Below are 72,089 nucleotides of genomic sequence, written 5' to 3'. Positions count from 1 at the left end.
TTGGTTTCAATAAAAGCTGTTTTTGGACTAACGAGGAAGTTTTGAGTTCTGAAACTTACAGGATATTTTTATAGCACAGTGGCCTCAAATATATGTAAAAAGATCAAGTAAAATTTTATTTCTCAATTCATGACCCCTTTAATGTAAACAGTCAGTTATATCTTCAGTGAATGTACAGGGAACATTATATCTTGCAATGTAAATCCAGTCTTAAAGAACTGCTGAAGTATAATATCCACTTAAAAAAATAAAGGGAAATGCTGACATACTTAAAATAAAAAAAATAAAAAAAATCTTCTATTGCTTGTGATTTGTTTCTTTGAGCTTTATATATCATTACTATTTTATTTTATTACTTAAAGCAATTTTATTTAACTTAAATACTTTTTCTACATGTTTTTGTTTTATTTTTGATTATTCATTTGCATTAATATTTACCATTTTGAATAGATAAACCTGTGGTAGAACTAATGCAATGTAATGCAAAGACAACTGGAAAAAACACAGAAAATACTTCAATATAAATGAGTGTTGAACTTTTGACTGAATATTGGTTGCATGTGTGCGTTTATCTTACATGTGAGCCATAACAGAACAGGTCTATCCCAAGCTCATAGCCCATGCCGTAGTCACATTCATCATTGGCAAACTGAACAAAGGTGATCATTTCCTGAATGGGCGCGAAAGCTTTCATCCTCTCCTCATCATCTTTGGCCTCTGCAATCGCTTTGCAAATTTTCTTCAGACTTGCTACAGGTAAACAAATAAAAAAAGTAGGGAAACTGAAAACTGAAGTCTTCTTATTGTTTTGTCTCCCATTACAAATTTTAATATTGATGTTGCAGTGCAACTGCAGCATTATTTCAACTCTTGCCATTGTTAGTCAACACTAAAATGCAACATCATTAAATGAGATTTTCAGGTTTACCATCGGTTTCTGGCAATTCTCTATATCCAACATCATTTTTATCCACTGGAACCACAATTCCTGCTCCATGAAATGTCTTTGTGACCACCTGCAGAAAAATAAAAGGATTGGAAATTTATGTTATTAACTTTAATACACCCAAAAATGAAAATTCAGCCATAAATTACTCACCCTCATGTCGTTCCAAACGAGACTTGCTCATATTTGAAACACAAATTAAGAAATTTTTTGTTTCTGTCCCTTCACTGAAAGTCTATTTACTCAAAACTTGGACTCTTCAAAACATTCATAAAAAGATGGTAAATTAAATCCATATGAATCGAGTAGTTTAATCCAAATCTTCTGAAAAGTGACAATTGCTTTATATGATGAAGAGATTTAATTTAAGCTTTTATTCATATATAAACACTGATCAGTGAACGTACATAGAGCACTCAAATTTTGTAAATGAAAGCTCAAGCTTGATTGCTTGATGTGTCTCTTCAGAAGACTTGAATTAAACCGCTCGATTCATATAGATTTCTTTTACAATCTCTTTATGAACATTTTGAACCATCAGATTTGTGGGTGAATAGACTTTCAATGAAGGGGCAAAAATCTCTCAGATTCAATTAAAATATCTTAATTTGGCTTTTGAAGATCTTGTGGGTTTCAAACAACATGAGAGTGAGTAATTGATGACAACATTTTCATTTTTGGCCGAAGTCTCCCTTTAAATTCCAAAACATGCCTGTTACCTCCACACAAGTTTTATAAAGAATAAGATGTGTTTCTGTCATTTTAAAATCATTTTAATTCACATTATAAAACATACCTTTCTCTCTCTTTGTTTCATTGCTTTAGTTTTCTGCTCTAGAGGCAAATCCAACCTCTCTGCCTCTCGCTTCAAATCTTTTTCTAACCTGTCCAAAGCAGCTTCGTTCTTCTGTTGTCCCCTCTCCTTTCTTTTCTTCTGCAAAAACAGCCTAGGTTGGTGTGCCAAGAGAGAGATTGTGCAAAGAGAAATATGAAAAAAAATTATGCTATCCCCCATTTAAAATAAATAATTATTTTCCCATTTTAATTTTATTCTAATCAATTTATTTGTCAGTCCAAAGACCATTTAAAATAATCTTAAGGCAAAGTTATTAAAAATTAATGAAAAAAAAGAAAGAAAACTTGAAACTTAAACCTAAAATGGTGAAAGCATCTATTTTCAACTTTATTTACTGAAGACACTTACAGAACTGCTCCAAAGATGTTGTCCCCCATCTGTGTGATGGTACAGCCCTTCTTGGCTTCATTCTCCCCAATGAACACAGGTAAAGCATCAGGCAAATCTCTGAACAAGGAGACAAGTACAGTTACAGAACCACACAAACACCTCATTGTGCCTTTAATGTTTCATTTTGATCGTTTTTTTTTTTTTTTTCATTTTAAATGAAAAGAAATGTTCATGTTTTTTAATTATTTATTTCATTATTAGATTTTCACAAAATTATGAGCCCCCGGAAGTTTCTTTCCAAACCCCATTTTGGGAAACCTTGATATAATGTAATGTTTAATTCAAAAATTGAATATTTTTTCTTTCTCTTTGTATTTATCAATATGATACAAGATTATACTATTCAAAACAAATGTTCTAAACAAGTTAAGTCAAAAATAATCTAAAAGTATCCAAAAAGTAGTCTGATTATATTACCTGAAATGTGCAACGTAATCGATTATGTTACTAACTACAATTTTTATCACAAAACTTGTATTCAGTAATGGACTATAGGACGTAAATAGTCACCTAAAGTAGCCCATGTGGTGCTTGGTGTCTAAGTTGCCCAGTATGATTGTCTGGAACTCTGGGGGATCATAGAAATGACGCCAATGAAGGTGAAAGTTGGGTTGAGAGGACGACGAGCTCTTGTGTTTTTTGGACAGGATATCAAACGGGCCAACAAGCCGAAGCCCAAGTGTTTCCTTTAGGGCATCTGTAAAGCACACAAAAACACATGCAACGATTAAACAGTGCAACAAAACATGTAAAACACATAACTGTAATTAATATTCATTTTAATATATTTAAAATAAATTTGAAGATGCTTATACTCTTAAGAATAAAGGTTCTTTAGCATTGATGGTTCCATGCAGAACCTTTAAATTCCATAGAACTTGCTACTGTAAAAAAGGTTCTTTATAATGTAAAAAGATTCTTTAGAGTTTTAAAATATTCTTCACACCAAGAAAAAAATGGTTCTTTTAAAGAACTGTTCATTGAAAGGTTCTTTGGGAAAGCAAAAATGTTTCCTGTATTGCATTGCTACAAAAAACCCTTTTGGAATCTTTATTTTTTAAGAGTGTATGATAATAGTGCAAAAACATGCATAGTGCTGGTACGGATATAGAACCATCAATATAACACAGATACCTTGTGGACAGTCAGCACGAAGACTCTTGCAAAATTCCCAAAACTGGAAAAAATCATCAGGCATGCGTAGCTTGTATAATCTTTCCACTTCTTCTTTCATTTCTCCTGCAACAACAGTCTTCTCATCCCTTTGCCCTTCTTTTGCTTTTTTCACCTCCCCGTTTGGTGTTTCTGTCTGGAACAGGCAACATTTGAATATGTTACATTGGAAGAAATAATAATTTCAGCAATAAAATAATAATAAAAAAAAACCTTTCTAACATTTGAGCACGTCTAGCTGGTTTCAGACTACGGAAGAGGATTAGGGCCACGCAATAATAAAAAAATAAAGTCTCGAGATTAAAGTTGTTAAATTTCGAGAAAAAAGTCGAAATAAAATGTTGAGAATAAACTTGTTAAATTACGAGAAAAAACTCGTTAAATTTCGAGAAAAAGGTCGAGATAAAATGTTGAGAATAAACTTGTTAAATTACAAGAAAAAAGTCGTTAAATTACGAGAACAAATTCGTTAAATTATGAGAAAAATGTTGTTAAATTTCAAGAAAAAAAGTTGAGATAAAATGTTGAGAATAAAGTCATTAAATTACGAGAATAAAGTCATTAAATTACGACAAAAAATTTGTTAAATTACGAGAACAAATTTGTTCATTTAATGACTTTATTCTCAACATTTTATCGACTTTTTTCTCATAATTTAACGAATTTTTTATTATTTTATGCATTCAAATAATGCATCTCCTCTTCATAATAATCATCAATGCTGGATAAAATTGCTCTGTTATAATTTATGAAAGGCAAATTAACTCTTTAAAGCAATAGGAAACCACTAGGTGGATTTGTTTTTCACCCACAACACTGAAACTGAATAATTGTAATAATGAAGAAACACTCAGTACAGTACAGAATAGTTGAGCTAAGGAAATGGATGTGCAAGGTGCAGATTCATATTTATGGTGGTCATTACAATTAAAGAAAAACCTATAAACTGTCACAAACTAGTGTAAGTTGTTGCATACATAAATTGTTTGGCAACTAATAAGATGTCCTGATACTATTGCTAACACAATATTTTGGATCATTGTAACAGACTGCAGCTAAAGAACACTGAAGACACAAAACTGATTACTTACATAATACTTACATAATATTCATTAGCACTGACTATACTATACAGATTGAACGTACAAAAAAATAACTGAGGTGTAAGTGGATGCTCAAGGTATAGGAGTCACAATCTTTCACAAACGAGCAGCCCATAACCTCTCAAAAAACACTCATCGTTAAAGGATACCGGAACACTATACTCTAACTACTTGTAAAATGATAAAGATTACACAAAGTACCTGCGGCGAAGACCTGGGTTTTCTTTTCCCGCGCCCCGCCATGCCTGCTGTTTTTTTTCCTGCAGTCTCTCTCCACATAAAGCGCCAGTAGTTCTGAAGTTCTGAACATCCGGTGGAGATTTCAAAATAAAAGTAGTGACTCTTGATTTGTTGTTATCAGTACATGTATGCTTTTTTGTTATTTTTTCCTTTTTTCTATTTCCCTAATGAATAAGAAAAACTACTGAACATGCACAAACGAAAATGTATGTTTTTGTTTAGAATTTTTCAGACAAGCGATTGTATTTTCATACAATACGAGCAGTGTATTATTTGATTCATTTGCAACAAAACGCTAATATGCTTGTTTATTTGAATAGCACTTATATATAAAAATAAATAGATAAAATATATGACTAATGACAGCCAGGTCAGACGTGAAACTGAAAATGAAGTTTCAAGACAAAATTTTAAAATAACATTGCTACTATGAATTACAGCTGTTTACTCATGACATGTACATAACCTGTGAGCTTTTTAGAATTTAGCTTGATAAATATTTATTGCTTAATATTTAGACTAGAATTTATATTTCGATTATTCATATTATATTCACACATAATCATAAGTATATGAACATACAAATAACAATAATAATTTACAGTGTCAACAGAGAATTTAAGTAGGCCTATACAATTATATTTATTTTATTTTTCAGTTACAATTATATACTGCAGTAGAATAAGTAGTTAATTCATTTATTTATTTATTTATTTATTTATTATTATTATTATTATTATTATTATTATTATTATTATTATTATTATTATTATTATTATTATCCAGAATAACCGGAGACGTTTTGCATTCTCCGGACCACGTGCACATGATGCATGACGTGACACAGAAGGAGGTGACAGTGGGAGTTTAAAAGGATCAGTTTGTGCGCGAGAGAGGCGTGTGGAGAGTAAATCTGTTAGTGGAAGTTTTCAGTAAGATTCCAGGTTCACAGCAGGAATAATGATGTTCTGCAGAGCGGCTTGGCAAAGACTTGCGCCTCTGGCACGCAAAACACTCTCTCCTTTATCCAGCAATGGTAAGAAAACATCATTCAATCAAACAATTCACCAGTCTACACTTCACAATCTAAAAGAGAGAGTGATGTTACAAAATATGCATAAACTGTGAAATATGAAGCGGAAAATTGCAAAGGTAATCGGACCTTTTAGGGTGTGTATGTGTGTGTCAGTAGTTTATGACTTTTACCCCAATTATCCAGAACATTGAGTTCTGATGTTCATGTTATGTAACAAGTGAGATATGCTGATTAAAACTTTAAGTCTGTTATAGGGATTTCATAAATTACATCAAAATTGGTATTAATATTTGGGCTGTTGCACATATTTACATAATGGTTGGTTCGAAAGTGTGAATGAATAGATTATTTGTGCAGCTGTTTTTTTTTTTTTTTTTTTTTTTGTTCTCCATACAGTGAGTTTAAGACTTTTTTGTGGGCAGTAATGTTTCATTTTGTTTTGTTTCATTTTTTGTTTTTGAGTTTGTTTTTAATGCAGAATTTTACATAACAGATAAATGCCACAACCCTTCCCTGCTCCAGTGCATCTGTGGGAAATAGCTGGGTTAGATCTGTTTAAAGTTAATTTCCTGTCAAAGGATTCCCTCACTTTGGACTGTTTGCAAAGTTGTTTTTTTGCCCCTTCTTTATTGTTTTAAAATATGAAGATCTTCTGTCCATTTTAACTTTGAGGGCTAATCAGTTTTTCTGCTGACTCAGCATTCTGTGCATGATTGAACTGATGTATTCACAAAATCTGATCAGGCATTTCCTAAAACCACCCAAATATTTGAAGAGGGCCCTATGCAGGCTCTCTTCCAACATGAATTTGCCTGGGGCTCTGCACGTCGACATGTTTGCTAGCAGTATTCGTGTGTGCAGCTATCAGAGAGCATGATTCTGCACACATTGTTTAGGACACCTGCTGGTTTACCTTCACCTTAACAGTCCATTGACACAGCCGTAAATGAGATTAAATGTATAAATGAGGCACAGGCCACCTTGGTGCTGACAGTCATCTTGTTATTGCAGTCGTTCTTGAAATTAATGCTTTGTTCTAGTGATTATAACTATTTAAAGTCTGGAGTTTGAATCTGGATTTTGTGACATTTGTATTTTTGCACAGACCCATCATGTCCAGAACATGTGCTCCTGTGGGATGAAATGCTCTAGAGAGAGGGTGGGAGGGGCAGTTTCACAGTTGGACATTGTGTTCCTTTCTGCTGCTTCACTGCAGCTACACAGAGGATGTGTGTTTGCCTAAATATATGCACAGACACAAAAGTCTGAAACGCAGGCTTGCTGTATCGGGTTTGTCTGGTCCTCTGTAACCGTGCATGCTACTTAAAATTTCCACTCATCAAACTCATCCAGTTAACTTGATTAGTACTTATTAGGGTGCAATAGTCTCCGCCTCCTTTTTCAGCAGCGCTGGTTCCGGAAGTATATTTTCCCATTAATTTTTCCCATAGGGATTTTAAGGAAGTCTTTGTTAAAGAGTTCTAAGCCATGAACCAAGACAATCAGCTACAGTGTGAATCACAACATTACAAACTTTGATTTGAAGCAGAAACGTTTTTGAAAATTGGACAAAAAAAAAAAAAAAAGCAGGTACAAAACTGTATACTTGACTACAATCCCAGGAAGCTTTGCAAACAGCATAATCAAATTAAAGACGATGAAGAAATATAAAACTACTACTTTTAAATATGTTGATTTTTATATTGAGAGCATAGAGAGAGTGACATTATTTTGGTGTGTGTTGCTTCTTTTGACTCTGATTTGTGTAATTTTCTGTACAGCATCATGGGTAATGTAGTTTTTCACCAGGAATTGCACCATTAAAGTTGGCATGAAATCAAAATTGACCTAATTTATTTTATTAGTGCACATCACGAGTCTTGTGGTGAACAATTCATCAAAAGATTGTCTTCATAATCTTTAATCAAAATCTCAAAATGGCCTTCCTTCTCTGACGTCAGTTTGACGACTTTGGTAGAACATTCCCTCCAACTGTCAGTCTGCTGCGAGATGACAGCAAGCTGAATGGAATGCCAACTTTTCTAGATCCAATCAATTCCCAGCAGGAAAAAAACAAAACCCAATCACAATTTTTCTCATTCAATATTCTGTTTGACTCGGAAAATACGTCACAGTACTGAAGTAAAATCAGTCTTGGTCTCAACTTCTGGATTACGGTGATTTTAAACACAATTGTTTTAAAAAATAAGCTGCAATAATGTGGACTGAGACAAATAACATGGATTAACAGCTTCATAGCACACAGTAGGTCTGTCTTTAAAGTTATCATTCAAAATCCCATGGAGAAAATGAGTTCCTGAACCCGACTGTTGCACTTTATTGATCCACAAATGATTGAAATAACATCACAACTGAGGGACGGCACTAATTTTTGAACGATTTATATCATTTTTACATAATAAATATTGAAATGGTTTGATACTCACTTTTTTTTTTTTTTCCGAAAAACAAAGCAAAGTTTTGGTAATTCAGAGGCCTTAGAAATATAATGCAGTAGGTTTTCTATAGGGTTAAAATTAAAACATTGTGGATTTTCATATTTTACAATTGTATTGATGGGTGGTGAAGGAAAAACTTAGCTAGCTAATTATTTTACACAAAAAATACTTCATAAGTTTGCATGTACTGATACATGTCTCCTTTTATCTTTCAATAGCTGTTTTCCCTACACGACAGATGTCCTTTGGGCTACCTGCGTCCGGTACAAACATAGCTTACTTGGTGATTGGTGGAAGCTCACTTACTGCTGCTCTCGTTTATGTATGTATTTTTACTTCCTTCATCCTGTTTTAGAAAACTTTGGAAGTGTTAATAACAATAGCATCCATTTATCCTCATCTAAACTCTGTTTTGCCCCCTTTTCCTCCTACAGGCTTATAAGACAATAAACTCTGACAGTGCAAGATATAATGAAAGAATCGCTCAACTCGAGGCCAGACCAAAAAGTAAGATTTTCTTTAGTTTTTACTATTTATTTTATTTTATTTTTCAAGATATGATGAAAGAATCGCTCAACTCGAGGCCAGACCAAAAAGTTACATTTTATTTTATTTTAACTATAGTGATATATTTTTTTTGTCTGTGAATACCTGTTTTCAGTTTGCCTGTTAATGACCACAGTTAATCTTTCAACATCAGTAAAGCGGAATAATTTACACCGACAGCTGGGATTAGATTCCCATTCAGAGTTCTTTTATTCCTGATTCATTGAATTGATGGGTGCTGTGAGTCAGGCCTGTTCTGGTATGTGTACGTTACTGCAGTTCCTCAGGCCTGATCCTCTTTCTGCAGTTACTCAGCAGCCACTAAGCTAGCTACATTTAGAGCAGCTTTCACTTGTTTACTTCTCTTGTTTGCGTGCTGTTAACCACTTTACTTTTTATTCTCCCATCAGGTGAGGAGGGTGAGTATAAATTTAGCCTCTGTCTTCACAGCATGTGTCTGTGTTTAAAAATGCACTCAGTAGTCAATAACAACTTTTCTATAAATTTAAGTCTTCTTTCACTTATTTTGCATGCAGCAACATACAGGTGCTGGTCATATAATTATAATATCATGAAAAAGTTTTTTTTTTTTTTTTTATTGTAAATTATTTTTAAAAATGAAACTTTCATATATTCTAGATTCCCTACATGTAAAGTAAAACATTTCAAAAGTTTTTTTTTTTTTTTTTTTTTTTTTTAATTTTGATGATTAGAGCGTACAGCTAATGAAAGTCCAAAATCCAGTATCTCAAAATATTAGAATATTTCCTAAGATCAATCAAAAAATGGATTTTCAAAACAGACAAGTTCAAGTTCTTTAAAGTATGTTCATTTGTACACTCAATACTTGGTCGGCAGCACATATTACAGCAAATGACTTGCTCCTAGCACAAATTACAGCATCAGTGAAGTGTGGCATGGAAGTGATCAGCCTGTGGCACTGCTGAGGCACTACTGATCATCTGTATATTGTTGGATCGACTGTTTCTCATCTTTCTCTTGAAAATATCCCATAGATTCAGGGGTCAGGCATGTTTGCTGGCCAATAAAACACTGTAATATCATGGTCAGCAAACCACTTGGAAGTGGTTTTTGCACTGTGGGCAGGTACTAAAGTCCTGCTGGAAAAGGAAATCAGCATCTCCATAAAGCTTATCAGCAGATGGAAGCATAAAGTGCTCCAAAATCTCCTGGAAGATGGCTGTATTGACTTTGCACTTGATAAAACACAATGGACCAACACCAGCAGACGTCACAGCCCCCCAAATCATTACTAACTTCAGAAACTTCCCACTAGACTTCAAGCAGCTTGGATTCTGTGCCTCTCCAGTCTTCCTTCAGACTCTGGGACCATGATTTCAACATGAAATGCAAAATTTACTTTTGTCTGAGAAGAGGACTTTCGACCACTGTTCACTGTCCAGTTCTTTTTCTCCTTAGCCCAGATTAGATGCTTGTGACATTTTTTGTTTCAGAAGTGGCTTGGTAGTCCTTTTCCTGAAGCTGTCCGAGTGTGGTGACTCTTGATGCGCTGACTCCAGCTTCATTCTACTCATTGTGAAGCTCTCCCAAGTGCCTGAATTGGCTTTACTTGACAGTATTCTCAAGCTTGTGGTCATCCCTGTTGCTTGTGCACCTTTGCCTACCCAATTTCTTCCTTCTAGTCAACTTTGCATTTAATATGCTTTGATACATCACTCTGTAAACAGCCACCACATTCAGTAATGACCATCTGTGACTTACTCTCTTTGTGGAGGGTGTCAATGATTGTCTCCTGGACCAAGTCAGCAGTCTTCCCCATTAGTGTGGTTTCAAAGAACAAGAGATACCCGGAATTCATACTGTAGGAATGGTCATTTAATGAAACTCAAATGTAAATATTGTAATATTTTGAGATACTGGATTTTGGACTTTCATTAGCTGTACGCTCTAATCAACAAATTAAAAAAAAAAAAAAAAAAAAAAACTTCTGAAATGTTTACTTTACATGTAGGGAATCTAGAATATATGAAAGTTTCATTTTTAAAAATAATTTGCAATAAAAAAATGAACTTTTTCACGATATTATAATTATATGACCAGCACCTTTATATCACACATCTCAGAATACAAGCACTTTTCCAAAAGTTGCAAAATTTGTGAAGTTTTGTCATTTGAAGTGCCAAAACTTTGCAAACACCAAAGTAAGCGTGATTGATGACATCACTTTCATATTATCAGTTACTTTTAATTGGCTTATACTACAGTTCAAAACTTTTGGGTCAGTACGATATTTATTTTTTATTTTTTTTAATTTGAAAAATTAATACTTTTATTCAGTGAAGATGCAATAAATTGATCAAAAGTGACACAAAAGATATGTAACAAATAATAATGTTAAAAATCATTTCTATTTCAAATAAATGTTGTTTTGAACTTTCTATTCATCAAAGAATCTTGAAAAAAATATTATCACGGTTTCCACAAAAAATATTAAGCAGCCCAACAGTTTTCAAAATCTATAATAATAATAATAATAATAATAATAATAATAATAATAATAATAATAATAATAATAATAATAATAATAATAATAATAATAATAATAATAATAATTATTATTATTATTATTATTATTATTATTATAATAAATAATGTTTCTTGAGCAGCAAATCAGCATATTAAAATGATTTCTGAAGATAATGTCACACTGAAGACTGGAGTAATGATGCTGAAAATTCAGCTTTCCCATCACAGGAATAAATTACATAATAAATAGAGAACAGTCATTTTAAATTGTAATAATATTTCACAATATTACTATGTTTAATATATAATACTGTTTGTTTTTTTTTGTTTTTTTTTTTCCTCAGAAATTTACTCATCAGTAAGTTTATTCTTTCAGAAATTAAAAATCTTACTGAACCGAAGCTTTCGAACAGTAATGTATGTTCAACATGTATCATATATTGCTTATAATAACTGTTTATTAAAGGAATAGTTCACTTAAAATGTTATTCCAAGGCCATATAATTTTATATACTTGTATGAATATAGCTCATCTTACTTCCATGGAGCACACAGATACATTTTAAAAAATAATATATATATTTCGTCACTTTGTATGTCTTCAGAAACTCTTTGAATAGAGCGCATTAGCTGTATGCTACTTTTTTCATTCCTTTATGGTACTTATGTGTCCTACTTGGAACTTGAAAGCTCTATTTTCCATTCATTGTGTTTGCATAGAAAAAAGTGACTTCCACCATCTTCATACTTTCTTCCTTGTGTTTTATTTTTGTGTGAATCAATCTTTTAATGTTTGATTTGTGATTGGTCTGCATTATCTTGAACCAATCAATAATCCATGCAGGTTCTTGATAAACAAATCTGACCTATTCTGAGCTATTGGGCAAGTATGGTTCACTTTAAGCTCGTAATAAAGTTTCTAATGCTAACTCTAAGAGCTTCGACTCGAAGTCAGTTGAGCCTGCTGCTAATCTGAATGAATGATTTTTGCTATCTATACTGTTCTTATCTCTAAATTAATGACAGATGGAATTAATCAACACTGTTTTGATGCTAACCCTCTTCATTTAATATAAGAACACTTTTCCTAAGCCTGCTTTATATTTTTAATCACACTTGATATTGGATTTTCTTTGGATCATTTTGCCTTTTCTTAAAGTCCATATAGGAGCAGTGGCCAACGTTGCCCCGGTAACAGAAGCAGCTGCGATTGTGGAAACCGCAATAGCTGAAAACGCCACTATTGTTGAGGTCACAGCAGCAGAACCTGTCGTAGAGGTGGTTGATGTGGAGGCTGAAGAGACCCCAGAACATGTGGATGCAGCAATGGAGGTTGAGGCAGAAACTACCATTGTACAGGCAGTAGCAGCTGATGCTGAGGAACCTACTACACCTGTTGTTGAGGATGTTGCTGCTGAGGCTGCGGCTCCTATTGCCGAGACAACCGGTGAGGCATCTTCTGTTGAGGAAGCAGCCTGAATACTGAGCAGTCTAGATGTAAACCCTTTGTGAATCTCCCCAACCCGCCTTGGAACGCTCCATTAAGTTGTAGAGACTCCTGCTGTTGTGCTCCTTTTAACTGACTGTCTGTGTCCTCTGAAAGAAGTGTCCTTTTTCAACTTGTGAACTCCACAGGGTGGTAATCCCACAGTGACAGTGAGGAGGAGAGGTTGAGGATGTCCAAGAACAAGTCTTAAAGATTTAAGAAAAAAACGTAAACATGGCAATCCAATTGCAAATGGCCTTTTTATTATTCCAGTCTGTGTTTTGAAACTTGAATATCTATAATGTATTTTTTTAACCTCTCCTCCTCATGACATACCCTCACTTATGTGTGGGCAGGGATGCATTATAGTCTTAAATAACTCATATTGACAATTTTGTTTTTTTTTTGACGACAACAACAACAACAACAACAACAGGCAAACATTTTATGGATACGTGCCAGGGTTGTGCGTCATTCACAACTTAATTAAAAATGCTTTTTAAATTCCATTGGTACTTTTAAATTTCCAGTTGGTAGTTTTGAATTGAATTGAAATAAAATATAAACACACACATACCATTCCAGACTTTAAGTGGGGTGTGGCCAATTTTTGAACATGTCTGACCTATTTTGGAGTCTTTCTATACATGCATTCCAAACCACCATGGTCTTATTAGCAATTCTTCAAGGGAGATCTTTTTTTATGTTGTATAAATGTTTTTCCACCTGTGAATGTGGACCTCTTTCAGATTTTGGGATGGAGACGGTTAATCATCTCTGTGAATATCTCTTAACCCTCTGGTCCTCCTTGTGTGGTGGTCAAAAATGACGGATTTTTCCTTTTTTTTGTTTTTAATGAAATGAATGTACTATATTTTAGTTCAATATCTTTTTTTTCTTTTCTTTTTTTTTTTTTTAATATTTTGTATTTTTAAGGGGATTTTATTGTACCAAATTAGATTTATGCAGTAGTTATAATCCATTTAGTAACGTTTTGAGAATAGACCTGAAAATGAAATTTGGAAGAATGTTTGTAACCAAGCAGATCACACCCAAATATCATGCACAAAAAACTTTTTAATTTTTATGAACTATATATTTTTAAAAACATGTTTTACTCTAAAACTACAAGGAAAATCAAAGCCATAAAGCCACAAATTTGAGGTTGATATCTCAAAAAATTAGCTTTCAGTAAGATTTTGTCTGGGCACAGTACCAAATGTTTCCACTAGATAAAATAAATTTCCCAGCATTCCTGACCACTAGGAATACAAGTGTGACCATTTTTTTTTATTCAGGACCATTTAACCTTTTTGAATCATATTTATTTTTTTTTGTCTGTATGTTCATGTAGCAAGTACCAAAACAGTTACCAAGTTTCATACCATTCTGAAAAATATACCATTCATACCATTTGGTCAATAATGACCGAAGAGCACCAGAGGGTTAAAATGTGAAATATCATAAGGAAACATTGTGCTAGTATCACCTACACATCATAATACTTGACACTGGAGACATTTGCTCTTATTCTCAATGCTGTTTTTGGAATTAAGGCTTGACCAACTCAGAATTTATGTTGATTCTAGTTTTTAAAACTGACAAAATATTTGTATCCCCTAAATAAAAGGTTTAAAAATAATAGATTTGGAGTCTGAACTCAGTGCCATTTTAATTGCATTTTTTTTTTTTTTTATCCCTTCCATCATGAACTGTAAATTAAATGAAAAATAATGAACAAAACATCATACTATTTTTTTTCTGTGCTGCAAGTACAGTATATTGACATTATAGTTTGTATTTCTGTATATTGTGTACTTTTGTAGAATCCTGTTTTCAGTCAGTCAGCTTTTGCATTTGCTTTAAATGTTTAAATACATGCAGATTAAACCCCACTTGCTTATGTTGGCAAATGCATCCCAATTGTTCACTGCAGTTTGCATACTTGACACAAATGTTTTCAAACTGGCTTAATTAATGACTTTATTCAAAGATGCTTTAGGCATCTCTTACAGTTAATCTGGGTAAATCTCTTTTATGTGTGTTGATTATTTAATCCCTAATCTTAGAGATTTATGCCACTTATGGTGTCTTAAGCAAGGAGATTTCCTAATGGAACCACCTAGAAATCTTTCCATGCCATGTCCTACCCTGTGCTCCTCAGCAAAAGGGACACAGCTGCCCCCTGCTGCTCTGGGTCAAACTACATATAGTCGTTTTCGCAGATCTGTGTGAAGGGGGATCGTTTTGACAACGTTGCCACCTGTATGCGGAGAAAGGAAAGGAAACGTTTTTGCAAAGTTCTGCAAGTTTTTGAAAACGATACCATTATTGTCTGCGTGTAAACTACAAAAACATGAATTTGTGAAAACGGTGTCATGCACATGCGTATTACGTGTTCGATCTATAGGCGTGTAGTGTTTCTTTACAAAGTGACAACGCCAACTACTGGCCTGGCAGCGGAACTCAGCATTTTTAGTCGTTTTCGCTGTGTGAACGGGGATCATTTTGACAACATTGTCGCCTGTATGCAAAAAAGCAAAGGAAAAACTTTTCAATTTTTAGTACATCATCGTGTAAACATACCCAAGGTGCAAGTTTTTGAAAACAATACCGTTATTGTCTGCATGTAAACTACAAAAACTTAAATTTGTGAAAACGGTGACGTCATACCCATATGTGTTCAATTTATAGGCACGCATGATGTTTCTTTACAAAGTGACATCGCCAACTACTGGCTTGGCAGCAGAATACAGCGTTTAATCATTTCCGCGTGAACCATGTGAACGGGGATCATTTGATCTTTGTCGTCTGTATGTCAAAAACGCATAAAGATGCACGTTTCCGGTTTTAGTACATCATTGTCGTTTCACACGCCCTAAATATTCTTGACTCTGTGACAAATTGCTTATGTTCTCTTTTTGTAAGTCGCTCTGGATAAAAGTGTTTGCTGAACACATAAATGTAAATCTGTGCTATTTTTGAATCATTGAGACCCTATGCTATCATAGATTTTTTTTTAAATACTTGAATTAGATTTTATTTTTATATTTTCTGTTCATTTTACAGTTTTACAATTTTTTTGTTCTGCATTTTTTTTAAATTTTTTATTAAGCTTTAGATTTAGTTTTAGCTTATTTAGTTATAATTAATTTAGTACTTGAATATGAACTAAATTAAAATTAGAAATGTTGCCTTGTAACTATAAATATATATATATATATACATACACAGTGCCCTCCACAATTATTGGCACCCTTAGTAATTATGAGCAAAGGCGGCTGTGAAAATAAATCTGCATTGTTTATCCTTTTGATCTTTCATTGAAAAAATTCACAAAATTCTAACCTTTCATTGAAGGAAAACAGTTGAAAGTGGGGGGAAACTCGCATTATGAAATAAATGTTTTTCTCCAATACATGTTGGCCACAATTATTGGCACCCCTACAAATTAATATGAGTAAAATATCTCTGAAGTATATTCCCATTCATATTTAAATTTTTTAGCACACCAGGGTGATCATGAACATGAAATTTTCCAACCATGACTTCCTGTTCCACATGAGAATAAACATGTGTATATATATATATATATATACATACAAATCTTTAGAATTATGTAGAAGAAAAAATAATATTTCTAAATATTAAATAGTAGAAAATGATCAAAAAAAGTCCATATACTTATTGCACTTTTACATATATTTCTGAAATAAACTGATCTTTTTGCAGTTATAATGTCTGATCTACTGAGCACTGTGAAAATCCTGGCTGGATCTACAGCGGAGATTGCAGCTGCTTCAGTTGGTGATCAGCGCCTGGTGGCCGCAGTGAAGTTGGATCAGGAGAACAATTCTGTGGAGATCCTCAATGGGCTGAAGGTTGTTGATGTTAAAGCAGAGGTCTCAGCAGAAGTGCCTGAGGAAGCTGAGGTAGAGGAGGCCATGATCGGTAGGTCCGATCTGAAAATTGTAGGTGAAGAACTGGAGGAATTGTCTTCAGCACTTCATGCAGTAGAAGAAACCACTGTTGAAGTGGCAGATGACCATGTCAAGTCTGAGGCAGACAGCCCTGTTGTGGCCGAAGTTTATGTTGAAAGCCCTGCTTCATCAGAGGAGGCCTCTGTTCCGGAGCTGGAGAGTATTTTGGAACTGGAAGAGTCAATGAGCCCTGTGGTGATGTTGTCAGATGATGATACCATCTCTGGACCTGCAGAGGTGACATCAGAAGCAGCCAAGGCAATAGGTCAGGGAATAGAGGAAGATATAGCATTAAGTCATGAACCAGCTACCACAGAAATTGAACATGCAGATCTCACAGCGCCACCAACAGACCTGGAGGAAGCACTACAGGGCACAACAGAGGCTGCAGAAGAAGTTGTCATGGTGATGTTGTCAGAAGATGATACCATCTCTGGACCTGCAGAGGTCACATCAGAAGCAGTCAAGGCAATAGGTCAGGGAAAAGAGGAAGATATAGCATTAAGTCATGAGCCAGCTGCCACAGAAACAGAACATGCAGATCTCACAGCGCCACCAACAGACCTGGAGGAAGCACTACAGGGCACAACAGAGGCTGCAGAAGAAGTTGTCGTGGAAATGATGCTGGATGCTGTGGAGGAAGCTAAACCAGAAAAGGCGTCAGAAGAAGGTAATAAAATTATATGACCTTAATGAATCTCTTTAGACCAGGTTGTTACCCAAGCAAGTTTTCTGATGTAGAAATCCAAAATTCCACATAGGCTATTCGTCTTTATAATTGGACATCTGTTTAGAACATTCAGTCATCATGTTTACTTCTTTTTCCACAGCTGTTGAAAGTGGAAATGTTACGATGACCATGGCACAAGCCTGAAGTGAATGTTCCAGAACCTGAGACACAGAAAGCGAGTGAAACCCACAGAATCTGTAACATAATACATACAGTGAAGTTAACATGCAGTGCTGTAATCATGAAACAACTTTAATCATCATTTACTTGTCGTTTGCACCTGGAAACTGTAAGTTAAGATGGGGTAAGATGACCCTTCCAGATTATTTTTTTTTCTCTTGACTATGGCTCGAAATCCCATCACAACACATTTTGTAAATGGCTATACTCTTCTTAATTTTGCTATTTCATCTGAATATCGATCTTTGTGAGATTTAGTCAGTCAAAACAGTTTTGGAGTTATCTAATTTTGTGTTTCTGGAAAATAGTGATCTGTGACACTGTATATGTGAATATTGAAAGTTTATAAGGGATTTGTGGACACACTAATGTTTTTAGGTTTGTGGACTAAAAAATATTGTTTAAAAAATAAAAGATAAAATTGGACCCTCAGAATTGAGACAGAAGGTCACAAGTGGCATGTTATTAAACTTATCATAAGTGTTATTATTTTTTAATTCAATACTTGATGTAATTCAGTGTTATTATTCAATAATTCCATGAGTTAGATGTACAGTATATTTCAGTCATCTTCACTATTCATTAAAGTCTATAGGCTAATTGAGTGAATTCATAGAATTCAATTAAAATTTATAGCGTTGCTATTATGTCAGTTAAATATAAGTCATAGTAGAATAGAGTTATCTTTCAAATTATTTTACAGGGAATCTGGGATACTATTCAATTATTCAACTAAATTCTCAAAACTCAATTTTAAATAGAATAGTTGATTTAGTATTTTATATTAATGACACTTTAAATAAAAATATAAAGTAAATACACACTGTTCCTCCGTCTTACCCTTATAATCACACACACACACACACACACACACACACACACACACACACACACACACACACACACACACACACACACACACACGTTTATTTTTGTGAATTGTGGACTTTCCATAGGCCGCAATGCATTTTATACTGTACAAACCGTACTTTCTATCCCCCTACCCTACCCCTAACCCTAAACCTAACCATCACAGGAAACTGTGCACACCTTTATTTTCTCACAAAAACATCATTTAGTATTTTTATTAATTAAATTACATTGTGAGGACCGGTGGCTGGTCCCCACGATGTAGGTGAACTCAGGTTTATATTACATCGACATGTACTCACACACACACACACACACACACACACACACACACACACACACACACACACACACACACACACACACACACACACACACACACACACACACACACACACACACACACACACACAAACAAACAAATGCAATATTGCCATACAGATTATGTTTTGCTTGATCATAGCCTGAAGTCATGTTTTCTTTTTTCAGAATCAGAGCTGTATTTGTCACATCCACACCCGTAGTTCATCTAGTTCACCGCCAGAGGTTCTCATAAGCTTGTGTTGTTCATCCCTTTTTTTTTTTTGTCCTTGAATCAGTGGTTTTGGCTAACTGATTAAGACTTTTCAAACATTGACAGCTATGATACAGTGTATTGTACTACATGATTTAAAGAAGATTTGTCTAATTCTTGTATAATTATTAGCCTATATATATATATATATATATATATATATATATATATATATATATATATATATATATATATATATATATATATATATATACACTACCGTTCAAAAGTTTGGGATCGGTAAGATTTTTTTATGTCTTTAAAAGACGTTTTGTCTGCTCACCAAGGCTGCATTTATTTAATTAAAAATACAGTAAAATCAGTAATATTGTGAAATATTATTACAATTTAAAATAACTGTTTTCTATTTGAAAATATTTGAAAATGTAATTTATTCCTGTGATGCAAAGCTGAATTTTCAGCATCATTACTCCAGTCTTCAGTGTCACATGATCCTTCAGAAATCATTCTAATATGCTGATCTGCTGCTCAAGAAACATTTATTGTGTACAGATGTACAGATGATGCTGAAAATTCAGCATTTAACACAGAAATAAATTACATTTTATATTATATTCCAATAGAAAACAGTTATTTTAAATTGTAATAATATTTCACAATATTACAGTTTTTACTGTATTGTTAATTAAATAAAAATCTTGGTGAGCAGACAAAACTTTTATAAAAAATATTAAAAATCTTACCGATCCCAAACTTTTGAATGGTAATGTATATATATATATATATATATATATATATATATATATATATATATATATATATATATATATATATATATATATAATGTGATTTTTTTTTTTTAATAAACAGACTTGCCTCTTTGAATCACTCTTTTAATCATTCACTGTACACTACAGTAGTGAAAACCACATAGGCTCACTATTTTGAGAACCAGTGATCGAAAGCAAATACAGACATTCATGTAATGATCAGACAGTCATTACGCTGTCGAAACATTGCTGATAGGAACTACCATATAGGCTATTATTTCAGATATTAGGAATACAATGACTTCTTCATGTCGTTTTTCATAAAATGTATATGCCTTGCCTATTACTTTATCTGACTGAAATAGAAATCAGTACTCATTTCATTTTATGAATTTCCTGGTCTCAGAACTTGAAATCTGATCTATCATGCGTCTGTTCTGTAGCCTATAGCTACGCCTATTACTAATGATATAAATCACCTTTTCTTACATAAAAGAATTTGAATTTGACATCGTCTTCATAGGAATTATATGAAGAACCAGTCACATTTTATCAGAAGTCAAACAGCAGAGGGCGCTACATATATGTAGTAGGTCTTTCTAGTTGTACAAGAAAACAAATGCAAGCGATATATGAATGAAGTTGACAATTGGGTTAACTCAAATAAGACCAAGTTCATCTACATATTGCCCCAGACCCACAGTGAGCCCAACAAAATTCAGTTTTGTCCTATAATAACCATGACTATTAATGTATATAGGCTATTCATTTTCCCTGCAACCTCTCCCAGTAATGCATTTTACCAGTTTCTGACAATCTAGGAACATTTGGGATGATTTTGTTTTAAGTATTTCACTATTGTTTTACAATATGCCAGTCTGTGCCTTTTTAAATTCCCAGTTGCAGCTTTAAATATACATTTTTTATATAGTTTTGATTTTGGTTTGTTTTGTTATGGAACAAACTAACAAAGGACTCAACACTTAGGTTTTAAAAGCTCGACACAGTGGACCCCATTTTATTAAAACAATAAAATTAAACTTTTTTTTAAACCAAATTGTAGCAGGAATGTCTAATTTTCCATTTATTTCGTAACTCTAATAAAATACTTTATTGACATGGTTAAAGATAATGACAAGAAAAAGAACAATAACAAATAACAATAAAAATTAAAATAAGGTTTTAATTAATAAAAAATGAAATAAACATATGCCTATATAATATAAAACAGACATCAAGACATTATGAAAAAAATAACTAATGTAATATATGTATATTGATAGTCTCTGATAATGTTGATCAAAAAAGTAGTAGTTTCTGAGGGTGCATCTTTCTCTTTCTCTCTCTCCTCGTCATTCTACATCATGACTCTGACCTGGATCTACTGTCTGCAAACACAACCCCTCCATGTCCTCTCTGCTCGATCATTGTAAGGGACTGATTTGACTTGGGCTAGTAGGTCTTGTGTTAGAGGCCCATCAGTCAGTGTAGTTCAGTGTGTCTTGTTTAGACCCGCATATGTATGTATGTGATGATCAGGTAAAGCTTAGCCGCTAACAGCCACAGTGTGACGGGCTCTAACCCACCACAGCCACCAAACTCTCAGCTTCTTATGCCCGTGTAAACCAAACAATCACAGAGTGTGGGTTTGATTCGGAAAATCAGCTTTTCAAGGTAAGAAATCTACTTTTACGCTTTCCATACGCCGAAGAAACATTAGCAGGGACTATGCGGTTATATTAGCTTAGCTCTATGTAACGAATCTAATGAGGCACTTTATTGTGTTTTTAAGTGTCGCTTTACAGTATAAAGAGTAACCCCGTCATGTATACAAATGTTTTATCGTTTATTTGTTTAAAAGCGGCTATGTTTCTTGTGTTGTGAGCTCCTCTGTGTCGTATTTGCTGGCTGGCTAAGCTAAATGCTAACAGAGAGTTGACAACTAACCATTTACGCTTCGCTGTTTATATCTCTCTCTGTTGTCCTAATAAAAAAATGGCTTTTTATGGAAGTAAAGTGTTTTTAAAAAATCTAACTAGCTTGTTACTTTACTTTTTCAGCATTGAAATGTACCGCTGGTTTGTTAGCATTGGGGATAATGTCAGATGATTCACTGAACATAGTACTGGGTTTATGCTCGAGGAAAGCTGTTTTTATTCCTTCAAAGAGCACATGAATTCTACAAATAATGGTTTTCCTTTTAAGGAACTGAGATAACATTGGTGTGTGGTATTTCCTTCAGTGTTTATATTGTAACGCCCACTTATTTGGAGAGAGTACAGCAGGAATCAGGGCTTTGTTGTAGTCACTGGTGTAAACACTGATTTTACACGCACTCTCATGGTAAATGTCAGGGTTGTATTTGCTGGCATGTAACTGTTACAGTGAAATGCAAACCTCTGATAAGATCCCATATGTAAGCGATTACTTCTATTCTTCTAAGTTTGACTGATTCTCCTGGCAAGGTCACTGATCTTTACATTTGGACCAGGGATTTATTTACTAACTTTTTAATCTGGGGTTTGGGGACACTAAGGGGGCCGCAGTGGAGTCCATAGATGATTTTAAATTTTAAAATGGGGGTCATTTGCATGAGGATTATCATATTTGTGGCATTTAAACAATTGAAAACCCTTAATTTAGACTGCTGAGAGTGGAGGGAAGCAATGAAGTCAACAACAGCGGACTTTGATCTACCAAATCAGCAGTTGCTGATTTCAAACGATAAGGTCTTTGAAAGGTACAGGCCCTAGAGCAGATTTCTTTGCTTTATTAGGAAATACATGTCTGCTTCCATGTCACAATTTGATGATACATATTCTTAAAGCCAAGGAAAGATTGGTTATTGAGACAAATGTGCATGCAAGGACAGGTTAAAGATTGGAAAGATTAATTCATATGAGGGTGGAGCGTAAAAGCATGTTTGTGTGCGATGGATTATGACTTGTACGCGGTCGTTGCAGGGTTGCAGATTGAATCCCCATGAGTAGGGTGAGTTTCTGTTCGTGCTTTCATTGAATTTAACTGTTTTGTTTTTTCCCGCAACCCACATCTCAGTGTTCCAGTAAACTGATTTGGACCTTTGGATGTTTAAAATAGTCATTGCAGATGACATATTATGTTGTCATGGAAGCAACGTGAATGAATGATAACTAAAATTTACTTTCCTGTGCTCCGAAAAGACTAGGATCATGTGTAAAGAAATTAAGTAGGGTAAACAATTGAATTTTATGTTGACTTAAAAATTAAGACAGAATCAAACTGGGTTTCCCTGCTTTTCCAGATGCTCTGAGATCAATAAGCGGGGTGTGGTTCAGTGCTCTTTTGGAACCAGAATTATTTCATGCGAAGCCTTTACTCCCTCAGTGTTGGCATTGTCAGTTTACTGTGCCATCATTGTTCCATTTCTTAATTTTTAACTGTTCTCTGAGGGATGTATAGTGACTGATCTAATTGTATCTATTTCCCTGTTTTTCAGTTACTGAAACACAGGGGAATACCAGGGTTTTTTCTGGGTCCGAAATGGGCTTCGGTGGTGGCGGGTGACGAACACAGTCATCCCACACACAAAGTACAAAGTACCCTACCCATGTGAACTGGGAGCCCAGTCCTGACAATAAATGCAAAATAAATGCAAAGAAATGGTTTGTAATATTGACTTATCCTATTTATTCATGAATTAAAAAAGTAATCACTGTCAGGACGGATCATAAAACAAAGTGCTTAGAACAATTTTATATTTAAAAATCTGTTAGTTTAAATGTATAAAGTCACTGAAAGTTAATAATAAAATGAATGACAAAGTAATATAGCAACATAGCAAAAGGCAGGTCTATTTATTTTGCATTTACTTTAAAGATTTAGTTCACCTAAAAATAAAAATTTCTTTCGTTAACTCACCCTCAAACTCAGCTCCAAACCTGCAAGACTTTGTTCATCTTTGGAACACAAATTAAGATATTTTTGATGAAATCTGAGAGGGTTTTTATCTCTCATAGAAAGCAAAGAAATTACCACATTCAAGGTCCAGAAAAGTGGTAAAGAAGACACAGTGCAGTGCTTCCAGGTATTGGCTGGCTCCTGCGTCAGCATCACAGGCATCGTTGTTGATCCGGACCAAGCCCCATGGTTCGGCACACATGTGATTCGCAGATCAATTGCAAGGTTAACCCCAATAGAGTGAAAGGTTATCATTTGGATGTGTTTTGTCTTCCTAGTTTACACATTAAATAGATCTAAAACCATTCCAGCACTAGCAGAGGCAAAATTTGGTATCACACGCCACGCTGTTATCAGTGAGCACAGACGCACATACATACAAGGCTCGCACGCAGACAGAGAGAGAGAGAGAGAGAGAGAGAGAGGTGCGTTTCAGATAGCTCGCGAACTCCAAATTGATTTCTCTTTCACGTCCTCAATGCACTTGGATGGACATATACACGCATTATGTCAGTCAAAATACCCCTCTTGGCAAGTATTCTCGTAAACACATTCGGTTATGTCTTAAGTGAACGAGGTGAGAATTCGGATGTGTATATCGGATGTGTGCATGCATGGGGACTTACTCTTAAAGTGACAGCAACCTGCTGTTGTCTGTCATATATATCAAACAACAAAACACAGCTTTAACAAAGATTCATCTATATTAAATTTACACAGTGAAATTTTACATTTAATTATTGCATTTCTCGTCACGAAAATTAATACTACAGTTACTTAGACCTTATACTTTATTTGTAACTTTGTTGTATTTATCTATGCTTGTAAATGGTGTACAGTATTTGTTATTTTTAGAGTCTGTTCACTTGCCTTTAATAATGTATTAGTTAGGCTAGTAGTTTCTGCTGTGGTATCGGAGTAGTTAAAGTGGCCTAAGTAATAAATGCAAAGTTACCCCGCGTCCCCAAATTTTTTTTGTGCTAATCTGAAAAATGATCTGATCTGTGACTTAATAACCGCGATATGATCCAAACCTTGAGTTTTGTGATCTGTTGAACCACTAGTGCTCACGTGAACAGCGTCGGCCAATACCCAGCCGCCATTCGAACGTAAACATAGAAGCACTGCACTTGGTTAACTGCGTAGAAGACTGACAGGGTGGCGAAGAAATGGTTGAATTAAGTCGTTATTTGTGTTTTTGCACACAAGTATTTTTGTTGCTTCATAACATTAAGGTTGAACCACTGCAATCACATTGACTATTTTAGCGATCTCTTTACTACTTCTCTGGACCTTGAATGTGGTAATCTTCGTTGCTTTCTATGGAAGATAAAAAAGATCCCTCAAAAATAACTTTATGTGTGTTCTGAAGATGAACGAAGGTCTTGCGGGTTTGGAACGACATAAGGGTGAGTAATTAATGACAAAAAAAAATAATTTTTGGGTGAGCTAACCAGCTCATTTGACATACATTATCAGATTGATTTTTTTTTTTTCTTCGTCCATTGCTATTGTTATGATTGTCTATTGGATTTAATCAGGCATTTAAATATGGTTGTCAACCCAGGAACTTTGCAATGTGTAGTTAGCAGTATGAAAAATATATTATATACAGTAAGCGAGCAAAGATCGCTGCCATTATATTCAACAAAGCTGTCAATTACCATGCGAGGTACACAAAGCTACAATCTTGCAAAAACATCCATTATAATCAATGAACCTGTCTGTCTACGCTGTGCAATGAATCTCTTATTGGCATTGTCTTTATAATTTGTTGGTTACAATGAAAGGATTCGTGAGCATGTAGCAATCGTGCTGAACAAAAGCTCCGCCATTTTGTGTGGTGTTGAGTGGATTCTGACTTGTGTATTGAAGATGAGCAAAAGTCTTACTGTTTTGGAATGACAGGAAGGTGAGTAAATGATGACAGAATTTTGGGTGAACTAACCTTTTAACTAACGCACACACCCCTTACAAGATGACTGCTGTGGTGGATTGTGGGAGGCAATGTGACCATTCCCAGAACATAACCTGCCATAATCATTTTTAGACATCAAATAGCTGCGTTTGAATGCAGAGAAATTTGTCTGCTTTGTGAACCAATTTTACAGGTCAGTCAACATTTGCTGTGTTTGGCTCAAATATTTGACCCCCACTGACTCATGCACAGCTTCCCCTGTTTGCCATCTGCACTTTTGTGTGTGATTCTGTGCTTGGAGTCATATAAAAAAATGGAACTGCCATCTTTAGTAAAATTGCCATATATTTTAGGAGCAGGTTTTTTTTTTGTGTGTTTGATTGAATGAACATTAAAGGAACAATTCACCCAACAATAAAAATTCTGTCATTATTTGCCCACCGTTGTGTTGTGTGTATGATTTACATGTGGAACACAAAAGTTGAAATTTGCTTAAATGTAACAAATTATGATAATTTTTTTAATAAATAAAAATTAGGGCTTTCAGTCACTAACGATTATTTTGGAAATTAAGTAATCGGTCAATTATTTTCACGATTAATCGAGTAATCAGGATTTTTGATGTAATAAAAATGGCAAAACTAAGCAAAAGTCCTTTAAAATGACTTAAAATGCATATAATAACAATGAGGCATGAATATTTGGTTCAAATAAAGTATCAAAAGCAAGTGAAGTAATCATATGGCTTTATAGAATAATACTGTTAAAAATACATAATGTAAAATACGTAATATAAACAATCAACGTATGTATATTATGTATTATAACAAATTCCTGGGCCCTCATTTATCAACAGTGCATAGAAAAGGTTCTATATTTTGTCCTATGAATGAAATTTAGAATGTGCCTAAGTACAAGAAAATCCGTATTTATCAAACGTGCGCACGGGTAAATTGGAATTAAGGATTTTTGTAAAAGTCCAGTATCAAGAATTTAATCAAAGAATCATGACAGCTCTAATAAAATAACCTGACAAGTTTTTAATATATATTACATCAGCAAATGAGTCAAATTGGACGACTACAGGGTCTCATCTCTAGATCGCTCATTTAACAGTTCATCTATTGCCAAAATTATGTCTCAACCAACACATTGAACAATGTTCACTAACCCAGCAAAGTTTTTCAATTGTATTGTCATTAATTCTCTTTAGCATGCAATTTGAAGTATATGTTCCCTGGTCACTCCAATTCAATTTCTGCGAGTGAAGAACAAATTTGTACTGACGTGTGTTGTATTACTCACATTATCGTCTCTGACAGACAATGTTGAAGCCACTCAGGCCGCCATTTTTCACCCTCTTCTTGTAAAGCGATGATGATGCATTCAAAACTCCCTGGTGTGTACTCCCTGGACTTCTCGTAAATATTACTGTGTATTGTCTATTGTGCACGTTATTTTTTGACAGACATTGATGTTTTGACATTCAAATGACGTGGATTTGAAAACTGATAATAATTATTTATTTCTTAGGGTACGTTTACACGACAACAATGTACTAAAAATGAAAAGTTTGTGTTTTTCGCGTACAGACGACAATGTTGTAAAAATGATCCCCATTCACATGGATCCGCGAAAACAATTAAAAACGCTGTATTATACTGTCAGGCCAGTTGTTGGTGATGTCACTTTGTAAAGAAACACTATGTGCCTGTAGACTGAACACATAATACGCACGCGCATGATGTTGCTGTTTTCACAAATTCACGTTTTTGTAGTTTACATGGAGACAATAATGGTATCGCTCTCAAAAACTTGCAATTTCAATTCTGTTTTCAAAAGTTTGCATTTTCAGTCACCCAAAATGGGAGACATTTGCCGTTTTCATGTAAATGAATGGCCAAAACATATAAAAAGTTTTCAGTTTTTAGTTGAAAGTGGTGTTGTGTAAATGGCCCCTGAGCCGGCTAGTATTCAATTAAGTGATTCATGAGTGTGTTATGTGGATGTTTTTTAGTTCTTATATTCCAACCGACAGACAAGCCTAAGGATGTGATAACATGCGTGAGGGGTGAACTGTGTTTTGATTTTTGGTTAATTATAAAATGTGCTGGAGACATTTGAAATGCCTGCTGCATAGTTCATCATACTTATTTTACGGAATTAAGTTTATTTCATGGCTTAAATAAATTAGGCCTACATGTTAATCAGAGACGGACACGTTTGGCTGACTTTTGAAAATCAAGTAAATTTTTTAACAATGCAGATCCTGTTGTAAATAATAGTGAAAATCACTTTTTTGTTCCATTATTACTCCAGATTTTGGGCAGAATGTTCATGCACTACTGTTTCAGATAATAATACCATGTCTACACAATAATACCATGTCTACACAAGACTGTAGCCGCGTTGCATCGCGCCGCAAAGCGACAAACTGACCGTTGCAAAGCGCTTGGACCAAGTGAGAAATAGAACGGGGAATCCGTTTACTGTCAGGAATTTGTTGTCGCGCCGCATCCAGTGTAGACTCTTGTCCAGTGTAGACGTTGTGTAAGGTCATTTAGCTCCAAAAACATTAAAAAAGTCTTGTAAAAGTGTTTTAAGTCTTTTGTGTGTTATTCACTACACATCTTGCCCTCTGCTGCACCGTCACAGTGATGCCAAATGGAATTGGTTCCTCACATCCCGAAACAAATTGCAATGTGATGAGATAAAATATGCAAAAACTGCATGCAAGATTTGAAAATTATAGTTTTTTATATCTTGATTTTCAATGATTAACAACTTGCATTATGAGATATTAGACTAATAATTTGTCGCTAAATAACAATTTAGAGTATTAGTGATTAGATTTGTAATCTGTATTTTAAATTGTTGGTCTATTTAATGCTGATGTTCTTTTTTTGTAACAGGAAAATTACAATTTTCGTTAAGAACGTGAAAATGCTGAAAGGTCAATAAAACAATTTCAGTGTGTTCCTCACAAAAAGGCTTTAGAATATAGTGGAGTCATACTTTTATAGAGCCGGAAAGCCCTTTGTCATTGTATGCTTTTATTTTATGGTTGAGAGCAGCATAAACATTGTTTAAAAGATCTCCGCTTGTGTTCCATTGAAGAAAGATGTATGGCTACAGAGCTGAACTGAATCTAGAAAAAACAGAAGTGGGTTTTTGTCAGTTAGGTGATGTGTTTTTTGACAGAAGGCTGAGGGGAGTAGATTCTCATTGTGGAATAATTTGTTGCATCTGGAGGACTGTTGGGTGGAGGCTGGATTTTGGCATCCCTTGCGTGTGTGTGTGTGTGTGTTTCTAAAGGTGGGAGGTTGCATCACTGGAGAGTCTGTTGAGGACACAAAAGCAGCGTTGTGCACTGGTCATGTGATGCCTGTTCGGAAAGCTCCGACCATGTGATCCTGCCTCACAGAATGCTGAGTCGAACTTACAAATGCTGCCTCACCCTTGAGATGTGAGCATGTTAGAGTGGACGAATGACATGAGAAAGATACAGCGCCAATTAAAGAATGAAGACATAGAGGAACAGGTGTGAAGGACAAAACAGGAAACGAAAGCAATAGTGTGCCAAACGCTACGGTGCAGGCTACGTGCACTTCTCTCATTCGGTCCTTACTCACTGTTTCCCTGATGGTGCTGTGGGGAAAGTGGCTGTCTTCTGTCGAGTCATTTTGTTGGAATGTGGAGATTTTACAAGGACAAGAAGCGATGGCTGAAGTGGACCAGAAACGTCTTAGAATGTGTCCTAGGAAATTGGAATACGGCTTGGAATGGAAAAGGAACACTGTGGAATTCCACAGCTGCACCAAGAACAATAGGTTGGAAACAGATGAATTACTGCTTGAACTTCCTTGATGCTATCTAATAACATGGCTTGTACTGAATTGCAACATATCCTTCAAGTAATAGTACAATCATCAAGCTATTCTGCCAGAAAGTGTAGATGGTGAGTGAGGCTATGCAGAAATTCTATATAATTTCTTTATATTTAATTAGCTTAAAGCACAAGTTGATCTTTAGCAGCAGTTATAGGGAAAGCACTTATGGGGAAGCTGAAAGAAACTTGTCATTTTGTGATTTGCAGATAACATGATCCAGATGCATCTGTGAGGAAGTGTGTGTGTGTGTCACATTTAGTTACCACACCCCTCTTCACCCCTGCGCAGACCTTGTGACTGCGTTGCTGTGGCAATTGGACAGGGAATTTATAGGATCACTTTAACAATCTTAAGTGTCTGTCACGATGGTGTACTTTATTTACTCTTTGCAATTAGAGGATAGGAAATGCAAACATCTGTGGTGCCATGAAGACATTTCATGCAGCGTAAGTTCAATTCTTTCATTTACTCTGGCTCATATGAGTTTAGCAGAATGTTCATTCTGTTCTTCATACAGTGCAACTGAATTTAATTTGCTTGATCTCCAGAAAAGCACCATAAAAGTAGCCATGCGGCTTGCAGCGCAATTGGTTACCACAACACACATGCCTTTATTTGGATGTACATGAACTTAAATGAGTTTGGAGAGTTGTGGTGGAGTTTGTAAATGACTTAAATTTTAGTCTCACAAAGCTATCGTATGACTCCAGAAAGCTTGGAATATCGCACAAAAGACTTATGTTGTGATGAAATGAAACATCTTGGCTAAAAATTGATATTTGGGACAATTTAATTAGCCTTTGATTGGGAGCATTTGCTTTTCTCTAAAATTTTCTAAGTGATTTCAATAGTTTTTTGAGATATTGCCATTATTTCTATGGCATCTTCACTCTGAGAACTTTTAAAATCTTTAATGTAATATTTTAAAAACTATGCAATATGGAAGCTTGTTTCCGCCACTGAATAAAAAATTTAAAAAAAGGTAATTGTGACTTTTTATCTAACAATTATGACTTTTTTTCTCAGAATTTTCAGAATTACGTGATATAAAGTCAAAATAAAGACTTTATTTCTCGCAATTGTTTATAAGTCACAATTGCGACTTTCTATCACAAAATTCTCAGAATTGCAAGATATAAACTCGCAATTGTGACTTTTTTTCTCAAAATTGTGAGTTTTTATCTCACAATTCTGAATTGCGAGTTATAAAGTCAGAATTGTAAGATCCTCCCTCCGAATTGGACTTCGTAACTCAAAATTATGAGTTTAAATCTCACAATTCTAAGAAAAGTCAGAATTGCGAGGGGAAAAAAGTCAAAATTGTGAGATATACACTCACTTGCACGAAAAAAAGTTCTCTATAATTCTGACTCTATAACTTGCAATTGCAACTTTATATCACAAGATTCTGAGAAAAAAGTCAGAATTTGCAGAAACAGGCTTCCATAATGCAATGTATTTATGCATATATTGACTTTAAAAACTATTCAAGATAGAGATTTAGCTTTATTCTACCAGTGAATAGTAAACAGAGTACTAACAGTGCTGTTAAGTGGCTAATATAAACATTTATGTACTTTGAAACAACAAAAGCTGCTTTGCCTTTTCAAAAGAAAAATGATTTTTTTTTTTTTTGTTCTTTTTTTGTATTGCATGAGATTTCATGCATTCTGCTATTTCTCAGTGTCAGTGTTTTTGATATCTGATGTTCAAGTAATGGTTTCTATTCTTTCTGAAAACTGAAAATGGCAATTTAGGTTGATAATTTTCAATAACTAAAATTTGTATGCATTATTAGTCATATGGAATACTTCAGTTTTTGTGTTTCACAGATAAAATAAAGTCATACAGGTTTGGAAAAACCTGAGTATAAGTAAATGAGAAACAGAATTTTCATTTTTAGTTGAACTCTCCCTCTTGTTTTCAGTGTTCTAAGCATGTGCATGTTGTCTCTGTCACTTTAGCTGTCTGGAGTGCTGTAGCAAAGTCACTCAATAATTCAGCTGCTAGACTGTCCCACTGAGGCTTCTTGTTTCTCTCCCTTTCTTTTACGAAGGTGGATTGAGAATCTGGGAGCATTTTGCAGCTGTAATAGTTTTCATTTCAGCTCCACCAACAAAAGCATGTTGGCTGTTGCCATGGCGTCAGTGTTTCACAGGCAGGCTTCCTGTTTTGGTGGTCTGTTACTTAGAAAGAGTGAGTTTCCTGTTGAGCCAGACTGAAAGAAAAGGAGAGTGGCTCGCTTTGGCTCTGCACATGAGGTTCATGAATGTTTGAGATATGTTGTTTCTTTGGAGTGCCAATGAACATTTTTTCACTTTTCTGTCTTTTGTCTCTTGTCGTGCTGTCCGACTGCAGTCCTGGAGTTTGCCACAGGGAGTCAGCAGAGTGTGGGGTATGAGTCATGACGTCTGTGGTGCTTGTAGACAGTGGAGGAACAGTGGTGGAGTATGTCACTGCAGTGGACGACCATTTACCGGTAAGAATTTCACAACTACAAAACTTTTTTTTTATTTTTAGTTGTTGCTAGTCTCGCATCTACAGACCACTTGTCTGATGTATATTCCACTCAAATATAGCAAGGTCCAATATGATTGACTGGCATTACACAATTTGCAGCAGTCAGGTTTGCCATAGTCATATTTTTGTCTACTGGCATGAAGTTTGTCGACTTTGTGGTTTATTCTGGCAGGAACTGACCAAAGATCAACTAATCAGATTAGAGCTTGTCAAACCATATACGATGAGTGAAATGGAACAGTAACGTCATGTGCTGAGAGTGGGTTGCTCCTTTTTTGTGGTACAAACAAGTAAATGAAAACTACTGGAGATCACCAGGTTACTCAGCCTTTTCCCACAGTTATATCTGATTTTGTTTCCACCACTCTTGTGTGATCAATTTTGGTTCAGTTTTGTGACATGATGTATTTTTAAACGGAATAATGAATAAGAAAAAATCAGATGGTACCTCCTCACCATTTCCTTGAAGGAAGGAACACTATTACTTAAAGGATTAGTTCACTTCAGAATTAAAATTTCCTGATGATTTACTCATCCCCATGTCATCCAAAATCATCTTCCGTCTATGTCACGCTTGACCTTTCCAACGTGATGGTCGCATCGCAGAGTTAGTGCAAGATGAGAATTTGTAGTTAAAGTACATGTTTTATTTTTTTTAGAAAAATGACCCATCGTTTCCCTAGACAAGATCCTTATTGGGATCATGTAGAGCCATTTGAAGCTGCATTGAAACTGCAATTTGGACCTTCAACCAGTTGGTAACTGTTGAAGTCCACTATATGGAGAAAAATTGAATATTTTCCTCAAAAACCTTAATTTCTTTTCGATTTGAAGAAAGATTTCAATTTTAATTCAAAATTTTAATTCTGAAGTGAACTAATCATTTAAATGGAAGCAAATTTTCAGATTTTGACTAAAGATTATGAAGAAAAATTTAAACCTGCACAAATAAATTGTTCATCACTAGACTAGCTTTTATTTTAATATTTTCAGTTTTCATTTTAATTTTAGTTCAAATTTCTTTTGTTTTATTGTTATTAGTTTTATTTATTTTTTATTTCTATTTAGTTTTAATCAGATTTTCTAATTTTAGTTTTAGGAATTTTAGTACTTCAACTTATTTGTTTGTTTTTTAAAGTAAGTTTTCATCTAATTTTTATTTTGTTTTATTTCAGCTTTATTTCAGTTACCAAAAATTTTAGTGAACAGTAACAACACTGATGTGCATTACAGTAAATAGTCACACTAATTTTGATTTCATGTGGACTTTAAATTACTTTAAATGTTTAAAAAAAATTGGGGGTCAAAAAATCAGTTTTTGGTCAGAATAAGCTGCAAAGTGGATCAAATAGTAAAAATTCTGTCTATGCAAGGCTATGTTTGTCACATTCCCTGAAAATCAGCTTATGATATTTAGTTTCCACAATATATTAAGGGATGTTAACACCAAGGATGATAACTATAGCAATAACTATAATTATAAAGTTTTAATAATCATTCTAAATTGGGAGGTCCACACCACAGCTATAATGACACAATATCATTGGAATCACTTTCAGAAAGATTTTATCCAGCTGATGATTGATAATTCAGAATCAGAATCCACCTGACTTTAAAGAGCTTGAGCATTTAAAGCAATATGGAAATGACATACAACTGCAGCACATGCTAATAATAAACAGAACCATTGGTGTGGATGCTAATATATAGTGGTTGACCTATATATACCCTAAAATCTCTATTGATCGGATCGGCCACTACTAATATAGTTATCTTTATAGTTTCTTTCTTACTGTGAACAACCCTTTAAAGTTTTGCAGAACTGTCAAAAGTCTTGTTCATTATAATGCAGTAAAACTTTACAGCAACTCTTTAAATCTTGATCTGTTAGAATTAATGTTTAGAATAGTATTCCGGTTTCTTCTTGATCATGAAACCTCTGTTCTCTGTCTAGGAGGAGGGTGTGTATGAGGTTGAGGGAGAAATGGAGGGAGAGGTGGAAGGAGAGGCGGAGTACCCTGCGGTGATCGTGGAGCCAGTGCCCGGTGCGCGGTTGGAGCAGGGCTTCGCTGCTCAGGTGCTGGTGTACGACGATGAGACTTACCTGATGCAGGGAGTGGCTGAGGAGCAGGAGGTGGAGACCGAGGTGCTGGAGACAGGTGAGAACACATAACGACTCTTCTCTCTTTCTCAGCTGATTTTCACTCAACCCTATGAGCACACCTGGGCACGAAATTCAAAGATATACACTCTTTCATGCTTCAGCAACACTTAATGGACACACATTCATAGTCTTTAATGAATGCCCTCTAAACATAAGTGTTCACAATTACACTACCTCATAAGGCCTCATATATTTTTTTTTATTGATTTAATTTTTATCATGATACTAGAATAAAAAATACTCATCATTTATAATTATAATAATATATTTATTATTATATAATTATAATATATTTACTTTATAATTAATCATTTATAAATACATTTTTATTATTATTGTTGTGTAGTCATATTAAATGGGAGGGAATGTTTTCCTTCATCTTTGTTCTTAGCTGATCACAAGACTATATAAGAGACCTGTTATATATATATATTATAGTTATTCAAATGCATATTAACACAAAAACGCTGTTGTATCTGTTCATAATAACGCCACAAGTCAACTTCCAGCTGTTCAGTACACTATTTTCACACATTTACCACAGCTACCACTGTTACTTAATGTGCTTTTGTTCACATGAGCAAAATGCTCTCTGTTCTAGTGACTGCATGTTAACATATTTTGAATCCTGTGAGTTTTGGCAGTGAGACTTTGTGAAGCCACCGTTTGGAAAAACATCTGATTGTGCATCCAGCATTATGCATTTGTAAACCTTAATTGCGAAATACTTCATGGTGGCCATTGATGCACATTAAATGCTGCAGACTCAGACATAGGGAGAGAGTTGACTATAACAATTATGTCAATGGTTAGGTATCCTGTTTTTTGGTGCATGCAGACTCTTGCTTGTTATTATATGTCGTATATAGAATGCCAATCATTAGGACTGGGATTTATGGGCTTTTAGTGATGCATAATTTCAGAGGTTAACCACATAAGCATGATTCTGCTATAAAATCAACCATGTGGCACAAAGATAGCTTTCTTGTATTGGTTACAGTTACTAACAGCCAAACACAGGGCTGTACTTCTATTTTTACAACTAATTTCTGTAATAGAATTATATTTTACTGAACTAGCAGAGATTGCCACTTTAAACGGACAGTTCACCCAAAATGAAAAATTTGTCATCATTATTTGTTCACCCTTATGTTGTCCAATCCATAGTAAATTCATTTGCAGAATATTAAGAACTGACCGCCTCATTTACCATTCACTTTCATTGTATGAAAAAACAAAAACAAAAAAACAATTAAAGTGAATAGTGACTGGGTCTTCTTAGTATCTAATTTTATGTTCCACATAAGAACTAAGCAATACTTGTTTGGAGCAACATGAGGTTGAGTAAATCATATATAAAATAGTGTTTTATATAGATTTGGTGCCAAGGCCGTGTCTTGTGATGGATATCTACTGCCCTCTTGTGGACATTCTTTAAAGTTCTGTGCAGAAAATGGTAATTCCTCACTTGTTGTATTATAAAAATACTTATTGTAATACTCATGACAATGCTTAAGACACTTTATATTAGACAACAAATTATATTTTTTGATATCACGTGACACCATAATACCCTCATTTTATTTTACAGAGACTTTAAGATCACAGTTAAAAATGCTAAAAAGAATGTTAAAACATTGCAAAAAATATGGAAAAAAGAAACTTGTCATATTCGTGTCTATTCAGAACAGTTATTGTTTATATATTTCAGATACTTTGAGATGACAGTTGAAAGTGCTTAAATTACAATAGGAAGATGTTTAAGAATATTTTATAAGAAAATGCCCTTCTAGATAATAATAATTTTAAAAAAAAAACGATTTTAAAAAAATGGAAACGCCTACTGTCATATTCGTGTGTTACGTTATTCAGAGCTGCTAGTTTCATTGATTTAAATTCGTTTTGTGGAGAAAGTTATATTTATTGTTTTGTAAAATACGTATGCCGAATGTGATTTTTAAAAGATTAAATAAGTATTCGTTTACAAAATTCTTTTTCTCCGCTGTTGACGTAAATCGAACGTAACGCAAGAGCGCGCGGAGGATTTCCTGTGTTTGGCGCGGAAGGATCTGTGCGCGCTGTTGAGTTTGTGGAGATTTCCTGTGGAGGCGGAGTGATCTGCGAGTCGTGCGTCTCTAAACGCTTTCAATGCGAGTCAATGTGAATCTGCACCTCTGGACGAAACATGGCGACGTCGCTGCATGAGGGACCCGCTAACCAGCTCGATCTACTTATCCGAGCAGGTAAAAAGACCAAAGCGCGTGTTCTGGCTCGCCAGCGTGGGTTTGTTTGGGGCGCAGCAGAGCAGTGCTTGCGCTTCAGCGCTGAGATCCGTGAAGTTGTGCTCTAAAGTAATGGAGGGCATTTCAGGAAGTGATCACCTTGGTTGGCAACCTGCATGGCGTTGCCTAATTTTCTTATCTGCTTTCTTGGAGTGATGAAAAGTAGCATGAAGGTGTGCATGTTGTGTTATGCGCGATCAGCGTGCACAGTGTTTAGTTTGCACGGCGCTGAGGGCGTTTTAAATGTGGAGTGTGTTAAAATAACGGGTTTCTCTGGAGGTGGTGCGCTGCTCTGAAACCAGGAAGTGGGAGAGATGTTGTCTTTCCTACGTCTTTGCCACGCTGTCTGGAGTCGGAAGGGCACTGAGTTTTATTTTTAACTCTTAAATACAGCCTTAGTAAACTGAATTCCCGTTAATCTGTTGAGTGAATTGTTTTCGTTTGAAAATAGCGTCTGAGAGCTTTACGTTTGTCGGTTGGTTTATTTTGATGCCTCATCTTCAAAGGAAATGTGGCATAACGGAGGAAAAAATACACGCTGAGCAATTACATTAAAACTACATTTAAAAAAAAAAATAATGTTAAGTTATATGCAAAAACATTGAGTTTGAGTACTAAAATTCATGTTTGCTCTATGTCGCAGATGTCCCGTTATCTAAACGTGGTCGCTCTGCTTTCTGCACAGTTTAGCGCTGAATGTTAAGCAACATTTAACGCTTATTTATTTATTTAAACACCACTTTGTTTTTTTATGACATGTAAGGTGTTGCTGCGAAAGTGTCGAGTGGATATTTTGACTTCTTTTCATGTGAATGTTTGGATTTTAGAGCTAATTTGATGGCGGAAGCATTGTTATTCCACGGGGCTGTGTAAATTATGAGTGACAGCACTCGTCGTCCAATAGTATTCGCGCTGCGTTCGAAATCCTACACCTGACCAATCGTCTTGTCTGTTTGTTGGGGCGTTGATTAGAGAACCGCCCAATCAGATTCGGGGCGGGGATTGAGTGGCAGGAAGCTCGGAGAGCGTCTTCAGAAAGAACTGGAGGGAAAGCACTGACGACTGTAAACACGGAAGTGAGGAGGGACAGCACTACTTTCTTGTGGACCGCTATTTTAGTGATAGAAAAATAGGACCACAATATTCGGTCTCCCGTGTCAGTTGTTCAGCTGAATCATACTAGTTATTTATTATTATTATTATTATTATATGAATGTTAAAAATTACGCGATTACTATTTAGCAGCTGTTGAAGTATTTTGTATTTCAGTGAATCTGTATTCATTATTCATATTGGCATAAAGCATGCTGTATTTTCTGCTTATTTTTAAAGAGATTTTAGTGTTGCTTTGACTTCAGTGTTTTGGTATTCGGTATTACAGATCAAATTTACTTTTGAGTATATCTCTAAAGAAGTTGTTTGGACTCTTTTTGGGGTAGTTAACTAAAAAAAAACACTCATGTTCTTAAAGTAAATAATACAGGTTTGGAACAACATTAGGGTTGAGTAAATTACATAATTTTTGAATGACCTAACCTTTTAAATGTACAAGAATTTTTACAAACTTTTTACAGGAGTAACTTTATTTTTAATTTGTACTTATTGTTTGAAAGCACTCTTATTCTCTTAGTTTTGAAGTGTTGGCAGCCATGTGCATTTTCAGTATTTTCTGTTAAATAACTACACATTTATGTCCTGTCTCCAAGGGCAGATCTGTCCGAATACAGGAAGTAAATACATGCAGGGTCACCCATTCTAGAGGACACCGCGTGTATGTGTTTATGACTGGGACTGCCTAAAGATAGCCCCCGTGAGCAGCAACAGACAAACATAGCCAAACATGGGCATGGTCAGGTTGTAATGGGACTTGAGTGACGGCTTGGATAGACTGGCACAGGTGCTGGTTGCTCTGAATGTTAACGCCAAAGAGAAATGAGGCTAGAGGTTCCGTCCTATATATGCATGAACTGCTTGTCTGAGATCAGCCTCTCTGCACCTGTTTCTAAATTAGAGCGTCCAAGGAAGTGACATGTCAGTTAGCAGATTCTTTTATGTGAACTGTCTTAGAGCACACTAATTAGGCTTTGAGTAGACTGATCGCAGGTATGACTCCTGTGGATCTATTTAGGTCCAAAGGCAGGATTTCAAGAAGTCTGCAGTTGCACTTTTGCGGTAATGGGTCCTTACGGGATTTACACTATATGTCCTCTCACACCCATTTATGTTGGTTATGTGAAGTGATTCAAAACACTCATTCTCAGAGTGCTGAACTTATATGGTCTCATGTCAGCTCTCTTTGACTTCCAATCACTGTCTCTATGATCTGTTAACTGTCAGGTAGTGTTTTTGTCAGGCAGTAGTTTAAAGCGCATAAGTACCATATTAAAGTGTCAGTCATGCACTTAATATAGTCTACTTACTAAGTGAATGCCATCAAAGTAACTTATACAACCCCAAAGACTTTTCAGGAGCAAAAAAATGTTTTTTTTTTTAATGTTTGATTAAAAAAAAAAGTTTAATTGTAATATATTTTCTATTTTTGACGTATAGCTGTTTCTAGACCAGTTTTTGTCACCCATGCCCAAACATGTCACTCACTCTGTGGGGTTCAATTGTTTGATTTTTGGATATGATTTTGAGTAACCATGAATGGTTTTCCACCCAATAGCACCCTCTATTGGCAGATCAGTGTGCAAACATTCAATTTGAAACATGAGGGTTTTTTTTGTTCCTGCAGCCCTCGTTGTATATAGCATTTATTAATTTCACTACTGTCCAAAAGTTTGGGGTCAGTAAGATATTTGTTTTTGTTTTTTTTTTGAGAGAGAGAGAAATTAATATTTTTATTTATCAAGAACACATTTAATTAATTGAAAGTGACAGTAATGTTACAGAAGATTTCTGTTTTAAATAAATGCTGTTCTTTTGAACTTTCTAATATCAAAGAATCCTGAAAAAAGTTATCTTGGTTTTCACAAGTAATATTAAGCTGCAAAACCGTCTTTAACAATAATAATAATAAATGTTTCTTGAGCACCAAATCAGCATATTAGAATGATTTTTAAAGAATCATGTGACACTGAAGACTGGAGTAATGATGCTGAAAATTCAGCTTTGCCATCACAAGAATAAATTACATTTTAAAAATTTATTTTAATAGAAATCAGGTATTTTAAGTTGTAATAATATTTTCACAATATTACTGTATTTTTGACCAAATAACTGCTGCCTTGGTGAGTAAAAGAGACTTTTTTTCAAAAAAATCTTACAGACCCCAATCTTTTGAACTGTAGTGTGTATGTCAACATAACTGACAGATCAAATGATTTACCATAAGAAACCATTCAACTGAGGAATGTAATAAAGCTGTTTGTCACAGTGTTAACCAGTAAGTTGTATTGAAGTGCGCATTCAAAGTGTCTTTTCTTTTTTAGATAAAGTTATCATTTTAAATGCTGGTGTAGACACTTTGCTATTAAATAATGGCATAAAAATGCAATGATACTTTTTGAAATTGTAATATGCACCCAAGAAGTTTAAAAACCAAGTTCAGAAGAATATTAAGCTTTGTTTGTGTTTTTTCTGTTGCAGTGGAAGCATCAGTTCATGGCTCCAGTGTGCACTGCTCTGATAAAACCATCGAGGCTGCTGAAGCTCTTCTACACATGGACTCTCCCTCCAGCTTGCGTGGAGACCGGAGCCCAGGTGAACAATGCTTTCTCTTCCTCCTTCAATTTTAGCTTTCACATTGCTGTAAACATAATTTTTATAATGATTTGTTTTTCTGCTGTGTAGAGGTGTTTGTGCCTCCATGTATCAATACTTCGGAGTTCCTGCATGCTGCTATGCGACCTGACGTGCTGACAGAGACGGTGGTGGAGGTCAGCACAGAGGACTCGGAGCCCATGGAGGTGGTTACAGTTCTTCAGGAACCTGAGATGCTGGAGACGGAACCCAACAAGAGAAGAAAATGTGAGAACATAAGCACTTATTCAAAGGCTTTTTTTGTAAAGGTTACTTGTTAAAAAATGAGCTTTTTAACTATTGTTTATGCGTTTCATCCTTTCAGCTGGGCGGAAACCCAAACCCCATCACATTTCAAATGGATCTCCAGATCTGGGCATCAAGAAAAAGTCTAGGGAAGGGAAAGGTACAATCCTATACATTGTGTTATTTGCATACGTTATGCGTAATGGGTGAAGAAACATCTGGGTCAAATTTCACTCCAAAAATATCAAAAGTACAGATCATAAGGAAAAAGTAAATTTGCACAAAATTGTCATACTGTAATGTGATCTCATTCTCATTATCATATAATGTATTATTGTTGTACATTGTGTACATCACGATAGTATTCATTGTTACTGAAATAAATAATTTTGGGTGATTTTTCATTACTTTAGAGACACTAAACCATTTGAACAAATATATAATTGTTGTTATAAAAAGTAGAATTACATAGCTGATCAAATATTTGGCATCAAATATAACAAGGATGCATTTAATTTCAAACTTGACAGTAAAATCATAAGACAGTAAAAATGAGAAATGTTACTTGAGCACCAGATCAGCATATTAGAATGATTTCTGAAGGATCATGTGACACTAAAGACTGGAGTAATGCTGAATATTCAGCTTTGACAACACAGAAATAAAGTACATTTTAAAATAAATTAAAATAGAAAAGTAATTTTAAATTGTAATAATATTTCACAGTATTACTGTTTTGACTATTTTTGATCAAATAATGACCCTGGTAGCGTTACATGTGTATATAATGAACTGTATTGAATAATTTAGTGTATATAGCAAATTTCTATATGATTGTGGAATATTCTTGACAGGATTTGTAAGATCCACCCCAATATTATTTAGTTATTTTTAAATAGAACTTTTTGCCAGTGCCAGTGGCTGTTAATTGGCAAATATTGTTTAGATTGTTGAACTTATGCCATATTTGTGTTTTCTTACAGGAAGTACATACCTGTGGGAGTTCCTGTTGGACCTGCTGCAGGATAAGAACACCTGTCCCAGATACATTAAGTGGACACAGAGGGAGAAAGGCATCTTCAAGCTGGTGGACTCTAAAGCTGTGTCAAAGCTCTGGGGCAAACACAAGAACAAACCTGACATGAACTATGAAACGATGGGCAGAGCGCTCAGGTGTGTGCAAATGTCATAAGATATTGAAGATGGGTTTTGCAAGACATTTCACATTGCTGGAATGCTATATTGACCAATTGGCATCTATAACTGGAACAATCAGATGTAGTATTGTATATTTAATTGATGTCTGTTTCTCTCTCAGGTATTACTATCAGAGAGGTATCTTGGCTAAAGTAGAGGGTCAGAGGTTGGTCTATCAGTTTAAGGAAATGCCTAAAGACATTGTTGTCATCGATGACGATAAGTGCGACCCTGGCGATGACGTAATCGGAGAGAAGGCCTATGAGCGCGTTCCTCCCTCATCTGACACACTATTGACGACTGACCTCTCCAAAACCCCTGCCATCTTGAGAGGGGGCGGCAGGACTATAGTCCACCCGGGCTCCCCAAAAGCTAAAGCTGCACTTACTGCAAGTCCCGTTCAGCGCATCGTAACAGTCTCCACGACAACAGATCCATCACAGCAGTCTCATGCCACCATTATTCCTAATGCCAATGCACCCAGGTAACAAGACTTAAAGGGACACCTATTATGCTTTTTATTTTACCTTTCCATAATATGTAATATGCATGCAATATGTGCATGTAAACGAACTGCATAATTACAAAGCACAAAGTCTACACTGAAACTGGCCTGAAATGCCTTGTTTGTTGTCCTGCCATTTATAGCTAGCAAAATGTAATAATTTTTTATTTAGTCTTAGTCTTCATCATCAGATGAAAATGCTTATTAGTTTGTCACATTTTAGTTGAAGTCATTGCATTTTTTTTGTAAACTTTTAGTCAATTTGCAGTTACCAACATTAACTTTGGTTGCTCTTTTATATATAGTTTTTAGACAAAAACAGTCATTATTTTTCTCTCTTTAGACCAATTAAATTAAGCTTATGAGAAATTTGAATCAAGACAGTATTGACATGTACTCTTAGCAGTAGCACTTGCGCAGTTCTACATATTTCTTTTCCTAAGTTGGATATCAGCCTGAACCTTGATCGCAGATTTAGTTGGAGCAAATAGCTCTTGACCGAACACTGACTGACTGAAAGACACTGTCATTTAGGCAGAAAAATCTCAAATAAAGAGGAACACTCAGGGACATGACGTAAAATTAGAACAGCCTTCTGTCTGTACCGCCTTGACTTGTTTGCTCACCGTTTTGCTATTATTCTCGTGCTTCGACTCGTTCTCTAAACTGAACAGCCAATCAGAGTTTTCTCTTTTGCCTGACGGGTCGACGCCAATTGCACAAGTTAAATCGGCCCAAAAAGACCTGACGTCGTTCGACTAGAGCCAACGGTACAGAACACACCAGGATAACTTAGTCGGCCAACGTTTAAAAGCGGCTCAATGTTGCCCCACGGCCGATTGTCGTCTTGGTGTGTCCCGGGCTTAAAAGAAAGGCTCTGATTGGGGAATTTAAATTTTTGAAATCTGGCAAATGTAAGCAAGAAAGCTCATAAAAACAGTAATGTTTTGTTTTTAACCACATTTTTTGTCTTTTTTCATGAACAATATTGATATAGTCACCATTATTGTTGAATGACGTTGGTGTCGTCTTGTCATTGTCTCAAGTTAGTCATGGAAAAAATGGTTGTCAATGAACATTTTTCGTCATAGATTTCGTTGACAAAATTAACACCGTTAGCTACATCACCATGCTACACATTTGCATAATGCACTAGCTGCTTTTACCAATCATCAAAAAACAATCGGCTTGGTGTGTCCCAGGCTTAAAGAGACAGGAAGTAGAAGAGTGTTTCAGGCAGAAGGCGAAAAGAGAAACCCAATTATGAGAAACAAAATGTTTTCAAATCATTAAATCATGTTAATGTATTCCAGCAGACCCCAAAAAAGTATAGTGTGGGCAAGTCTGAGACAAAAATTGTTGAAAGCAGTCAATTTTTTTACATTGTTTTTAAACGTAATCTTGTGTCCAGAACTGTGCAGTTTGCTATGCTAAAATAAATTTATTTTAACTCGTAAAAATATTTCACAATATTACTGTATTTTTGATCAAGTAAATACTGACCCTAGTAGCATTACATGTGTATATGATGAATGATATTGAATATGTAGTGTATATAGTAAATTACTATATGATTGTGACATGTTGACATGTTCTTGACTGAACACGATCAATAACAAAAATTACTGAAAGCAGTCAATTTTTCGACATTTGTTTTAAAACGTAATCTTGTGTCCAGGACTGTGCGGGTTGCTATGCAAGTGCCGGTGGTTATGACAAACTCCTTGGGACAGAAGATCTCCACAGTGGCCGTGCAGTCAGCAAACCCTTCGCTCTTCACCACAGCGCCCACCAATGCCGGCTCACCGACTGGAGTGAACGCACCCAAAGTCCTAATCCAGACCATGCCAACGATGGTGCCCGCCACAGCAGAGAATGGTGACAGGATCACAGTTCAGCTTGCCAAGATAATCACCATCCCTGCAACCCAGCTCACGCAGTGCCAGCTTCAGGCCAAACCAGGCACCCCCACAGGCATCAATCTGATGGGCGCCCCCCTCGCCGTCCGAGCCCTCACGCCCGTGTCTGTGGCGCCGGGGACGCAGGTGGTCAGACTGGCAGTACCTGCCCAGCAGAGTCCGGCTCAGGCGAAGACGCAGGTTCCCGTTTCAATCCAGACGCAAACTCAAGTCCCAATCTCCATTCAGACAACGTCTACTCCGGTCACTGTACAGAGTCCGGCGTCGGTCCCGGTTCAGATCCAGGTTCAACAGAGCCAGCTCTCTCCAAAAGCGAAGAGCACAGCCCAAACCTCAGAGTCCAAACCCGACAGCACTTCTGAGCAGGACAGTCTCGCACAGGAAGCAGTAGAGGTGGTAGAGGAAGATTCAAAACCACAGTTCGCAGCAGAGAGCTGAAGAGTGATGCGCTTTGTCAGCCATGAACAATTATAAATGAATTTATAATCCCCAGATACTATTCAATCACATTCTGGGAATACAAACTGGAGTTGTACAGTTTCAAGTTCTATTGTGGTTTCATTTTATATATTAAAAAAAAGACTCCAGCCTTTATCGGAGCCCCAATTCTCACATCATGTGAACTAAACCTGGATGTCCGTCATTTCAATTATGAGTTGTTAAAGGGACCAATGTAAAGAACACTACAATTCTCCAAAAAAAAAAAAAAAAAAACTACTTTGACACTAATGACAGCTAAGCAGAACACTAAGGAGCGAGTAGGTGTAGTAGTCAAGTATGTGAACTTTTGAGGGAGTATAAATTCAACTTTTTATAACTTGTATAAAGATTTTTTTCTTTAACATTAAAATTGCAAGGCAAAACCAGCAGTTTCTTTTGACGATCACTGTGAGTCACGCTTCTGCCCGTGTTTCACAGGAACATGTCGATTCTCCCTCCATCTCTACTAAGAGAAGTAATGGACTTTGTATATAGGAATTATACAGTTTACTGAATTTATAAAAAATGCAGCCTTAGAACAGTTTTTTTTTTTTTTTTTTTTTTGTCTTTTTTTTTTCTTTTTCTTTTTTTAAATCAAGCTTATTAAGCTTTTGTGTTAAGCTCATGTTTTGTTGTTGTTGTTGTTGTTTCCTTTCCTCACACACTCTACCAAGCACAGTATTATTGGCAAGCAAACTGCAAAGCATTTTTTGCATTCTCATTTCAATCTCCTGGATAAAAAAGGCCATACTACTTTGGTGTAATCATATCTGGGTCCAAATTCCAGAACAATGGCAATTTGTCAACACAAAAGAGAAAAAGAAAGGTCAATCGGCAGCATGTATCCTCGCTGCAAATACATTTCTAAAGCGTTTGTTTTCTTTTGCTTTTTGTTAGTCCTTAAAGAGGGAGAACAAGATGTTTGTGTTCAGAATAATCTAGTTTGTATATTCAACATTTGAAGTATATTCTATTTTGTTGTACTCTTGTTTCAAAGTGTACTCAAGTAGATTTTACTCAAATACAAAAATATTCCTGAATTTGAGTGGTGTTGTTTTTGATACGTGTCAGCTGCTGAACTGTTCTTGATGCATGGTCTTTGTCACCTTTTCACTATCTCAGAAAAACGAGAGCTTCGGATGCATTGATATATGCGATTTCCCCCAGACCAGATGTGATATAATCTAACCAAAACTAGTGAAAAACAAAGTAGGAATTGTAATATTCCACTAAAATTATATTCTTTAAACAGTATTTCTGTAAAACGGATAGCTATGAATAATTGTGTCCGAAATAACTTTTAGAATTGTTAAATTTATGTTGATGTATTGACAGTCATGTTCATGCTACATTCCTTATTTATTCATTAATTTTACATAAGTGGAGGGGAACGGATACCACTAGGGGCTAAAATGTGACAATCGCATCCGAATGTTGGAAATAGAGAAAATGTGGCTTTAAGAGACCAACATCTTACTTTAATCATAAACTAGAGAATATTTACAACTAGGAAGAACTACATGTAATATATTTAGAACAGAATTAGGAAGCTATATGTTTGGTACCGAAAAGACAAATTAGGCCCCAACTGCACTTATATGAGGCACAAATGGAGTTACATTTCATTTCGTGCACTTTCTTTTTCATTTTGCATACCAGCAACAGGGATTTCAATGGAAATCTACAATCATTAAGTCACTGTGCTACATTCCAAAGCAAGAGGTTGTATTTCTTGGCTCTGTGCGTGCAGTTATAAATTCAGTCACTAGGGGGTAGTGTGCTTTCTCTATATTTTCCACACATTTGCTGGGCGACCAGGTTCCACTCGCAGGCTATACCGGAATCTCTCAAAGCCTGTCAGTGTCAAGCTATCCTGGTCACGTTACAGGGTTATTATAGAGTGATATATATACATACACTTTTTATATAAAACAATTGTGTATTAAACAACGACAAAAAATAACTAAAACGTTCAAAATGGAAAATAGATTCAAAATATTAATAACTAAAAGAGTATCTAAATAATACTAAAGTAACATTTAGTTTTAACCTTACATCAAAAATATAAAATATCTACATAAGGGTTAGGGGGCACCAAAATCTCTTTAGTCTACATATCTATGTAGTAAAATGGGCTAGTGGTTTTGCACATTGCGCTCACAAACATTATGGAAGGGATTGAGTTGCATGCTCTTCCTGCAGCAGTGCCTTTTAAAGGTGCAAAAATTTAATAATGCATGACTCTATTAAATGAGGAGCTTATGTGACTGTACTAATAGTTTAACTGTCTGCAATTGATCTTGTTGAAACTAGCTGAGAAATTACCATTTTAAGGATGTTACACAAAGGAAATGTTTCATTAATTAGTAAGACTTCTCTCACTTGTGCATGAGTGTGAATGATACACAATGTTTTTACTAAAGCAAGTTTATGCAGCATTTGACACCTTCCCAAACGTGCTTTATTAACAGTCTGAGAAAAAAAAAAAAAAAAACACCACAATGCAATAGTTTTATTTGTGTAAATGGTCATGTTATTACCACTAATAAGAGCAAAAAAAAAAAAAAACTTATTAAGTCACATATTAAGAAATAAAAATAACATTTTGCTTTTAAACCTACAATCTCAAGTCGGTAGCGTACAAGAGTCTAAAAGAATAAGGGTACATTCACACAACCGATGTATGTACTAATAACAGAAACATTGCTTTTTCATGTACAGATAAAAACGTTTTCAAAACGGTTCCTGTTCACATGGATCCACGAAAATGATTAAAAACGGTGCATTATGCTGCCAGGCCAGTAGTTGGCGATGCCACTTTGTAAAGAAAAACTACACGCCTTTAGACTGAACGCGTAATACGAACGTGCATGATGTCAGTTTTCACAAATTTGTATTTTTTTTGTAGTTTATACAGTGACGGTATCGTTTTCAAAAACTTGCACTTTGAATCCTGTTTTCAGGCCTTTGTCACCATTTACTCACCCTTATGTATTTCCAAACCTGTATTTCTTTCTTTTCTGTGGAATACAAAAGGAGATATTTCACTTAATGTCCAAGCTGCTTAATGTGCTTAATTTCACTTAATATCCAATTAAAAGTGGACATCAATTTACGGCACCATAAAAGTAGTCTAGTATGATATTTCAAGCCTTCAGAAGCCATACTAAAGATATTTAAAGGGATAATTCACTCAAAAATGAAAAATAATGTTTTACTCACCCTCAAGCCATTAAACGTGTATATGTCTATCTTCTTTCAGACGAACACAATCAGAGATGTATTTAAAAATACCCGGCTCTTCCAAGCTATATAATATTAGTAAAAATAAATGTATCCATCCATCGTACAAGTACTTCACATGGCTCCAGGGGGTTAATAAAGGCCTTCTGAAGCAAAGTGATTTTTTTTTTAAGAAAAATATCCATATTTAACACTTTTTAATCTAAAATAACTAGCTTCCAGCAGACGACCGTACACATATTGCGCAAGCAGACTTGCACCACAAGAGTAACCCCTGACGCGATGTACGACGTAGATCTAAACAAATAGGGCTGTGTGACAAACTCAAGCTCTTCTTTTCTTATATCGAAATCCTCCGACATTTCTCTTTACAAAAGATCGTTTTAAACCTCTAATTCGTAACCGGTGTTTTGTTTTGCTCTATCCTCTACGCTCCCTGTTTATCATTGCGTCGGGTCAGGAGTTACTTTTCATTTTTGGGTGAACTAACCCTTTAAGTTCTTTCTTCAACACCTTTCCCCCATCATAGCTCTTAAATATCAAACAATGCATTTCACCAATAACATTTGCAGTCACTAATGTCTAACCACTTTTGAATGCATGTTTGATTTTAAAAAGCAACAATGGAATAGATTGGACAAAATGACTACTTTTATGATGAAGTCTTTGCTTTATGATTTTATTGTGCTGTATTATCTTAGCAAGTGAAAACAAATCTCCTTTAATGTTCCACAGTACAAAGGAAATACATGGATTGACGTTTAGTGAATTATTTATTTATTTGTATGAACTATCCCTTTCAGGATGTACTGGCTGAAGTGTTAATTATTCATGAACAACAATTAAAATATGTAGAAATGCTGTGCCAGCACACGTCTCGACTTGTAGTAAATATCTTGTGAAATGAGTCTGTAATTACTGGGAAACAAGCGTTGGATCCTTGAAGCTGAAGTCACAGACGAGAGAGAGGTGATCTGAAGGGTAATTATAGGAAGGCAGCCTATTGGGTCCAATTTGTTCGGCTGTAGGAAAGTCCAGAACCGCATTAACATCAAACGCTCTGTGTGAATACCACACGTAGTCCAGTGTGTGGCAGCTCTCGCCACTGGGCCGGATCTTCCACGTTGTGTAAGGTGGCTCGGTTTTCCCGTCCGTACTCAAATGCTTATACGCACTGTCCAGTCCCAGACTAGATGTTGCAAAATTCCTATAGACATGTTCTGCTGGCTCTGCATTAAAATCACCACATACTATCAGAGGAACGTTGGCATCTGCTTTTTCTTCCGCCTCTATTCTCTGTGCAACGTTCCGCAGGTTGCGCAGGAGATCCGAACCCTGTGCGCTGCGTAGGACCTCCCAACCGCTCCGTGCTTTTAGATGCGTTACCGCGACACAGAAGGCCCGACCTGTTGCTCGGCAGCGCAGAGCGGCGATGATTGCCACCTGATTGGTCTTCAACATCATGGCGGACAGTCGAAGATGTGTTGTGTTTAGTGACTGGAAGCGTTTGTGATTGAAGAACAGAGCACAGCCATCAGGGCCGTTGTTGTTCTCCACATCCAGACATGGAGACCACGGTTTGGGGCAGAAGCTGCTCTGGTAGCCCAAACTTGCCAGGATGGGCTGAAACATGTCAAAGTAGTGATCGACTTCCTGTAGGCATAGGATGTCAGGTCTGTAGGTTAGGATCTCCTCCAGGATCAAATACTTCCTTTCAGCCCAGTTCAGAGCATCCATGGGGCACTGCACAAAACTGTCCATGCCTTCACCTAATGCTGCAACAGGACAGAGAGAAGTTGGATTGTTTTTTAAAAAAAAAAATAATAATCTCTGTAAATCATCCCAGTTAGACCTTTATAAAGTAAAGATTTTTACATTTTCTCAATAAAATGTGACATTGTGGCAGTGTAATTTAAGTAACACTGAGATACTTTTATAGTTTTATTAATATATTGAGTTGGTTTTTATTTTTAGATTTTCTATTTAAGTTAAAGTTTTAGTAATGTTGTCATTATTATTATTATTAAATATACCGGGGGTCTTTATCGATACAGGACTTTATTCACTATCCTCCCCCACATTCATTTTTTAAAGTTAGACATATACCTTCTTAGTATTTCTCAATTCATTCATTATAAACAATATAACAAAAAAAAAAAAGTAAAATTATAAAAGAATTCCTGTTTTCTAATACATTTTTTGTAAAAAGTTTAAAGGGTCATTATGACACGGGGTTTGTAATAGTTTACACAACACCATTTTCAACAAAAAATGGAAAACGTTTTATGCATTTTGGCTGTTCATTTACACAACAATGACATTTTGGGGGCTTAAAAATGCAAACTTTTGTTTTTGAAAACGATAGCGCTATTGTCTCTACAGTAAATTTGTGAGTGATGTCATGTGCATATGTATAATATTCAGTCTATAGGCACGTAGTTTCTTTTTACAAAGGGACATCGTCAACTACTGGCCTGGCAGCATAATACAGCGTTTTTAGCCATTTTCGCAGATGTGTGTGAATGGGAATTGTTTTGACAACGTTGTCGTTTGTACAAGAAAAACGCAAAGGAAAAATGTTTCTGTTTTTAGTACATCGATGTCATGTAAACATACCTTAAGTATATTTTTTTCCCCGCAGCAATAATTGAATCTCTGATAACTCAAAAAGTGTAATTCACTTTTATTCCTCAAGGTGGCAATGTCAGAAACGCAATGATGATGTGATGTTTCACTCATAATTATAGCAGGCATAAAACAAAAGAATATACAAGTATTATCGGCAAAACTTATAATAGCTTAGCAATTCACTGCAGAGCAAGAATACTGTACACAATCAAATATTTGTGTCATTGTATCTGGTGAAGAAGCTGTAAGCGATCAAAATATTGATTTAGAAGATGTTGAAAACGCTAGTTTTGAGAATATGGTTTAGATCGTGAATAAGAACCAGATGCTCAACCAAATTTCTAATTTCTGTCCGAGTTCCAATAGGTAACAAAATAGGATACATTTTATTCTTTTGTAATTGTTATTAAAGGTGCCCTAGAATTTTTTTTTAAAAGATGTAATATAAGTCTAAGGTGTCTCCTGAATGTGTCTGAAGTTTCAGCTCAAAATACCCCATAGATTTTTTTTTATTCATTTTTTTAACTGCCTATTTTAAGGAATATTTAGAAACAAGCCGATTTCAGGTTGCGGCCCCTTTAAATCGCGTGGTCTCCGCCCCCTCCCGAGCTCTCGACTCTATCACAGCATAAACAAAGTTTGCACATCTAATATAACACTCAAAATGGATCTTTACAAAGTGTTCGTCATGCATACTGAATGCATGCGTCGGATTGTGTGAGTATTGTATTTATCTGGGTGTTTACATTTGATATTGAATGAGTTTGAGGCTATGCTCTGTGGCTAACTGGCTAACACTACACTGTTGGAGAGATTTATAAAGAATGAAGTTGTGTTTATGCATCATACAGACTGCAAGTGTTTAATAATGAAAATAACGACGGCTCTTGTCTCAGTGAATACAGTAAGAAACGATGTTAACTTTAACCACATTTAACAGTACATTAGCAACATGCTAACGAAACATTTAGAAAGACAGTTTACAAATATCACTAAAAATATCATGTAATCATGGATCATGTCAGTTATTATTGCTCCATCTGCCATTTTTCGCTGTTTTCCTTGCTTGCTTACTTAGTCTGATTATTCAGCTGTGCAGATCCAGACGTTCTGCCCTTGTGTAATACTAACTGCCCTTGTGTTATACCTCAATCATGGGCTGGCATATGCAAATATTGGGGGCGTATACCCCGGCTGTTAAGTAACAGTCTGTGTTATGTTGAGATTCGCCTGTTTTCCGGAGGTCTTTTAAACAAATGAGATTTATATAAGAAGGAGGAAACAATGGAGTTTGAAACTCACTTTATGTCTTTTCCATGTACTGAACTCTTGTTATTTAACTATGCCAATATAAATTCAATTTTTAATTCTAGGGCACCCTTAAAACATCAGGAGAGTTTTATACTATTGCGGCAGTTAGAGAGCCATCCGTGCTAAATATAGATTGGCAAAACAATCATTGTTACAATCAAAGTTTAACTATTTTAGTGCATCAAGTTAAACTATACAAGGGTTAGGGTTAGGTTGCTAGTTGAGTAGTTAAACTTAGTTAAGTTTTATTTTATTTTATTCAACATATAACTAACAAAATATATTTTTTAATGGTTTTAGTTAACTATAATAACCCTACCTTGTGGTCTTTATCCATTCAAAACTCACCACCACGATGCTAGTGTTGCTATGCATTGCTTAGGTTTCCTGAGGGGTTTTAACCATAAGTTCCTATGAGGTTGCTTGGTGGTTACTGTTATAATTGTTTGTTAGTAATTATATTTCATTATTACTATTTGCCCATTTTATTCCTGAATCCTGAAACTTTCAGGTCAGTCAGATTTAGTAAAGAAATTACTTTTATTTAGCAAGGATGCATTAAATTAATCAAGTGACAGTAAAGACTTCTATATTGTTACAAAAATATATATATATATATTAAATAAATAATAAAAATAAATTCTATTGAAATAAATTCTATTCATCAAATAATCCTGAAAAAATATCACAATTTCCACAAAAATATTTAGCAGCACAACAGTTGTCAACATTGATATTAAAGCAACACCATGGAACTTTTGGCGCTCTAGCAGTTAATAAACAAAACTGCATGCATCTTGCGGAAGAGTAGCCAGAGCTACTTCTCTCCGTTTATGTATATCAGGGGTGTCTAGTCCTGCTTCTGGAGGGCCACTGTCCTGGGCAGAGTTTCCCAAAAGCATCGTAAGCTTAAGCTGAAACCAATGGAGCTACGATCAACTTAGGCTTACGATGCTTTTGGGAAACGCTACCCTGGAAAGTTTAGCTCCAACCCCAATTAAACACACCTGAACCAGCTAATCAAGGTTTTTAGGCATACAGGAAACTTCCAGGCAGGTGTGTTGTGGTAAGTTAGAGCTAAACTCTGCAGGACAGTGGCCCACCAGAACCGAGTTTGGACACCCCTGATGTATATGATGAGTCACTGGGCTACTCCGCAGCGGTGCCAACCCGACCGGTCTAAAATAGTCCGAATATAAACACTTATTATGTGTACCGTAGTGATTCAGGATAAGACAAAAACATGTTTTGGAAAATGGATTCATGATGTACTTGCTCATTATAGAAATTTTGTAAAATTTGAACAAACAAAAAAAACTTACATGCAGCTTTAATAAAAAAAATATTTCTTGAGCAGCAAATCAGCATATTAGAATGATATCTGAAGGATCATGTGACTGAAGAGAGTAATGATGCTGAAAATTCAGCTTTGCCACCACAGGAATAAATTACATTTGAAAATATATTCAAATAGAAAAGGTTTTTTTTCATTGTAATAGTTTTACAAAATAGGTTTCATGATTTATTTATTGATCAAATAAATGCAGACTCTTGCATATCCCTAAACTTTTGAACGGTAGTGTATATTATGTTAAACACAAGTAATATGTTATTCAGTGTCCCCTCTTTATGAAGATGAATATAGGGTTTAGGTTTATACCTTGTGCTAGTACATTCCACTGCATAACTCTGATCATCTGTCTGGAGTCTCCATGCCCCGTCTGAACGAAAGCTCTCTGCAGTTGGGCTGGCCGGTTTCTCAGAACCTCTCTACATTCCTGCAACAGCTCCAAAGGGTCCGCCGAGCCTTGATCCAGATCCAGATCCAGATCGTTACCCGGAGTGTATGTGGAGTCACACGGGCAAGGAAGAGGAGGTCTACTGACAGTCTTAGCCAGGACACTGTAGAGACTGGAGCTGCTGCCCATGGAACATGCTAAGAGAAACAAAACAGCCATCACATAAGGATCGTTTCAGGAATTTTATCACCAGCCCTATAGAACAACACCTGGTTGCGGTGTTGCTGCAAACAGCTGTCAGTGTGAACACACCTTAACACTGAGCAGATGTGCTGAACTAAATCAGGCTTTGCCATCTATTTCCACTTTAATTCACTCCATCTTGTATCTTCTTCAAACAGGACAAGCAAACACATAGTTAATCCATTTATACTGAGCGCAGCAAGTAGCACCGGTTGTTAAACACACCCAGAACTGAGAGGCGTTCATGCATGTAATAGCTCCATTGATCTCCAAGTCTCAGTAACATGCAAGTTCACAGGTGTAGACTTTTTCAATTCAAAGGAATGGCCTGGTTGGCTACACAAGAGCTTTATGTTGGTCTATAGGTCCCTGGTAATCCATCTTGGCCTTAATCAACTAAACATGCCTTGATTAACACCTGGTTAGCTTTTAACTCAATTGCCTCTGAGACCACTGGGGCTTTTTGATGCTCACTGTTGTTAAAAAAAATAAATTAATAATATATATATATATATATATATTTTTTTTTTTTTTTTTTTTCATTCAAACCAGTAATTTTTTTGTGCTGACACTTTAGCAGTGCAAATGTTCCATCTGTTACTGATGCAATTGCAGAAATGAGCTACTATATGAATTCTGAAGCATGTGACACTAATGGCTGCTGAGAATTCAACTTTGCCATCACAGGAATAAATTACATTTTAAAATGATTTCTCAATATTACTGTAATTTTGATCAAATAAATGAGACCTCTTTCAAAAACATTTTAAAATCTTACATATCCCAAACTTTTGAACGATAATTTATTTAAAAAAAAAGGAATATTCATTGCTATATATGTAAAACCATTATAATCAGGATAAAGTGACCAGATGAGATTTCGAGTTCAATGTAATAGGTATACTATATTTACATACAAGTACCATGGTATTGTTATCTGATGCCATCAATGCACTATAGTATATTTTTTGCTAAACACAGAGCACCACATAAAATAGACTGTTGTGTTCATTTTCTTTTTTAAGTTTAAAAACAACATTTGCGTTTTGTCTCAAAACTGTCCACTGATAAGTTCACCTCAAGTCCTCCAAACACGCATTCGAGTTATTATACAAAATCATTAGTGTTAAATCCAAGTGGCATAGAACAGCAGAAATTAAGTAACCATTAAAAATAACATTTTTAATAGAACTAAAGGAGTTACATGAATTGTTTATCTTACCAACCACCTCCATGATGTAACGATTGGATTTTGAGTGTCCTACAGCTGAGCATGTGTTTGAGTGGTGATGTTGTGTGAGCGATGTTCAGCAGAAATGCACCACTGGCTCTGTGTGTTAAACTGCTTCTGACAGAATGAGATTACAGACTTGAGACGTCAGGAGACCATATGGACGTGCACACGCACACTCTGAGTACACAGGTCAACAGGATGTTCCAGGCTACATAATGCAACCATGTCACCACATGAGCATAAAGCATGTTACATTATACCCAAAATACTGACGAAACACTCTGTTGGCCAACAAATGAACCACACCAATTTTTTTTTTTTTTTTTTTTTTGCAGAAGTGTGATAAAATAACATGGTGTAATTTTTTCAAAGTCTCCATGAAATCAAAATAGACAATTCTTGCTTTTATGGAATATTGCAGTATTTATTATAAATGATTTATCGGTGCACATCATAATTTTTTAAAGGTCCCGTTCTTCGTGATCCCATGTTTCAAACTTTAGTTAGTGTGTAATGTTGTTGTTAGAGTATAAATAAAATCTGTAAAATTTTAAAGCCCAAAGTTCAATGCCAAGCGAGATATTTTATTAAACAGAAGTCGCCTACATCGAACGGCCAGTTTGGACTACATCCCTCTACATCCTTCTTTAATGACGTCACTAAAACAGTTTTTGACTAACCTCCGCCCACAGGAATACACAAAAAAGGGGGCGTGGTCTTGTTGCGCTCCCACGGAGAAGAGCAAGAGTTGCGTTTGTAGAGTGTTTGTCGCCATGTCGTCAAAATGGTGTTATTTTCATCCCGCAGTCCAATCACCTTTGTTTGGCCTTCCCAGGGACGCTGTACTTAGAGATCTATGGTTACAATTTATGTTTAACTCGGTTCCCGAAAATTATAATTGTGGTTTCCTTACTGCAATAGTTAATAGTTGGACTGCAGTGCACATAATGGCCACAAGAGGGGACTATGTTTATGTATATGGCTGCTTTCCGTATGAGTGAGTGCAAACGTTGTACATTTTCTGTCGCTGCTTGTGGAGATTAAAGAGTTCAGTATCTCGGGAATTATTGTCTTTTGTGTTCATTCGGCACAACACCACAATAGTCCACATGTAAAACTATGTGCAGCACACGTTATGGTAAGAGGCATGACCTTTCCAAGCAAGGAGCGCTAAGCTGCTGTCGAATCACAACACAGGAACCGCTGGCACAATCAGAACTCGTTACGTATTTCTGAAGGAGGGACATCATAGAACAAGGAAGTCATCAGCCCGTTTTTATGACAGTGGAAACAGCTGTATACAGATAAGTAAATTATGTGAAAAATACTGTGTTTTTTTACACGCGAAACATGAACATGTTATATTGCACACTATAAACACAATCAAAGCTTCAAAAAACCACGAAAAACGGGACTTTTAAAATTCAATTGGCCTTGTAATAACTTCCCCTCCCTCTTGTAACAACATCTCTTCTCTGATGATGTGTTTACAGGACAACCTGTCACTCACACAAGATCACAGCAATAGAAAAAGATAATGATTCAATCAATTTCTGATGGACAAAATCAAGTCCTGCTCTACATTTCTTGTTTGAGAACCTGTTTCACTCAAATATATGTCATAATATATTTGAAAGGACTATCGCAACTTCCTTTTCGAGCAAATTTAAATCATAAATGTCACTCAGGAAGCTAGGCAAGGTTACAACATAAGTGGTTTGTACATTCATAGCAACAGTCATTTACTTTTTGGCACACTTTTGATATTACAAAAATCAGCATGTGATCATGAAATGCTTCAAAACACAACCTCTATTTTACCATCCTATTTTTTTTAACTATATCTTACATTATAGAGTTACTAAAAAGGATAATATTAAATCTCTAACAAACAGTATCATGGTTAAGTATACCGTTTAAAAGTTTGGGGTCAGTAAGATTGAAAAGAAATACATTTTTAAAGAGATTACGTTAATACTTTTACTCAAAAATATTAAGCAGCACAACTTTTAAATATTGATAATAATAAGAAATGTTTCATGAGCACCAAATCGACTGGATTAATTACTAATAAAAATCCAGCTTTGCAATCACAGGAATAAAATATATTTTTACATATATTCAAATTGTAAAATTTTAAATTGTAAAAATATTTTACAATATCACTGTTTTGACTGTATTTTTGATCAAATAAATGCAGCCTTGCTGAACATAAAAGATTTATTTAAAAAAAAAAACATTAAATACTGCAACCGACTCTAAACTGTTGTTTGTTTGTTTATTGTACGTTTTTTTAATGGCATTATAATAGAAATCATTTCAACTTGACAGAAGATAGAAAATCTGAAATACATTCGGGTGATACATTCCGAAATATTCCATGTTTCTGAATAAAAGAACATGTTTCTGAATAAAAGCGTTTTCTAGCAGTATGATAAAAAAAATACAGTCAAAGGAACTTGACACGAGAGACATATAAAGGATGAATTTCATCTATCGAAAGTGTAAGTCTTGAGTGGCCCAGTCGGCACTTGGTGAAGACGACTTGAAGTTATGGAAGACGCTTCTTTTTATACTAGAGTTTATCTCTGATTTTCATTTTTATATCCGTCCCATTCCTTCTGCTGCTTGTTAGTGATGTATAAGCTAATTAATGGTCTGAAGTCAGAAGGTGGTATTTGACAGTCAGATATTTCCAGGTCAAGTGCATCCCTGGCAGCAGTGTCCGCTCTCTCATTACCAGTCAGTCCAATGTGACTTGGAACCCAGCAAAAGATAAAGTTTTCCTTCTTTAAAAGATCTAATTTAGTTAAAATTTTGACAATTATGGGGTGGACAGTCTTTTAAGGATTCAAGTTCTTGAAGACAAGACCTTGAGTCAGAGGCAATTAAAAAGTTTCGTTCTTGACCCTTCTCAATATTTTCCAGAATCAGGAGTAATGCTCGAGCCTCAGCTGTGAAGATAGAGCCTTGGTACGGAATTTAAATGCCATGTTGTTTATCTCCTATCACTGCTGCTCCCTAAACTTTGGAATGATAGTTTAAGTGTTCTGGTTTCCATGGAAAAACTAGAAATATAAAAAGGGATTTTAAAATTGTGATTTACAGGCCTGGAAAGTTAATAATTAATATTAATTAGTTAATTAATATTTAAAGGTGCCCTAGAGGTGCCTTTTCAAAAGATGTAATATAAGTCGAAGGTGTCCCCTGAACGTGTCTGTGAAGTTTCTGCTCAAAATACCCCATAGATTTTTTTTAATTAATATTTTTAACTGCCTATTTTGAGCCATTATTACATATGCACCGATTAAGCGTGCGGCCCCTTTAAATCTCCCGCTCCCCGCCCCCGCGAGCTCTCAACTGCTTTAAACAGCAAACAAAAAGTTCACACAGCTAATATAACCCTCAAAATGGATCTTTACAAAGTGTTCATCATGCATACATCGATTCCTGTGAGTATAGTATTTATTTGGATGTTTACATTTGATTCTGAATGAGTTTGATAGTGCTCCGTGGCTAACGGCTAATGCTACACTGTTGGAGAGATTTATGAAGAATGAAGTTGTGTTTATGAATTATACAGACTGCAAGTGTTTAAAAATGAAAATAGCGACGGCTCTTGTCTCCGTGAATACAGTAAGAAATGATGGTAACTTTAACCACATTTAACAGTACATTAGCAACATGTTAACGAAACATTTAGAAAGACAATTTACAAATATCACTAAAAATTTGTAAATTTTTCATTTTATGGCACATCACTTCTCAGTAATTACAAATAATTGGAAATTACAAAAATTCACTGGTTGAAAGGTGCATTGCCATGGAAATACCATAGTATATGAATACAAAATGAATTCAGTATATCATACCATAACACTGCAATTTGACACCATCACTCTACTGCCACAGTACATTTTGGAAGGGAATGTAACATGTAAGGGAGTATCATATCTTTCAGGATAATACTGTGCTAATATAACTCAGTGTCACTAAACTTGAAGTTTAAGGTCTAAGGTCATGATTAAGAGTCACAGATCAAAAATAGCATCATCAACACAAACAGAATGAGGGGAAGCACAGCAACACCATTATTAGAGGTGCAGGCGAGGGGCAGATCAAAATGACTCCACTATAAGGGGGTCAACATGGTACTCTAAAAACAAGATCCTTCATATGGGCTGTTGGGCGTGTTGTAACAAATGAAGATATTGGATCTTATCTCATTCTAGCTTCATTCATGAGATTAATCAGATCTCCTGCAGTTTTACTCCTAGTTAACCTGCTTATCTGTGCCATAAAGGAAGCTGTTACTTGTGAGTGACAACTGAAACAGACATGGAAAATTACATAAGATATAATGAATTTTGTGTGCCAGAGTACATAAAAGGCTTGTTAAAACTTGGCCACATCATGCATTTTCACTGATTTGATAGCTATTCAATCATATAAAGACCATGGCTGCATCCAAACATGCATAATGTAGTATATATTGTCTATATAGTAGTCGAAAAACATTCTGTGAAAAGAGTTGTATGTCTGAATTTATAGTATTCATAAAACAGCATGCAAAAAGTACCTGGATGACCTCAGGCTATATTTCAAAGTGCGCATCTGATGGATACTTTACTATTCTATGAGGCCACGGGAGAGGAGTTGTGAACGACAGTGAAGCAATACAACTGACGCTAGCAGGTCACATGACAATGACAACATGACGAATGTAGTACGTCTGGATTAGATTTATACTACATACATTCATACTATAATAGATCATAGTGTAAATGGAATGTGTCAACTCAATTGGCTAGCAATCCGATGACTCAAGGCACATAAAGTGACCAAGTGTAAATACCCTCTAAAGTTGTTATGATCTAAATCAGTGTGTATTATTGCTTTCATACAGCATATGTATAAACAATTATCAAGTAGGCTGAAATTATGTTTCAGATCAAATTTGGACTGTTCGTTTGTATATATATTTTTCCATTAAAGGAACTAGTTTAGAAAAAAATAAAATAAATCAAGCGTTTTGTGTCTGCGTCTGCCAGGGTAACATGATTTCAGTAAAAAAAGGCTCCGTTCCATAATAAGTGTATCGAAATTTCAATGGTTCACCACTGGGGGGCGTGACTTTGGCAATTTGATACACGCTCCGAACCACTGATTTGAAACAACAGATTCGTAAAGCTTTGAAGCTTCATGAAGCAGTGTTTTGAAATCGCCCATCACAAGATATTGTTGAATAAAGTCGTTATTTAGTTTTTTTGGTGCACAAAAAGTATTCTCGTTTCTTCATAACATTAAGGTTGAACCACTGTAGTCACAGTAACTGTTTTAAATGTGTCTTTAGTAGCTTTCTGGGCATCTGAAAGTGTTAACTGTCTTGTTGTCAATGGAGGCCTCACTGAGCCATTGGATTTTATCAAAAATATCTTAATTTTTGTTCCGAAGATGAACAAAGGTCTTACAGATGTGGAACGACATGAGGGTGAGTAATTAATGACAGAATTTTCATTTTTGGGCCCTTTAAGGCCCATTCACAGCCACAGCAAGGACGATAACTATAACAATTTAGTCTAAACATTTTTCATAATATATTCTATGTTCCGCAGAAAAAGTAAATCATTGAAGATTGAAACGCCATGAGGATAAGTAAATAATGACAGAATTTTCATTTCTTCATTTCATTTTTGGGTGAACTATCCCTTTAATAATGAAAAGCGGGGTTACATTGTTACGCCAGTAGATGGCAACATCTCTATCAAGAGCGAGTCATTGAATCATTAATGCAAATGATTTGTTAAAAAGCGATTAATTGGGGAACGAAACACCATTACTGTGTTGCAAGGAAATGCTTAAAGGGTTAGTTCACCCAAAAATGAAAATTCTGTCATTTATTACTCACCCTCATGCCGTTCCACATCCGTAAGACCTTCGATAATCTTCGGAACGCAAATTAAGATATTTTAGTTTAAATCTGATGGCTTCGTGAGGCCTCCATAGGGAGCAATGACATTTCCTCTCTCAAGATCCATAAAGGTACTAAAAACATATTTAAATCGGTTCATGTGAGTACAGTGGTTCAATATTAATACTATAAAGCGTCAAGAATATTTTTGGTGTGCCAAAAAACAAAACAAAATAACAACTTATTTAGTGATGGCCGATTACAAAAAACTGCTTCAAGAAGCATTGGAGCACAAATGAATCAGCGTATCGAATCATGATTCGGATCGCGTGTCAAACTGCTGAAATCACGTGACTTTGGCGCTCCGAAAAGCAGATTCGATACACTGATTCATTTGTGCTCCGATGCTTCCTGAAGCAGTGTTTTGAAATCGGCCATCTCTAAGTCGTTATTTATTTATTATTTGGCGCACCAAAAATATTCTCCTCGCTTTATAATATTAATATTGAACCACTGTAGGCCTACAACTGATTTCAATATGTTTTAGTACCTTATGGATCTTGATAGAGGAAATGTCGTTGCTCACTATGCTGGCCTCACTGAGCCATCGGATTTCAAATAAAATATCTTAATTTGTGTTACGAAGATTAACGACATGAGGGTAAGTAATAAATGACAGAATTGCCATTTTTGGGTGAACTTACCCTTTAACATTGTTTGGAGCTGCCAATATTGTGTCTAAATGTAAGTTACTCAATATTACATTCATTGAACTGTTTTTATAAATCAATATCACTCACGCAGTAGTGATGTTGTGATTACGAGCGATCTGATATTTGCTACGACATCACTGCTATAATGTATATATCTATATATATATAATATATTGTATGATAATGTGTAATTGTCCATAATAATGATTAACGGCATAGTTAAAAAATAATATCGAAGCATAACTAATTGTATCATTTGATTATTCGTAGTTGGCTCGAGTTTAAATTGATGTATTGTCTCTTGAATACAGCGTTATGGTTTTGCGTTTTGTGAATGATATGTTTATCGACAAAACTCAAGTGGACTGAAGGCATTGGAGTACCTTTCTTAAACAGAGACTATCACGCGAGCTAGTGGAGGACATGCAGCACTTATACATGATTTGTGATTTCTGAACTTCTCCTAGGTTACAATTAATTACATAGTTCGGAGAACAGTCTGAATCTATAATATGCGCTGCACAGATGAAACTGAAACACACAAATTCAGAGAAGACATCAAGGACGACAGACAGCGCATACATTAAAGGTAAAGTGGCTATGCATAGTCGATTTTGTTACTCACCAGATTGGCTTCAAATACTGAATATTCCTCGTTTATTGTGTGTATCGATGCGATCTGAGTCCGTTTACGTTTATTGTGTGTATCGATGCGATCTGTGTCCGTTAAGAAACATAAGTGACCCCCTCAAGCATACACGCGCTACTAAAAACAGCTGTAAACCAAAGCAAGGTCATAGGACTGGTGGTGATTCTTGATCAACGGAGTTACACTGCCCTCTACTGGGTTGAGGCGGCATTGCACATAAACATAAAGGATTCCTCCTCAAGGTGGCGCCTGCATTCATCTGGAGTTTTTTTTTTGTAGTCTTCTAGCACAATTATGTGGCCAAAAGTATTGGAAGTAACATACATTTTGTTTTGGAAAGCTTGTTGCTTCAGTATTTTTTTCTGTGTGTTTCTATGATATACTGAAGAACAACTATACGCATTTCATAAGTTTTAAAGGCATTTATTTGCAAAATCTTTCAATATATGCAAAGAGTAAATATTTACATATTGACCTAAATATTGACCCTTCTTCATAACCTTTGCAATTCGCTCTGGCATGCTGGATATCCAATTCTGGGCCAAACCTTGACCACTGACAATCCATTCTTGACTTATTAGAGCTTGGAGTTGATCACAATCTGTGGGCTTCCGCTTGTCCACTCACCTTTTGAGGATTGAGCACAGGTTCTCTATGGGGTTAAGATCCTGGGAGTTACCTGGCCACAAATCCAAAATTTCAGCGTAATGATCTTAGAGCCATTTTCATTGTTAAACACAAACTGTATGCATCCAAGCAGCATACAAAGAAAGATAAATATACTAAAAATAACTAAAGAATATTCAAATGAATTAGAATCTTTTTGGCTTTAATTTTTTTTTACGTTTTAACAAATTCCTAGTAAATCAATGTTTCATATGCGTATTGATTAAATCACTATCTGTGTTCCATACATTTTATTTAACATTTCTGCTAATTTAAAAAAATTGGATATTATGTAACTGCTTGGATATTATGATAAAATAAGAATTGCGAGTTTATATCTTGCAATTCTGACTTTTTTTCTCGCAATTGCAAGTTTATATCTCGCAATTCTGACTTTTTTTCTCGCAATTGTTTCTCACAATTCTGACTTTTTTCTCACAGTTGCGAGTTTATATTTCGCAATTCTGATTTTTTTCTCGCAATTGCAAGTTTATATCTCCCAATTCTGATTTTCTTCCCCGCAGTTGAGTTTATATCGCGCAATTCTGACTTTTCCCGCAGTTGTGAGTTTGTCTCGCAATTCTGACTTTTTTTCTCGCAGTTGCAATTTATATCTCGCAATTCTGACTTTTTTCTCGCAGTTGCTAGTTTATATCTCGCAATTCTGACTTTTTTCTCACAATTGCGAGTTTATATCTTGCAATTCTGACTTTTTTTCCCGCAGTTGTGTTTGTCTCGCAATTCTGATTTTTTTCTCGCAGTTGCAAGTTTATATCTTGCAATTCTGACTTTTTTTCTCGCAGTAGGTTATATCTTGCAATTCTTACTTTTTTTCCCGCAGTTGTGTTTGTCTCGCAATTCTGACTTTTTTTCCCGCAGTTGTGTTTGTCTCGCAATTCTGATTTTTTTCTCGCAGTTGCAAGTTTATATCTTGCAATTCTGACTTTTTTTCTCGCAGTAGGTTATATCTTGCAATTCTTACTTTTTTTCTCGCAATTGTGTTTCTCACAATTCAGACTTTTTTTCTTGCAGTTGTGTTTATCTCACATTTCTGGCTTTTTTTCTCGCAATTGTGAGTTTGTATCTCACGATTCAGAATTTTCTCGCAGTTGCAAGTTTATATCTCGCAATTCTGACTTTTTCTCGCAGTTGCAAGTTTATATCTCACAATTCTAACTTTTTTCCTTGCAATTTTAAGTTTTATCTCGCAATTCTGACTTTTCCTGCAGTTGCAATTTATATCTTGCAATTCCAACTTTTTTCTCGCAGTTGCAATTTATATCTTGCAATTCTGACTTTTTTCTCGCAGTTGCAATTTATATCTTGCAATTCCGACTTTTTTCTCGCAGTTGCAAGTTTATATCTTGCAATTCTGACTTTTTTCTCGCAGTTGCCATTTATATCTTGCAATTCTGTCTTTTTTCTCGCAGTTGCAAGTTTATATCTCGCAATTCTGATTTTTTTTCCCGCAATTGAGTTTATATCTCTCAATTCTGACTTTTTTCCCCACAGTTGAGTTTATATCTCACAATTCTGACTTTTTTCTCACAATTGAGAGTTTATATCTCGCAATTCTGACTTTTCTTCCTGCAGTTGCAAGTTTATATCTCGCAATTCTGACTTTTTTTCACACAATTGACTTTATGAGCCCTATAATACACCCGGCGCAATGCGACACAAGGCGCAGCGCAAGTGTGTTTGCTAGTTTGCGTCCGGCGCCGTTCGCGTTTTCCCGTTCAGCGCCATGTCCTTAAATTAGTAAATGCATTTGCGCCAGTTAGTGCGCCCATGGGCGTGCTGGTCTAAAAAAGAGGTGTGTTCAGGCGCATTGCTGGCGCATTGCTATTTTAAGGAGCTGAAAATAGACTGCGCCATAGACCAACTCAAACCTGGTCTAAAGTTACAATATTTTTTTGTTAGAGCGCATTGGTAGAAACTGCACCTCTGGGTGCGTCCACAGTGTGCGTTGACTTTGCTTATTACGCACAGGGATGCACATCACACAAACATGCAAATATTAAAAACAAAAGGATTAGTGTAAAAGAATATTATTGTGTAGGCTACATAAATATAAAAATGTAATGATGAATAGTCATTGCGTGTATTAGAATTAGGCTACCTATTTTCAGTTCATCCTATTACTACTTATAATGATGAACGAAATTGGCTAATTAATTGAACAATCGTGCCAATACACACACATATATATATTAACTGACTCATCGCGCGGAGCTATTTGAAAGCCTGCATTTGCAAGCCCGCTTTAACTTCGCGCACGAGCAGATCGGTTTCTTCGCTTGAAAAGCATTCAGCTTTTCCGCCAACAAATTCCGCCATGTAAATAGCAATCCGCCATGGCGCGAGCGCATCTCGCTCTTAAAGGGAATGGGAGATGACACTCTGATTGGTTTATTGAACGTTACGCCCATTACTCATTGAGAGAATAGGGACAACCCATTTCAAAAATGCGCCCCGGCGCACGGACCGTTTTTCCGTCGTTGAAATAGCAAAAATGGATCTGGACACGACCTGAGTGCACCTGCGCCGTGCGCTTCACACTTTTCGTTTAGATCGTTAAAATAGGGCCCTAAATCTCTCAATTCTGACTTTTTTCACACAGTTGAGTTTATATCTCTCAATTCTGACTTTTTTCTCGCAGTTGCAAGTTTATATCTCGGAATTCTGACTTTTTTTTCTCGCAATTGTTTTTCTCACAATTCAGACTTTTTTTCTTGCAGTTGTGTTTATCTCACATTTCTGGCTTTTTTTCTCGCAATTGTGAGTTTATATCTTACGATTCAGAATTTTCTCGCAGTTGCAAGTTTATATCTTGCAATTCTGACTTTTTTCCTCGCAATTGCAAGTTTATATCTTGCAATTCTGACTTTTTTCCTTGCAATTGTAAGTTTATATCTCGCAGTTCTGACTTTTTTTCTCGTAATTGCGAGTTTATATCTTTCAATTATGATTTTTTTCTTGCAGTTCTAAGTTTATATCTCACAATTCTGACTTCTTTTCTCAGAATTATGAGATATAAATTTGCAATTAAAAGTTATAAAGTCAAATTTTGATGAAAAAAAGTTTTCAATTGCAACTTTATATCATGCAATTCTGATGTTATATTTGCAATTGCAACATTATATCACGCAATTCTCACTTTATAACTCACACTTGTGAGTTTATATCACACAATTGGGAGAAACATGATGTAAACTTGGAATTTTAAGATAAAAAGTCACAGTTACCTTTTTTATTTATTATTAAGTGGCGGAAACAAGATTCCATGTTAACAAGTAAAGGAGGCCATTAAAGAAGAAGCCTCGTTGTAGTAGATGTAGTAGTGGTTTTGTAATCTATAGACTGTAATTGTAGAGGATGTGAAATATGATCGCCATTATAATATCAAATGCCCCTGTTGCTCTTCCTAACATCTTGTGGCTTTTGGTGATGGTGAAACAAATTATTGACACCTACAGTTATGGGAGCAGGTGGTGCTAAGTGTTGATAAAACACAGTTTTCGGTTGATCTGATCTTCCCTCAGGTCCCTTCGGCAGACACATGGGGCCTTATTCATGAAACAGAAGTGGAACGAATTTCTGCATGAATCCATTTGCTGCAAATTGTTGCATTCAGTTCAATAGGACAGAGGACGTACAGGTATTTTTCACAGATATCCATTCTGCTAATGTTTCGAGAATAAGGCCCATGATTATTACATATCGCAGATCAGCAGCGATCTATACATCCCTCGGTTTTATTAGCAAATATAAGATTTACAAACCAATCTGACACGCTTGCACAGGTAGGGTCTTTGGATTCAAGTGCGCCTGTAGCTTATGAGGTTTAATGATGCATAAATGCAAGATGGAGCCAGATTTGTAAGAACAGTGAGCAGTATGATAAATTGTAACACACTGATTACCTAAAGGATCATTTACTGTAGTAAGATGAGGGAATGAGAATAATAAATGTGTGAATTAGGAAAGGAATGACAATAGAAAAGAAAGTAATTCAGGACAAACTTGGTCATAGAATTTCAAAACGAAGACATAAAACCTTTCTAAAGTTTGGGGTCAGTAATATTTGTACTTATATTTTAACATTTTACAGATGTTTTGAAAGTCTCTTATGCTCACCAAGGCTGCATTTTATTTTATCAAAATTAATTTGATGGAAAAGCTGAATTTTAATCAGTCATTACTCCAGTTTTCAGTGTCTCATGATCCTTCAGAAATCATTCCAATATGCTTTTGGTGCTCAAGAAATATTTATTATTATTATTTTTGTTGAAAAACAAATTGTGCTGCTTATTATTATTATTATTTGAAAAACTGACATTTTTTCCAGGATAGTTTGATGAATATAAAGTTCAACAGCATTTATTTGAAATAGAAATTGTTTGTAACATTAAAAATGTGTCCTTGCTAAATAAAATAATTAATTCCTTTAAAAAAATCTTACTGACCCCAAATGTTTGAACTGCATATATTTCCCTTTTATAACTCTTTTATGTATTTTATATTACTTCCATCTTATGTGGCTATGGTTTTGCATTGCATGCATTGTGCTGCTGGCATGTGCTGCCTCATTTAGAATAATGTGGCTTCATCATCATCAAAAAGAATACAAGCAAATGTACATATGTGCATATGAACCAAAAGGTCAAAGTTTAACTTGTTAGTATGGTTCAGTTTGCTGGTAGATGTTGGAACTACACTGTTTAAAGGTCAAAAACACATTTTTCTCTTGAAGGCCGTTCAAAAGTAGCCATTTATTCAGAAAAAAATATCGTTTTTTATGCAAGCAATGTATAAATCACAGTTACTTCATTGTAGTATAGCAAATGTTTCACCAGTGTTTTAAAAAGCGCTTTTAAAAGCGTGAAATAGACTTTCCACCCTGTCTTCTCCCTTTCAAGTCACAGCTCCGGATAGTCGTTAGTGAAAGGCTTGCGATTGTGAGATGAATGGAAATGTTAACAGATGACTCCAGGTATTATAGACCTCCTCGGTATGCACCTGCTTTTTGTGAAAATCTTCTCCGCACACATAAGAACACTTCAACACATTTGTCAGTGAATGGAGCCCATTGAGAGCTGTACATGTTCACACTGTTCCAAAAAGCCATGAAGGCAAAGTGAAATTAAAAGGAATTGAATTGGTGCCAAAATGGCGTATTATACAGCATAATTTAGTCATCTTATGATCTTTTAATTACTCAAGATCAACTTTTCCCCTTTAAGGAGCTGTCTCCTTGACACTTTTGAGTTTAGTTTTTCATCTTTGAGGTATCCAATTTATTTGGCATGTTGGAGGTTGAGATTTTGTCTTGTTTTTGAAAGGTTTCCACTTCATTGACCCGGATCACGCTGACTCATTTTAAACTCAGGACGGCCCAAGGTTGTCATTATTCATGGCTAACTTAAGACTCTCAGCTGGAATTCAGTAGAAGATCATGGTCAAATTCAGAATCGTGGTGAATCTGCTCTCTGATTTGATCCCCCCTCGGGTCATCACTGTCACTGGACTTAGCTTGGTGCTAGGCTAATGAGTAATGCCTGAGGCAGGTTGGCAGCTGGGACATGACCTTTTTGGCGGCCCCTCCGTTCTCTCCTCTCTTTCACGCTTCCTATATTCCTGTTCTGTTTCATCTGTAATCCTTTTCTACGGACATGGATGACAGGAAGACTGTCAGATTTTTCTGAGGATAGGTTGTTTTTTAACCATGAATGACAGAAAGGTGTATACATGACACTCAAACACATGTTCTCTCTCCATAATACACAAATATATATGGTAATAAATATATTAATATTATCTTTAACATTTTCTGCAAGTTCTTAAGTACCATAGTATGTTTTTATGGACATAATACCACAATAGTAATTCCATGTTTGGACACTACCATGATGGTAAATACCATTATAGTCTTTGAGTACTATGTAAACATCATGGTATCATTTATCAAGTATCAGGGAGGGTTTGGGGTTTTTGCTTCCACTGGAACAACTGTGCCTCATGATCATTCCTGAACAAAAACTCATTTGCCTCGTTGTTGGGAGACGAATGACAAATTAAAACGATTGTGTTCTAAAATCAGCTCAAAATATCAAACATGTTTGATATCCTCTGACTGGATGGAATCAAAGTCTGTGCCCAAAATCTGCAAACTGGCTCCAACTTTGACCAACAAGTATTGACTCAAATTAGTAAGTCAAATAAATTAGTAAGTAGGTAAAGCTTTATTTATATTGCACATTAAAGGTGCCATCGAACGTTTTTTTTTACAAGATGTAATATAAATCTAAGGTGTCCCCTGAATGTGTCTGTAAAGTTGCAGCTCAAAATTTTTTAATTAATTTTTTTAACTGCCTATTTTGAGGCATAATTAGAAATGCGCCTATTGATGCTGTGGCCCCTTGAAATCGCATGCTCTCCACTCCCTCCCGAGCTCTCGACTCTATCACTGCATAAACAAAGTTCACACAGCTAATATAACCCTCAAAATGGATCTTTACAAAGTGTTTGTCATGCAACATGTCTAATCGCGTAAGTATGGTATTTATTTGGATGTTTACATTTGATTCTGAATGAGTTTGATAGTGCTCCGTGGCTAACGGCTAATGCTATACTGTTGGAGAGATTTATAAAGAATGAAGTTGTGCTTATGAATTATACAGACTGCAAGTGTTTAAAAACAGCCATTTTTCGCTGTTGTCCTTGCTTGCTTATACCTAGTCTGATGATTCAGCTGTGCATAGATCCAGACGTTAATACTGGCTGCCCTTGTGTAATGCCTCGATCATGAGCTGGCATATGCAAATATTGGGGGCGAACACCCCGACTGTTATGTAACATTCGGTGTTATGTTGAGATTTGCCTGTTCTTCGGAGGTCTTTTAAACAAATGAGATTTATATACGAAGGAGGAAACAGTGGAGTTTGAGACTCAATATATGTCATTTCCATGTACTGAACTCTTGTTATTCAACTATGCCGAGGTAAATTCAATTTTCAATTCGATGGCACTTTTAAAAACAGTGTATACAAAGTGCTTTACAGAAGAGAAATACATGTGTACATTCATGGAAAAGGGGTAAACGTGTATACACATAATAGAAATAAGATATTAAAATGAAATACAACAACAACAAAAAGTATTGCAAAATCAAGGAAAGTCCTGCATGTCCTGATTTTTCTGAGTTAGACACGTTGGGTCCACATATTTTGTTGATCTTGGAACAAAATTTCTGTCCAAAAATTTAATCATAACCATATCCCTACCCCTAACCCAACCCAACCCAACCAATAAGTTATCCCTAAAATCAGAGGGAAATGATTTTGAAATGATGATATGAGAGTACCATAGTTTAGGATTGAAATTACTAAAGGCTGACTCACCAATTTTTATCCATGTTTTTTATACAACCAACAAATTGTGGCAAAAATCTGTGCAAAAGTAATGTAGTGTATTTCAGCCTTCAATTTCAATACTGTTTTGGACTGGAGAGGATGTTTTGAGCTCTGAAAGTTACTGTAAAATATGTTTTCACAGTACATTGAACACTTTTATCTCTGAAGATCAAGGAAATTCTGATTCTTTAAGATCTGACCACTTTAACTACATTTATTTAAATATTCAGTTGAAGAAAGCAACACAGAGAGAGACGAGATGAGTGTAGTAGAGAAACTGAGCTATTGATTCTAGAATCCCTGCGGCAAAGACCACAACTGATCACCAGCAAATGCTATGTTTTGGATCCAGGGGGCAGTTGCATAAACTTAGCCACTATGTTAAGACTGTCTTAAGAACTAGTTTGAATAACTAGCAGTTAACCACGGAGTAATCAGGCTTACTTTTCCTATTTAAATTAGACCGATCTACCTTTTTATTTAACTGACCTTAAAAGTTAGGAGTTAGTCTTGAAGAAAAAATTATATGACTAACTTTTAAGACTAGTCTAAGCAGTTTATGCAACTGGCCACTGGGTGCGCTAGTGTGTCCCCTTGATCAACCAGCAGAATGGCTATGCTAACAGTGATGCCAACTGCTTTCAATTAAAAGTAGCTAAAACTGGAAGCTAAATGTCACTATATGACATCATAATGGTAAATTCATTGATCTATATAAATATGAATATAGATCAGTGGGCAAAATAAGAATCTAGATAGGCTAATGTTAGTTGCTAGATTTGTCTAGGGATGGGCGTATCGATTTGAAGTATTGATATATATTGATGCTGATGTTGAGTATCGAAAGTATCGATACTCTGCTCATCTGAACATATGCAAATGTTACAAGTCAGAACCAATCAATCACAGAAAGCGTTCACTCACTGCCGACACTATTCAAACAGGGCTGCGTTTAGTATCGTAAGAAACCATTAAAGGGATAGTTCACCCAAAAATGAAAATTTTATGTTTATCTGCTTACCCCCAGCACATCCAAGATGTAGGTGACTTTGTTTCTTCAGTAGAACACAAATGATGATTTTTAACTCCAACCGTTGCTGTCTGTCAGTCAAATAATGCTAGTGGATGGGAACTTCTACTATAAGAGTAAATAAAACTTGCATAGACAAGTCCAAATTAAACCCTGCGGCTCGTGACGACACATTGATGTCCTAAGACACGAAACGATCGGTTTGTGCGATAAACCGAACAGCATTTATATATTTTTTTTTAACTCTAATACACCACTATGTCCAACTGCGTTCAGCACTCTTTAGTAATGTCTGATCGCGCTCTGACAGCGGCAGTGATGTCTTGCTTTCATTGAAGTATATGCGCGAGACATCACTGCCGCTGTCAGAGCGCGATCAGACCAAACGAATCAAGAGATGAATGCAGTTGGACATAGTGGTGTATTAGAGGTAAAAAATTATATAAATACTGTTCGGTTTCTCGCACAAACCGATCGTTTCGTGTCTCAGGACATCAATGTGTCGTCATGAGCCGCAGGGTTTAATTTGGACTTGTCTATGCAAGTTTTATTTACTCTTATAGTAGAAGTTCCCATCCACTAGCATTATTTGACTGACAGACAGCAACGGTTGGAGTTAAAAATCATCATTTGTGTTCTACTGAAGAAACAAAGTCACCTACACCTTGGATGCGCTGGGGGTAAGCAGATAAACATCA

The 72,089-nt window shown here is 35.6% G+C and overlaps 3 protein-coding genes across 17 annotated transcripts in view; 1 reads left to right on the top strand and 2 right to left on the bottom strand.

Annotated features, from left to right (window-relative positions):
• hpf1 (histone PARylation factor 1) overlaps nucleotides 1-4,732 on the bottom strand; it is a 7,404-nt gene extending 2,672 nt beyond the window's left edge. For 3 of the 4 annotated variants that reach the window (XR_010896704.1, XR_010896706.1, XM_067404329.1), the window contains exons 1-7: nucleotides 4,670-4,732; nucleotides 3,327-3,501; nucleotides 2,703-2,889; nucleotides 2,151-2,249; nucleotides 1,743-1,893; nucleotides 929-1,016; nucleotides 578-750 (exon numbers count right to left, since the gene is read on the bottom strand). Coding sequence is in view for 1 of the 4 variants with exons in the window: in XM_067404329.1 (XP_067260430.1) it covers nucleotides 578-750; nucleotides 929-1,016; nucleotides 1,743-1,893; nucleotides 2,151-2,249; nucleotides 2,703-2,889; nucleotides 3,327-3,501; nucleotides 4,670-4,711 (915 nt within the window). In the remaining 3 variants the exon portion in view is untranslated. Of the gene's footprint in view, nucleotides 1-438; nucleotides 493-577; nucleotides 751-928; nucleotides 1,017-1,742; nucleotides 1,894-2,150; nucleotides 2,250-2,702; nucleotides 2,890-3,326; nucleotides 3,502-4,669 lie in introns of all 4 variants that reach the window. The other variant, XR_010896705.1, reaches the window with a different exon arrangement.
• Nucleotides 4,733-21,249: 16,517 nt separating this feature from the next.
• On the top strand, nucleotides 21,250-45,670 carry elf2b (E74-like factor 2b (ets domain transcription factor)). 10 transcript variants are annotated; one of them, XM_067405320.1, is made up of 11 exons: nucleotides 28,474-29,623; nucleotides 29,762-30,001; nucleotides 31,612-31,816; nucleotides 31,914-32,034; nucleotides 34,030-34,234; nucleotides 40,113-40,226; nucleotides 40,317-40,493; nucleotides 40,591-40,671; nucleotides 41,495-41,684; nucleotides 41,830-42,192; nucleotides 43,892-45,669. In XM_067405320.1, the coding sequence occupies exons 4-11, from the start codon at nucleotides 31,960-31,962 to the stop codon at nucleotides 44,568-44,570; spliced, it is 1,884 nt and encodes a 627-aa protein (XP_067261421.1). In that variant the 5' UTR covers nucleotides 28,474-29,623; nucleotides 29,762-30,001; nucleotides 31,612-31,816; nucleotides 31,914-31,959; the 3' UTR covers nucleotides 44,571-45,669. The 10 variants fall into 10 exon arrangements, with proteins under 10 accessions (XP_067261420.1, XP_067261425.1, XP_067261426.1 ...); XM_067405318.1 differs by lacking the exon at nucleotides 31,612-31,816; XM_067405319.1 differs by lacking the exons at nucleotides 28,474-29,623; nucleotides 29,762-30,001; nucleotides 31,612-31,816 and adding an exon at nucleotides 21,250-21,482.
• Nucleotides 45,671-48,505: 2,835 nt separating this feature from the next.
• noctb (nocturnin b) lies at nucleotides 48,506-62,421 on the bottom strand. Of its 3 annotated transcripts, XM_067405331.1 has the most exons (4): nucleotides 54,999-55,200; nucleotides 53,846-53,924; nucleotides 53,455-53,730; nucleotides 48,506-49,630 (listed from the first exon to the last, which is right to left on the bottom strand). In XM_067405331.1, the coding sequence occupies exons 3-4, from the start codon at nucleotides 53,720-53,722 to the stop codon at nucleotides 48,771-48,773; spliced, it is 1,128 nt and encodes a 375-aa protein (XP_067261432.1). In that variant the 5' UTR covers nucleotides 53,723-53,730; nucleotides 53,846-53,924; nucleotides 54,999-55,200; the 3' UTR covers nucleotides 48,506-48,770. The 3 variants fall into 3 exon arrangements, with proteins under 3 accessions (XP_067261432.1, XP_067261431.1, XP_067261430.1); XM_067405330.1 differs by lacking the exons at nucleotides 53,846-53,924; nucleotides 54,999-55,200 and adding an exon at nucleotides 62,260-62,421; XM_067405329.1 differs by lacking the exon at nucleotides 53,846-53,924 and having other exon boundaries at nucleotides 54,999-55,199.
• Between the last annotated feature and the right edge of the window lie 9,668 nt (nucleotides 62,422-72,089).

The sequence above is a fragment of the Chanodichthys erythropterus genome, chromosome 12 (genome assembly GCF_024489055.1).
Source record: "Chanodichthys erythropterus isolate Z2021 chromosome 12, ASM2448905v1, whole genome shotgun sequence".
Lineage (NCBI taxonomy): Eukaryota > Metazoa > Chordata > Actinopteri > Cypriniformes > Xenocyprididae > Chanodichthys > Chanodichthys erythropterus.
The sequence above is the reverse complement of the archived record's forward strand: the minus strand, read 5'-3'. Positions and strand labels throughout refer to the sequence as shown.

Excerpts from the sequence above, each read along its gene's own strand:
- elf2b (XM_067405319.1), top strand. The coding sequence starts at position 31,960 with ATGACGTCTGTGGTGCTTGTAGACAGTGGAGGAACAGTGGTGGAGTAT. Across the intron at positions 40,672-41,494 it reads AAAGTCTAGGGAAGGGAAAG|GAAGTACATACCTGTGGGAG; the intron begins GTACAATCCTAT and ends GTTTTCTTACAG. Across the intron at positions 41,685-41,829 it reads ACGATGGGCAGAGCGCTCAG|GTATTACTATCAGAGAGGTA; the intron begins GTGTGTGCAAAT and ends TTTCTCTCTCAG.
- noctb (XM_067405329.1), bottom strand. Across the intron at positions 49,631-53,454 it reads GTGGAATGTACTAGCACAAG|CATTAGGTGAAGGCATGGAC; the intron begins GTATAAACCTAA and ends GTCCTGTTGCAG.